Source organism: Panthera pardus, unplaced genomic scaffold (genome assembly GCF_024362965.1).
Source record: "Panthera pardus isolate Hobbes unplaced genomic scaffold, ASM2436296v1 HiC_scaffold_12, whole genome shotgun sequence".
Classification (NCBI taxonomy): domain Eukaryota; kingdom Metazoa; phylum Chordata; class Mammalia; order Carnivora; family Felidae; genus Panthera; species Panthera pardus.
In genome coordinates this window covers 9583725-9654338 of record NW_026526677.1, presented here as the reverse complement: position 1 = coordinate 9654338, position 70614 = coordinate 9583725, and the positions used below count along the sequence as shown (strand labels likewise).

The following is a 70614-nucleotide window of genomic DNA, read 5'->3' as shown; positions in this document are numbered from 1 at the left end:
CGTGACGTTCATCGCACTCTGATTCATAATTACGTAAACTTGGAAGCAATCCAGATGTAGGTGAATGGATAAATAAACTATGGTGCATCCAGACAAGGGAATAGTGTTCCCTTAATAGTGCTATTAAGCCAAGAAAAGATATGGAGGAAACCTCAGTCCACGTTACTTAGCGAAAGAAGCCAATCTGAAAAGGTTACGTACTGTGTGATTTCAGTTATGTGACGTTCCGGAAAAGGCGAAACTGTGGAGGCAGTAAAAAGATCAGTGGTTGCCTGGGGTTGAGGAGGGGGCGTTAATTGCCAGGGCACAGAGGATCATTAGGGCAATGAAGGTACTCTGCATGGTTTCGTAATGACGGGTATATTTGTACAAACCCGCTCCCCTAGAGTGAACCCTAAGGTAAACTGTGGACGTTGGGTGATCGCCATGTGTCAATCAATTTAGGTTCCTTGGTTTAAAAACAAAACAAAAAAAAAGTGCCATTCTGGTGAGTGATGTTGATAATGGGGAAGACTATGCATGGGGAGGGAGCAGGGTATGTGTGGGAAGTCTCTGTACCTTCTTCTCAATCTTGTGGGAAACCTAAAACTGCTTTTTAAAAAATGAGCCCACGTCGGGCTCTGTGCTGACAGCTCAGAGCCTGGAGCCTGCTTCTGATTCTCTGTCTCCCTCTCCTTCTGCCCCTTCCTCTCTCTCTCTCTCTCTCTCTCTCTCTCAAAAATAAACATTAAAAAAAAAATTTAGTGAAAAAAATAAGACCTAAAAAGTGCTAACCACAAAGGAAGACTGATAACTCCAACTACATTAAAACTGAGAACTTCTTTTCATCAACTGACACCATAAAGTAAATAAAAAGATGAGCCACGGGGCACCCGGGAGGCTCAGTCGGTTGAGCATCCGACTTCAGCTCAGGTCAGGATCTCGAAGTTCGTGAGTTCGAGCCCCGTGTCGGGCTCTGTGCTGACAGCTCCGAGCCTGGAGCCTGCTTCTGAGTCTCTGTCTCCCTCTCTTTCTGCCCCTCCCCCACTCATACTCTGTCTCTCTGTCTCTCTCTCAAAAATAAATAAACATTAAACAAATCAATAAAATAAAATAAATGAAGTCTTTAAAAGAAAGAAAAAAGAGGCTGGATCTGCCTCAGTCATTTTTCAGGAGTCTAGAACAGTGTCTGGCAATGGGTATGCCTTGAATGAACTGGTTAGCGTCAGAGTTGCTCAGCAGAACGGTCAAGTCTTCTACACAACCCAGAGGAACATTCTGGTCCTCTCCTCAAAGGTCTGAGTTCGAGTCAGCCACGTGTTGTATTTACACATCTCTTCTATCCCGATCTCAGCGCCCAGGAATGTCCGATAGCTGTCCACACAAAACCCACCTCCCCTGAGTTAGAACTCAAGGTCCCTGCGGTTAACTCCGGTGGCTTCCACACCTTTCCGTGAACTCCGGTGGGGGAGCCGCCCCCAGGGTTTGTTGATCCGTAACCCTGCCGCCGAAGCTGAGGGAAGTGAGTCAGCCTCTTGCCACACACACAGGGATCCACACAGAAGGGACAGCAGACTTCAGGGCATGAGGAAACACATCTGACAAGTTGGTTGTTACATCAAGAGAGCTGATGTCAGCGGGAGCACTCCGCGGTCAGCAGATACCCGCGGGACGGGACGGGCTCTGTTTTGACCACACCCCTCTCAGCACTTCCAGGGCGAGCCAAAGGGGAAAAGCCCAGACACCATGACTGGCAGAAAAGTGGCCATTTGGGCAACCAGTGTATATGTTATGAAATCACGTTTCCAACAGATAAGGCAGGGCCTTCGCGTGGCTGTGTGCGCCTAGGCCAAAATGCCTCAGGATAATGGCTCCTGACCGCAAGAACGGCAGGGTATCAGCTAGTCTGCGATCCTCCCATGTGAAACCATCGCCTTGAGGCGCCTGGCTTCCTTAGCAACTCTTTTTTTTAAATGTTTATTTATTTTTGAGAGAGAGTAAGTGGGGAAGGGGCAGAGAGAGAGGGAGACACAGAATCGGAAGGAGGCTCCGGGCTCTGAGCCATCAGCACAGAGCCCGATGCAGCTTGAACCTACGAACCGTGAGATCGTGACCTGAGCTGAAGTCGGATGCTTAACTTAGCCACTCAGGCGCCCCCTTCCTTAACAACTTGTGACATACATCTGCCGCTGCCCCCCACTTTGCTCACGGAGGCCGTCGGCTTCCTCCGTGAACCCCAGAGCAGCGGTGTGCAATGCTGGCTTGCACATTGGATTTCTGCAGAGAGCTTTTTAAAATCCCAGCACTCAGGCCGCACCCGGACCAATGAAGCCGGAATCTGTGGGCGCTGGGTGTGGGCATTGGTGTTACCTAAACTCCTCAAGGTGGTCCCGGCTCACTGCCAGGGCTGAGCGGCATCGCTTTTGAGCCTTGCTTATAGGGCACTTTCAGTACAGATCTATTAAATAAAGTGTGAAGACCGATTCTGTCTGCGAGGCCCAGTGCCAGGGCTTTAGTCCCGGGCATTCACTGGGCCAGGTTGTGAGTGAGAATCATCCACCCCAGGCACAGCCTGCTGGCCTTCCCTCTGTGGCTCCCAGGGGACATGGCTTTGCTGAGACCCTTCGCAGTCACCGGGCCCTTAGCATGGCTCCTCTCAGATCTGCCGTTTGCCTGGTGCTAATCGGAGGGGACACCACGAGAACCCACTTCCAGCTTCTGGAGAAACTTCCAGCATGGTCGCAGACAGGGTGAGGGTGACAAGGGTGGGGCTCTCTGGGGGCCCCCGATCCTTATCCTCAGCTTTCCTCCACTAACCTCGGGGCTCTCTGTTCCCTACTTGTCCCGGCCTGAAACAAAGATGGGATTGCATGTAAGGGGGTAAGATAACAGACCGTACCTGAGAAGGTACGAGAAGATTTGACTCTGTCCTGATCCTGTCGGCCAGAGGGAGGGGCAGGCAGTGACTGTGATAACCGCTTGGGCTCTCCTCTGTAGAGAAACACTCTGGACAGCTGAGACTAGAGATGACCATAGCTAATACTCTCTTTTTATTTTAAGTTTATTCATTTACTTTGAAAGAGAGAGAGAGAGGGAGGGAGAAAGAGAGAGAATTCCAAGCAGGCTCCTCGCCGTCAGCACAGAGCCCGACAGGGGGCTCGAACCCATGAAACCATGAGATCGTGACCTGAGCCGAAACCGGGAGGCGGACGCCTAACGGGTTGAGCCGCCCGGGGCACCCCAGAATTTCCTTCCTTTTGAAGGCTGAATAACGCTCCATTGTTTGGATAGACCACATTTTGTTCATCCATTCATCAGTGATAGGCATGTGGTCTGTTTACCTTTTGGTTACACAATGATTAATATTCTGAGCACCTCCTACATGCCAGATACTCTTCTAAGCTCTTCGCCTGTGCACCCTGTTCCTGCCTAGAACGGACCTAGGGCAGTACAGAGCCACAAATAACCTGAAAGAACAGCCTTGTTTTGTCTCCTATTGTCTCAGCCCATTACAGGTGGGATGGGGTCCCTACAGATCCCCCAAGAGCAAAGGTCCAACACGCTCTACTTTAGGCCGCCAGTAGCATTTGCCTTGTTCAGTGTCAAGCTCCTTCCTTAGTCCTCTCCTCTCGTCCTGCTGGTCCCTGTCTCAATCCTCCAGATCGGATTGTCCTCTTGGGAACCACTCCCATTAGCGAGGCTCTTGCTTCGCGTGGGTTTACTGCCCCCAGACTATGCGGTCACTTGCAGGGCATTGGCTGTTACTTAACTGCAGAAGAGTCAAACCTTGCTCTACGTTCAAGAGCTTTCTTTTTTTTTTTCCTTTTTAATTTTTTTAATGTTGATTTGTTTTTGAGAGAGAGTGACAGAGCGTGAGCGGGGGAGGGGCAGAGAGAGGGGAAGACAGAGAATCTGAAGCAGGCTCCGGGCTCCGAGCTGTCAGCACAGAGCCCGACACGGGGCTCAAACCCACGAACCGGGAGATCATGACCTGAGCTGAAGTCGGACGCTTAACCGACTGGGCCACCCAGGCGCCCCTCGAGATCTTTCGGAGCTCCAGATCAAAATTTCCGACTCCTAACTGGATGCCCCAAAGCAACCTCAATTTCCCTCCTAACCAGCTAATGCTTTCACTGGGAGGGATAAACTTGCATTATTGACCTTATTTCCTCATGGTGGGCAGAATATATTCCCCTACCCCTTGATTTTGGCCTTGGCCATATGACTTCCTTTGGCTAATAGAGGTCACACTGTGCCCTAGATGAGCGTCTGGCATTGCCACGAGAGGAGCTTTCTCTGGGTGGCTGCTGTCTCCTGAGTCTGGGCCAGAATGAACACACGTGGGACAAAGCTGCCCCAGTCCATGTGCAAACCCATTGTAAGGAGTACATCTGCCCCCACCCCTGTGGTCGGATCAGAGCCATGGGCCCTGCCAACCCCCAGAGCTGTGAGAATAAAGGACAGTGGTTTTAAGCCCCTGAATGTTGGCTGTTTTGTTACACAGCATTGCTGTAGCAATAGCTAACCAATACAATCTTACAGAGAGATGAATGTGTAAAATATAGATACACAAGTGAAGATTCATTTTGTAGGGAAAATCTACGTAACCGCCACCAAGGCCAGGAAGCGAAACATCCCTCAATACATCAGAAATCTCCATGTGCCTCTTCCTGATCCCCACCCCCTCCCTCAGCCCTTGAGGTAATCGCAGTTTTGACTTTTTAAAAAAATACAATTTCGGAACACCAGGGTGACCCAGTCGGTTAAGAGTCTGACTTCGGCTCAGGTCATGATCTCACGGTCCGTGAGTTCGAGCCCCGCGTCGGGCTCTGTGCTGACTGCTTGGAGCCTGGAGCCTGCTTCGGATTCTGCGTCTCCCTCTTTCTCTGCCCCACCCCCGTTCGTGCTCTGTCTCTCTCTGTCTCAAAAAATACATAAACATCGAAAAAAAATTTTTTTAATAAAACATGTAAAAATAGCCCACGGGGATGCAAAGCTAAGAGATTAGGAACAGGCTCTGGCCCACGGGCTAGAGTTTGCTGACCTCTGCTATTTGAGCTCTGTGGTACACATGCACAAATGTTTCTCCAGGAGTGTGATAGCTGGCCAGCCAGAGGACTCACACTTGTTCGGCCTGTCTAGGTTAATGCCCACTCTTAAATTCGGCACGTGGAAGATGGAACTTTCATCTTCTCGAGCAAATGAGCCCGTGGATACACCTGCTTCATGATAAACGTGAGAGTCCTGTGGTCCCGATGGGACCCGAGCCCTCTGCTACTCCCATGTCTTCTCCCTTCCGTTCCAGATGGCGGTGAATAGCCCACTGTCAAGCTGGACGCTCTTCACAATGGGCCAGGGAGGCTGGCACCAGGCAGGCCAGAACAAGGGAGTCACGCCCGGCATGGAGGCTAGGCTTGGAGGTAATTCTACCTGTAACAAAACCAGAGGAGGAGGTGAAGTGGGGTGGTGACACGGCTGAGCTATGTTTGAAAAGGATCTGGGGCACCTGGGGGTGGCTCAGGCGGTTAAACGTCCGCCTTTGGCTCAGGTCACGATCTGGTGGTTGGTGAGTTCGAGCCGCGTGTTGGGCTCTGTGCGGACCGCTCGCAGCCTGGAGGGAGCCTGCTTTGGATTCTGTGTCTCCCTCTCTCTCTCTCTCTCTCTCTCTCTCTGTCTCTCAAAAATAAATAAATGTTAAAAAAATTTTTTAGGGGCACCTTGGTGGCTCAGTCGGTGTAGCGTCCGACTTCAGCTCTCAGGTCATGATCTCGCGGTCTATGAGTTTGAGGCCCACGTCGGGCTTGCGCTAACAGCTCAGAGCCTGGAGCCTGCTTCGGATTCTGTGTCTCCCTCTCTCTGCCCCTCCCCCGCTCATGCCTCTGTCTCTCTCTCTCTTTCGCTCAAAAGTAAATAAGCATTAAAAAAGTTTTGTTTTGTTTTTTTAATTTGTTTTAGAGGATCGCTTTGGCTGTGGCAGTGGATTTTGGGAGAACAAGAAAGGAGGTAGGGAGACCTAACAGAAGGTTACTGTAGGGGGTTCTCCTGAGAGTGTTAGGAGCTCAGGCCACGCTGCCTAAGCCAGGCCTCGGCCTCCTTCTCCAGCAGCACCTGCACCTCCCCCTTAGGCACCCACAGGCGAGCCACCCTGACCAGAGAGGGTCTCTGGGTCACCCTGTTGTGCCACATACCCCATTTCTGCAATCCCTCTCCCCTAACCCAGCGAGCACTGTTCAGATACCCTGCCCACTGTGGATCCTTCCCTGGCTGACCCCTCCCCCCCAACTAGACTTCTCCAGCAGGCAGTTAGGTGGCCCCAGGCCACGAGATGCAATGATAGATGTGATACATGCCCTAAGTCTATTTCTCACTGGACTTTAGACAACTCTTATCTTGGGGTTTTATCTCTATATTTGCCATTGAGTGGGCATTAAAGGCAATAATGGAACCGATCCATTATCTGGACGACCAGGCAGATAGGAGCCTGACTACGGTGATTAGGAAACAGGGCCACACAATGAGCCCGCAGGCTGGGTCACAAGGGAAGAGACAGTTTGGTAAAAGCGGTGGACCCAGAACTGGAATTCACAGGGTATGTGGACTTCTTGAAAGAATCGAGGAAGGTGGAAATGCCATAGCTTGGCTTCCGGAACAACGCGGCACCCACGCTGTGCTGTAGGGAGCAAAGCTAGAGGCGCCCAGGGCCAGAACCTCCTTAAAATAGAAGCTGAGAACACATCTTACCGTTGCTTAACAACGGATAAGTCTCTTGTCTCTCCTCCTACTAGTTAGCAAGCGGTTACAGCCAGCCCTGTTTCAAGATGCAACCCCGGGCACTGTTTCTGTTCATTGTGAGTTCTTGGCTCTGTTCCCATCTGTTCTCTGGAGAAGTTGCAACACAGGGGTAAATTAAGTTGTAAAAACAGGTCAAACCCTCCAGTTAGTTGGCTATTGGGATTCTGGATAAAGAAAATGGGAGGACAGAGGGAGATAGGAAGGAGGTAGAACTGAGGGTGGGGGGGGGGCAGGGGGGAAAGAAAACTGGGGAAGGGATGAATACTGGTTTTTATTATAAACTAATTATAATACTTACAACGGTGTAGTAAAGAATGTGGCTTTCAAAATGTTTGTTTATTTTGGAGAGAGAAGGACAGAGGATCTGAAGCATAGAGCCTGACATGGGGCTTGAACCCACGAGCCATGAGATCATGACCTGAGCCTAAGGTAGACGTTCAACCAACTGAGCCACCCAGGCACCCCGAGAGTGTGTTTTATTAAAACATGGCAAATTATTGCAAGGTGGGCTAGACCATTGCTTCACAAACTGTCCAGGAACAGGGCTGATCTGTGTGTTAAGAAGTAAATACAGGGGAGTTGAGCGAAATTTTTTAGAATGTTTCACAGTGGTTTGACAGAATAATTTTCTGATTATTGAATCTAATAATGACAATAGGATTTATATTTTGTCTTTTTTAAAATTTTATTTCCCTAGTGCAGAGGAGACGAATATGCCCCCTTCCCTTGTAGGGAAGCACTTTTTTAAATGTTTATTTATTTTTGAGAGAGACAGAGATAGAACGTGAGCAGGGGAGGGGCAGAGAGAGAGGGAGACACAGAATCCAAAGCAGGCTCCAGGCTCTGAGCTGTCAGCCCTGATGCGGGGCTCAAACTCACAAGCCGTGAGATCATGACACAAGCCAAAGTTGGACGCTTAACCGACTGAGCCACCCAGGCGCCCAAAACCTACATGTTTTTAAACTGGGTTGACTAGAGATGCAATCATAGAAAAGTAACTAAAACATAGGGGAGGCTAAACGAAGAGAATTATTTTAACAAAGTCTGTTCTCCCAGAACTTCCTCAATTTCAACTCCCTGCCCTTGATGATAAGAGATATTATCAAAAGTCTTAGTAACCAAAATGCACCTGTCAGAACCCAGTTCACCCCGGAGCCACAACTACCCCAGGCAGCACATGCCCTCCGGACCACTCTCCAGATCTCCACAGGTGTCAGAGCTGTCGAAGACAATTCAGAATGTTCTAGATCGTGCTGAGGAAATGCTGCTGCCTTTGGCTTCTATCGCAATATTTTGGGCAGGAGCCTGCCTGAACTGAAACTCTGGCTAAGTATATCTCTGCATGAATCAAATCTGGTGACCCCTAGGCATCCGTCTCCGGAGGGGAGGAAAAGGAGAAGGTCTTGAAGGAACGCTGTGTCCTTGGGAGGTGACACAGCACTGAACGTGCCAAATGGCAAGGTGGCTATGGGTACAAATACGGCGTGACAGATCTCTCACAGCAGCACACACTCTGAGTTCAAATTAATGAGAGAAATTACTGTGTGAAGAGAGGCGTCTTTGCGGATGGTGACCTGGGTCTAAAAGGCTGGCAGAAGTTTAATAGAGAGGGAGCGATTCGTTTGCTTTTTGGCTAACAGACAAAGGAAAGAATGCGGCAACGTAGGAGTGGCCAGGGGCCACCTTAACTGACTCAGGGCTGTATCTCAGGGTTGTTTGCACCCCAGAGGGCTATAAAACCAGAGGCATGGGGGGGGGGCGCCTGGGTGGTTCAGTCGATTGAGCGTCCGACCTCGGCTCGGGTGATGATCTCGCGGTTTGTGGGTTCGAGCCCCGCTTCGTTGGGCTCTGTGCGGACCGCTCGGAGCCTGGGGCCTGCTTCGGATTCTGTGTCTCCCTCTCTCTCTGCCCCTCCCCTGCCCACGCTCTTTCTCTCCCTGTCTCTGAAAAATGAAGAAATGTTAAAAAGAAAAAAAAATTAAAGTAAGTAAATAAATAAAGAGCGGAGGAGAAGCAGGAAACTCCAAATAGGCGAGGAGCACGGTTGGTGTCACCCTGACGTGAGATGAATGTGAGCATGAACGTCTGGGGTGTGAGCAGGGGTCTACTGCTCCCATCCCAGCCCCTCCGTACGTCAGTGCGGTCTGCCGCGGGTACCATTCCTCTCCTCTCCCTGGGTGTGCTCCCAGACCCATGGCAGAGAAGGGGATGGGCTGCGAGGTCGAGCCTGATCCTTGTGCCCAGCAGAGGCGTCCCTGGAGCACCGCCTGGGCAGCTTCTGGCAAGGTGGGACCATCACACGTTACACCACCTGGTCTCTTTCCAGAACATTCTCTCGCGTCCTTCTGCTCCTAAGTGAAACCTCTCTTTTTCTGGGGAAAAGGCAAGCTGGTTGTTTTGCATTTTCAGAAATCCTCAAGAGGCAAAACCAACGTATAAGGACCAGCGGGGAAACTAACCAGATGACCCACCGGCTCCCGCTTGCGAAGCACTCAGACCGGGCCAATCCTGCAGGAGGCTTGGGAGCCCCTGCCGGGCCCCACTATCCACTATCCTTTGCCTATTCGTTTGTGCAAGGATCTGGGAGGTGGGGGTGCAAATAGCCCAGCCCCCACGCTCCAGAGAGCCTCTGCTCGCCCGGCCTGCCGGGTTCCCCCACTCCAGCCCGGCTCCTCGGTTCTCTGCGCAACCGAGGCCAGAGGCCTGGGGTCCTCTTGGATTCTTCTTCCTCTTTTGCTCTCCCTCTCCTCGTCCCCGTCCCCCATCCCTCACCATCTAGCCAATCACCGTGCCCTCCCCATCTCACCGGCTCCACCTGTCGAATGCAAAACATGACAACTGATGGGTACTGTTCTCCGCGCGTGCGTGTGTGAGTCTGGAGGTCTCCGAACAGAAAGCCACGTTTCGCATTGAAAGTCACGCTGACATTTCTCCAATTGGTCCCTTCCGCTCTGTTATTTCAGAGCCCAGATGCTCATCACCCCTTGACTATCTCCACGCCTCCTGCCTTTGCCCAGCTCAGCCCCCACCCCCCCTCCCCCTCCCAGTCAACCTCCGATTGAGTGACTGTCCTTCCCTCTTCCCTCAACACCGAAGGAAGAGGGAGGCAGGGGCTCCTCCTTCTAGACAATGGTTTAAACTGCTCTCAGTTGAAGGAGTTTCAAGACATGGGGGGGCGCCTGGGTGGCTCAGTCGGTTAAGCAGCCGACTTCGGCTCAGGTCATGATCTCGCGGTCCGTGAGTTCGAGCCCCGCGTCAGGCTCTGTGCTGACAGCTCAGAGCCTGGAGCCTGTTTCAGATTCTGTGTCTCCCTCTCTCTGACCCTCCCCCGTTCATGCTTTTTCTCTCTCTGTCTCAAAAAATAAATAAACGTTAAAAAAAATTAAAAAAAAAAAAAAAAGACATGGGATGTGCAGTCAAGCCCTCTGCCCGGCACGCTTTCCCCCAGGGCTGGAGGTCAGGACCCGGGTTCTGGTCCCAGCACAGCCGCCAGTGAGCTGTAAGGATGAACCATTGCCTGTCTCCAGGTCTGTAAGAGGGAAATTCATAAAAACTCCACTAGCCCTTGCCAGCGCTCTCGCTTTCAAAGGGATTTGAAGACCGTTATCGTCTTGTTTGACCATCCACACAGACCCATGGGGAAGTCGGGGCACGTTTCATGGTTATTTCACTCAGCGTGTTCTTGGCAGAATGTGAAATGAGCACCTCCCTGCCAGAGGAAGGCTGACACACGTCTGGTTCCAGCAAATGAACAACCTCCTCTCAACTGGCCGACTTGTCTGAAACACGTTCAAATGCCAAAGCAAATAGAGATGAAGTCTTGCAGGAAGAAGGAAAGCAGACACGTATTTCGACTTACTAGGATGTCTTTTTAAAGGCATGTAATTTTCACCATGCAACAAAAAAGCACTGATTCTTGGGGTGTCTGGGTGGCTCCGTCGGTCAAGCGTCCGACTCTTGATTTGGGCTCCGGTCATGATGCCACAGTTTGCTAGATGGAGCCCCGCAACCATCCAATCCCTGCTTGGGATTCTCTCTCTCCCTCTCTCTCTGCCCCTCCCCTGCTCAATCGAGCGCACTCTCTGTCTCTCTCTCACTCTCAAAATTTTTGAGAGAGAAGGAGTGAGCAAGCTAGCATGAGTGGGGGAGATGGGCTGCAGAAGGGGAACAGTCTACGGAAGAGGGAAGTTATGAGTTAGGACGTTCCTACTATGGTAGTCAAAGCTGGGCAAAGGTAACTTGGACCAGGGCGTGGTTGTGGAGATGGAGAGGAAGGTTCCAGAAGTCTCCTGGAGGTACAGGTGACCAGACTTCCCACAGATTGGTCATGTGGGGTGAGGAAAGGAGAGAATCAAGAATGTGCCTTGGGTTGTAGAAGGAAACAGTTCACTGTTTTGTGTGTCAGTAAAATATGCACAACATAAAAGTTCCCACTATCCATTTTCTCAATGTTTTATTTATTTATTTTTTTTGAGAGAGAGGGAGAGTGAGCTGGAGAGGTGCAGAGAGAGACGGACACAAAGGATCTGAAGCGGGGTCTGTGCTGACAGCAGAGAGCCCGATATGGGGCTCGAACTCACGAACCGTGAGATCACGACCTGAGCTGAAGTTAGACACTCAACCGACTGAGCCACCCAGGCGCCCCACCACTTAATCCAGTTTTAAATGTATGATCAGAGGCATTAGGACCATCCACGATGTTGTATAACCATCACCATTATCTGCTTCTAGAATTTTCTTGGGTTTATTTTTGTGGCCCGAACAATCTGAGTACTCATCAGATTCTATGGCAAGTGGAGAGCCGGGGAGTTTCTTGGCAGTCAGTCCTACTGCATACAAAGACCCGTCTCTGATATTTCCTCTGATTGTGTCTAGTGGGCCCCTGGGCACCAGGAACATGATGTCATGTTTTATTTTTCTCCTGATTTTGCCTCAGCAAATCCTAGAAACAACCCTGGGCATGGTGCTGAGTAAGAATTTCCTCTTAACCTTGATGAGGACGGACTCCCCGGTATTCTATCCTTCCTGCCTCCCAGACACACACAGGAGGGTGCTGAGTGGAGTGTGGGTGAAAGTCCTTTTGACCTTAACCCAAAGCGTTGCTCCCTCTGGTCCACAGCAGGGGCGGGGCAGGGGGGGATCGGTTACAGAAAGGTAGGCCGAAGGACAAAGAGGGCAGATGTCTCCAACTGAAACCCTAGAGGAGGGAAAACAGGACTGCTGCGGAGAGGGAGGGAGAGGTGGGGAGCTGAGGTCCTGGTTTGCAAAGACACCTTGGCCTCTAACCCCTGACTTTAGAGAGGTCTCTAACAATTAAAAAAGCTAAGACCACCTATGGAGAACCCTCGCTTGGGAATGTGCAATGAGACTGCCCCCCTCCCCTGCCACCCCCCGCCACCCCGCCACCCCCACCCCCCCCATCCCCAGGACCGAGCTCCACAGCGTTATGTCTGCGAAGCAGTAACGATTTCCTCTAGAGTTTAACTCAGGATTAAGACAGTGCAGATCTCTTATTTCCTAAATGGCAGCATTCTTATGACGCTCTGGAAAGGAGCCTAATGGGGTATCTTAGAGCTACGCCTGGAGAGAAGCATCATGTAGGTAAGTTGGCAAACTAGTTAAGAGACTGTCACAGGGGAAAGTCAACTAACCTTACCATCCTTCTGCCCTAAGGAGCTTAAATGATTTAATTTCTATATCAGGTTTCTTTGCTGTAACAAATTATCACATACTTGGTGGCTTAAAACAGTACAAAAAAATGTGTGTGTGTATATATATATATATATATATATATATATATATATACCTATATATATATATTTTTTGTATATGTATATATATATAGTACAGAGAGGTACATATATATATATATATATAGTTCTGGAGGTCAGAAGTGTCATTGGGGTGTCACCAAGGCTGTGTTCCTTTCTGGAGGCTCCAGAGGAGAATCTATTCCCTTGCCTTTTCCAGCTTCCAGAGGCCGCCCACGTTCCTCGGTTCGTGCTGTTCCATGCCAGCAATAGCGGGTTGAGTCCTGGAACTCCTACTTCCTCTTCTGCCTCCCTCTTCCAAATTTAATAACCCCCGTGATTACCGTGGGCCCACTGGAGACTCCAGGATAATCTTCCTGTTTTAAGGTCAGCTGAGGAACAACCTCAATTTCATCTGTAGCCTTAATCCTCCCTTGCCATGTAAGGCGACGTATTGACAGGTTCCAGGGATTGGGACAGAAACATCTTTAGGGGTGGGGAAACAATTCTGCCATAATTCCTATCAGAAGAGCAGATATTGGAAGAGTGTTTTCAATGCAGTAAATGAATTTGGTAAAGCCACAGGATATAAAATGAATAGACAGAGACATTTTTCTAGGTATGTCTCCTCAGGCAAGGGAAACAAAGGCAAAAATAAACTATTGGGACTACACCAAGAGAAAAAGCTTCTGTGCAGCCCAGGAAACCATCAACAAAATAAAAAGACAACTTATGGAATGGGAGAAGATATTCGCCAATGACATATCTGATAAGGGGTTAATATCCAAAATATATAAAGAACTTACACAACTCGACACCAAAAAACCAAATAACCCAAAGAGAAAATGGGCAGAGGAGCTGAATAGGCATTTTTCTTTTTTCGTTTTTTTAGATATGGGATTTGGGAAGACATCCAGATGGCCAACAGACACATGAAGATGTGCTCAACATCACTCATCATCAGGGAAATGTAAATTAAAATCACAATGAGAGATCACTTTATACCAGTCAGAATGCAAAAAAAAAAAAAAAAAAAAAAAAAAAAAAAAAAAAACACAACAAAAAAAATACAAACCCACAAGAAACAACAAGTGTTGGCGAGGATATGAAGAAAAAGGAACTCTTGTGCACTGTTGGTGGGAATGCAAACTGGTGCAGCCACTGGGGAAAACAGTATGGACGTTCCTCAAAACATTTTATTTTTTTAATATGAAATTTATTGTCAAATTGGTTTCCATACAACACCCAGTGCTCAGCCCAACAGGTGCCCTCCTCCATGCCCATCACCCACCCTCCCCTCCAAAAAATTTTAAATAGAATTACCACACGAGGGGCGCCTGGGTGGCTCAGTCGGTTAAGCGTCCGACTTCGGCTCAGGTCACGATCTCACGGTCCGTGAGTTCGAGCCCCGCGTCGGGCTCTGGGCTGATGGCTCAGAGCCTGGAGCCTGCTTCTGATTCTGTGTCTCCCTCTCTCTCTCTGCCCCTCCCCTGTTCATGCTCTGTCTCTCTCTGTCTCAAAAATAAATAAACGTTAAAAAAAAATTAAAAAAAAAAAAAGAATTACCACACGATCTGATAATCACACTCCTGGGTATTTACCCAAAGAAAGCAAAAACACTATTGAAAAGATATATGCACCCCTACGTTTTATTGCAGCACTATTTACAACAGCAAAAAGTGAAATAAAATAAAAAGCAGAAATCAGAAGAGCGTTTTTCATTGCACCGAGCTGGCAACTTCTGAGAGTTTTGCCATAAACCCAGCCCTGAGCATGTGTGCAGAATCATTTGTTGACATTCAGGTTTTATCTACTGTACTGCTCCTTTGTCCCCTAAGCAGAAGAAAAAAGTAATAGACTCAAAAGAACAACCTGTTGGAAGAACCACTGAAAACCTCCCCAAACCAAAAATATCTAACACTTATTGAATGCTTACTGGATTATAGGCAGTGTTCTATCCCCCCCAACCCTCTTCATCATCTCTCTACCCAGACAGGTAGGTACTATGATCTCTGTTCTACAGATGAGAAAACTCACTCAGCCCTTCAAGTAGAAGCAGAATTTATACCCTGTTCATAACAGCCACTAAGTACAGAAATTCAGATTTAGTCTGTGTTTCAAATCAATTTTTAAAATTTTTTTAAATGTTTATTTTTGAGACAGAGAGAGAGAGAGAGAGAGAGAGCAAGCAGGGGAAGGGCAGAGAGAGAAGGAGACACAGAATCCGAAGCAGGCTCCAGGCTCTGAGCTGTCAGAACAGAACCCCACATGGGGCTCGAACCGACTAACTGCGAGATCATGACCTGAGCCGAAGTCAGATATTTAACCAACTGAGCCACCCAGAAACCCTTCAAATCAATTATTAAAGTGAGTGCGGCCAGACCAAAACCTTACAACTCAGGCTACCACTGCATGCGAGATCAGGCCTGGGAGCTGTCCCCAAGAGAATGACATCAAGTCTGTCCTGGGCATCCTCCTTGTGCATATTCCTGGGTAAAGACTTTTGCAAAACAGATGAGAGTTTCTGCTTTGAAAAGTGAACAAAGATGCAGATTGACCTTGTGTATGGTGCATCATCTTGTCTCCCATGATAATCAAAAAGGTGAAACCACAAGGACAACGGCAGGGAGAAGGGAGGACATCTGCCCGCAACAGACCCGGAGTGGGTTTTTAACAAAACCTCACAGGAGACCCTTCTCTTAGAGAAGTCTTTTCCACGTTGGCAAACCACTGACTCATGTGTTCGTCAGGCATCAACCCACCTACGTGTAATTTGCTTTATAATATTTGGGTGACAACTTTGATCGTCCCTTTTTTTCTTTCAAATTATTTTTTAAATTAATAGTTTTTATTTTTAAATATAATTTATTGTCAAATTGGCTTAGATATAACACCCAGTGCTCATCCCAACAAATGCCCTCCTCGATGCCCATCACCCATTTCCCCCTCTCCCCCACCCCCCCATCAACCCTCAGATTGTTTTCTGTATTTAAGGTTTTCTTGTGGTTTGCCTCCCTCCCACTCTGTAACTATTTTTTCCCCCTTCCCTTCCCCCATGGTCTTCTGTTAAGTTTCTCAGGATCCACATATGAGTGAAAACATATGATATCTGTCCTTCTCTGATGGACTTATTTCACTCAGCATAATACCCTCCAGTTCTATCCACATGGCTGCAAATGGCCAGATTTCTTTCCTTCTCATTGCCAAGTAGTATTCCATTGTATATATAAACCACATCTTCTTTATCCATTTGTCAGTTGATGGACATTGAGGCTCTTTCCATAATTTGGCTATTGTTGAGAGTGCTGCTATAAACATTGGGGTACAAGTGCCCCTATGCATCAGCACTCCTGTATCCCTTGGGTCAATTCCTAGCAGTGCTATTGTTGGGTCATGGGATAGTTCTATTTTTAATTTTTTGAGGAACCTCCACATTTGTTTTCCAGAGAGGCTGAACCAGTTTGCATTCCCACCAACAGGGCAAGAGGGTTCCCGTTTCTCCACATCCTCGCCAGCATCTATAGTCTCCTGATCTGTTCATTTTAGCCGCTCTGACTGGCGTGAGGTGGTATCTCAGGGTGGTCTTGATTTGTATTTCCCCGATGAGGAGTGATGTTGAGTATCTTTTCATGTGCCTGTTGGCCATCTGGATGTCTTCTTTAGAAAAGTGTCTATTCATGCTTTCTGCCTATTTCTTCACTAGATTGTTTGTTTTTTGGGTGTGGAATTTGGTGAGCTCTTTATAGATTTTGGATACTAGCCCTTTGTCCGATATGTCATTCGCAAATATCTTTTCCCATTCTGTCGGTTGCCTTTTAGTTTTGTTCAAATTATTTTTTAATAGATGACAGATGAAAAAAAAAAAACCTATTTAATCAAGCAGCCTCATTTCATGCTAATGAGGATCTGGGGTTGTCAGAAAGAACAACAGCTCAGCCAGATTAATTTTCCATAACCCTCCACTACCGCGAGAACTATCGCACCCAAGACAGTTCTCAAAGCTCTGTGTAATCAGATCCAAAATAGGCTGCATTTCAGGGGCTCTGCAAACCCTTACTATATCGAGCCAAGGGCAATAAAGACAACACATGTCACCCCAGGAGGCAAGAACCCACTGGGGGTTTGATTACTTATTAACCAGTGTGGAGCGGGCGAACGCAGCCTGCTCTGTTTCCAGGGAGAACCAGGGCTCCCCCTTGCCTGTGCTGTTCTCTGGCGCCCCCTACTGGGTGCTTAGGGTTAATCGCAGACAGGAAGTTACAACCACACTTACCGCTTAGAATAAACTAAACAAAAGACTTTCTGCCTTGGTTTCTCTACAGGTTCATTTGCCCTCTCTTTAAAGCGACAGTTCACAAAACCAGGATACTCTCAGCAAAGTTTCATACAGAGGAGCCGACTGTGGTTCTAGAAGATTAGCCCCCAAAAGATGCTAGAGCTAATTTTTAGATATTTGGGTAATTTTTACACTAATTCAAAGCATACAAAAAAAGTATAGATAATGATACAACACTTATGTACTGATGACTCTGCTAAACACCTAAAATATTACAGATTTATCTGTAGCCCCAATTCAGTTTCCCTTTCTTCTTGGTGGTAAAATAAAACTCAGGACAGACATTTGGGATCCACGTGTATATTCATACTTGTACAACCCGTATGGGTACAAATCGTATTGACTTGTGTGTTTTGAATTTTTCAAAAAATTGGTGTCATATTATATCATCCTGAAGATCTTGCTGTTATAGATCGACATCGTGTTTAAGAATTATTCATGTCGGGTATGGTGCCTTTTCAAGTAGGAGATTTTTACACTTCAAAGCCAAACGTATCAATCCGATCGTTTATGGCTTATGCATCTTGAACCTTTGGAAATCTGTCTCTCTCTTGAGGTTAGGAGGTAGTTTTCTGTATTTTCAAAGAATCTTAAAGATTCGCTTTTTACCTGCAGATGCTTAATTCCCCTTGATTTTATTTATGTAATTTCTTTATTTTTTATGTGATTATTATTTATTTATTTATGTAATTTATTTAATTTATGTAATGTATTGTAATCCACAAGGTGGATGTCTCTTTGCCTGTATGTGTAAATTTCTGGCAGGGTGCACGTTAGAGTAGCCTTGGGAACTTTTTAAAAAACCAATTTCTGGGCCTCGTCCCAGAACTGATGAAGTCTTCGTCTCTGAGGGTGGTGTTGAGGCATTAGGATTTAAACAAACACCAAGTCCCCCAGGTGGCTCTAACATGCGACTGGGACTGAGAACCCCCGCTCGAAGGTCACATCAAGAATAGAATTGCTCCTGTGTATATTATGGGGAGCATATCATATCACCAGTTATACTGGATATTGCCAGCACTCTGTAAAGTGACTTTACCTATTTATGGTCCTTCCAGGAGGAGGGTTCTGGTTCTTTCACACCTATTTTCATTTCTGAGAGACAGAGCACAAGTGGGGGAGGGGCAGGGAGAGAGGGAGACGCAGACTCCGAAGCAGGCCCCAGGCTCCGAGCTGTCAGCATAGAGCCTGACACGGGGCTCGAACCCGCCAACCATGAGATCGTGACCTGAGCCGAAGTCAGACGTTTAACCGACCGAGCCACCCAGGCGCCCCAGTTCTTGCACATCTTTGAAAACACGTGGACGTTATTATCCCTGTGAAGTGATCGGGAAACAGGTGCTCAGAGAGTTTAGGTGACTGGGGACTTGCCTAAACTCACATACATCGCTCCCGTGTTCTCCACATCTCTGCCATCCTGCCTCTCCGTTTTTGCTTCACTCGCTAGCGTCACTGGACTAGGACCCCGGTGATATTTTGGGTTCCATGTACCCCGGAACCCGTTTGGCTCCTATTCAGATTCTAAACTCAGCCTCAGCTTGAAGAGAGAGAGTCACCATACAACTGACCTCTCCCCAAATTCTGGAGTCAAGCCACTCCCCAAAGCCCAGGCTTTCAAAACACACAGAAACGCCAACTTAGGGGGGGCTGGATATCACCAATGAGTTAATCTTCAAATGCCAAATGACAACCAGGGATTCGTCAAGTTTACAAAAATGTATGCATTCCTAACCATGGGCCAAGAAGAAGCAGGCAGCCTGTCCTAAGGGTTTCTAGAAACATGAGGCACATTCTGCTCTTTGGAGATATTGAGATTTTAATGTAAGTGAGACAAAGTTTACACAACTCAGTTTTATTTATTTTTTATTTTTTAAATGCTTATTTATTTTTGGGAGAGAGGGCGTGCGTGTGAGTGGAGAGGGACGGGGGTGGGAGGGGGTGGGGGACAGATGATCCAAAGAGGGCTCTGCTCTGGCAGCCGAAAGCCGGACGTGGGGCTTGAAACTCACGAACCTGTGAGATCATGACCTGAGCCAAAGTCAGACGCTTAACCGACTGACCCACCCGGGTGCCCCTACACGACTCAGTTTTAAATTCTCAGTAGAGGGGCGCTCGGGTGGCTCAGTTGGTTAAGCATCCGATTTCACTGCGGTCGTGATGTCGAGGTTTGTGGGTTCCAGCCTCGCATGGGGCTCTGTGCTGACAGCTCAGAGCCTGAAGCCTGCTTCGGATTCTGGGTCTCCCTCTCTCTCTGCCCCTCCCCTGCTCACACTCTGTCTGTCTGTCTCTCTCTCTCTCAAAAACAAAAGATAATAATAAGACAAACAGGTCTTCCTGAGCTAAAAACCAAGGTGTCATCAGGCCTGCATCCATTCTGAAGGCCCGAGGGGAGACTGTCACCTTGCGGCAGCTAGAGGCTGCCTGCCCCCCTTGGCTCAGGCCTGGCCTCTCACTCTGACTTCAAAGCCAGCAGGGTATCATCTTCAGATTTCCGGCTCGGACTCTCTCGTCTCCCTTACAACGCCCCCCTGTGGTCACATCGGCCCACCCAGAGAATCCAAGACAATCTCCTCACCCCCCAGTCCTGAACCCATCCCCTCTGCAAGCTGCCTTCTGCTCTGGAAGGTAACTAGGGGTCCTTATTCTTCCTACACCAGGCGGCCTCAGAACCACCATGAGAAGCAGAAGGGAAACGCGCTGTGGTAAGTGGGCCGCGGAGATCCAGCCCCAGAGGGTCCGCGGAAGCCCCCATTTTCATTCCCGGGTGGCCATGGGAATGGAAGGTCCCACAGTAGACGAGGGACGGAGCTGGATCCCTGCTTGAAGTTGTGCACTGGGCCGGGTCGGGCGCGGAATGAACTTCATTGCCACCGGACACTGTCGGGGCTAAGGCGTATCACAAGCTACGAGTCCAGGGCGGCGTGAGGGCCAGCGTTCACCTTGCTGGCTCAGTGCCCGGATCTGCCGTCATCCTGGGTCACTCAGTGGGGGGAGGGGACGGGGGCAGCAGTGCCCAACTGTCGTAATGAGAGCCTGTTCTGGTCGGAAAGGAGGCAAATGCAAAACCATAAGCCGGAGAGAGGTGAGCACAGAGCGAGAGAGACCAGAAGAATCCAACATACAGAAAACTCTGAATCTAACCTCTAAACCTTAAGGTTTAGAAGCCATGTTACCCACAGAGAGGACCCCGAGGTGTCAGGTCCAGATACGGCAACAGTTCTGAGCCCAGAAGACGCACATCATTTCCCATTACATAGTTAATCCACCGCCTGCCGGCTTTTCAGTAATAAAGAGTCTTTCAGATCAACAATACTAATGTCATTCAGGTCATTCCAAAGATGAAACAATTTTTTTAATGTTTCTTTTTGAGAGAGAGACAGAGAGAGAGAGGGAGAGACAGAGCATGAGTGGGGGAGGGGCAGAGAGAGGGAGACACAGAATCCGAAGCAGGCTCCGGGCTCCGAGCTGTCAGCACAGAGCCCGACACGGGACACGAACCCACAAGCTGCTAGATCACGACCTGAGCCCAAGTCGTCCTCTAACTGACTGAGCCACCCAGGTGTCTCTAGGTCATTCCAAAGATTTTTTTAAGTGCTCGAATCCATCGCAGCCCCAAGAAATGTTCCTAGAAATTCTCAGCTAAGGGTGCTTGTCGTTTGTAGAGAGGCAGAGAAACAGCCTCATTTGGAGACATAAGATCTTACATAAGTAACCCCCTTTTTGGTCAGTCAGTGGGGTTTCTAATGAGCCTCTACTATGTACAAATGTGAAGCCATCTTGCTTAACAGAGTAGAGTGCTTTTTTTCGTAGCCTCTGGGGCTAAACTACAAGTTTGAGGTGACCTATTATAATGGTTCTGGAATCAGAAGGGCATGAGTTCACGTCCCTGCTACTACTCTTCGGGCTCCTCTGCTGGGTCCAGAGCAAGCCGGCTTTTGTCTTTGGGACTCAATGCCCATGTGTGTAAAATGGGGACCATTAACAATAATACCAGATAGGGTGTTGTAAGGATTCAATATGAGGAATGCCACAATATATCGCATAGGTGTTGGTGCTATAAAACAAAGGTAAATGATCTGAAAAAGAATTTACGGTGCTAATGACTGGAAAGGTGCAAAGACAGGGGACAGTGTGGCAAAACAGTGAAAGTGTCAGACAGCCTTCTAACTGGAGGCAGGACATCTCAACAGTGGTAGGAACAGACCTAAGCTTCCACATTTGCAGTCTTTGACTATGTGAATCTTTTATTCCAAGGGTCCCTTGACCAATAACGTTGTATAAAACGACTTTCCGGTCTTCACTGACCATAGGAGGAATTAGATTAAAAAAAAAACTGAGCTGTTCTATTCACACGTAGATGTGCTGACTGTCAAGCACGTGGGCTGAACCCTGAGAACCAAGAGGAAGAAGTTCTAGGCTTTCATTTTAAGAGGACATTGCATCTACTTGTAATTATACGTATGATAGAGTATTTGATAATCACAATGGAGTATGTTAGCTCTATCGCCCCCATTCTCTGTGGTACGCTCTCCCTTTGAACATTTACTGCTAATTTCTAAATGGTCATGGGTGGGAAACATCATTCTAACTGGTGCTGCTCCAAGGACTTAACCAGGATGTCACCAAAGTAGAACGTACAATGAAAGAATAAGTGAGAGTGTTTGACTTCACTGTAATCAAAAGAAATAGATATAAAGATGAGTTATTTGTATCCATTCAATTGATTAGAGATTTTGAAACATAACAATGACTCACATAGGCAAGGGCTTGGCAAAATGGAACACTTTCGTAGATTACCAATTGGTAACAACGAAACAAGAACTCGTTGTCCCCAAACTCATCAAAGAGAATATTTAACTAAAATGTGACACCCTCAAGAAGAAATTTCATAGCCCATAAAAGTGAGACTCATGGGACACCAGAGTGGCTCAATTGGTTAAGCGTCTGACTCTTGATTTCAGCTCAGGCCATGATCTCACAGTTCGTGAGTTCAAGCCCCGCATCAGGCTTTGCGCTGACAGTGCAGAGCCTGCTTGGGATTCTCTCTCTCTCTCCTTCCGTCTCTGTTTCTCTCCCACTCGTGCTTTCTCTCTCTCTCAAAATAAATAAACTTAAAAAAAAAATAGTGAGACTCATGAAGTGGTTGCATGATAAAACACACATGCATAAGAGTAACAAAAAGATGGGGTGCCTGGGTGGCTCAGTCAGTTAAGTGTCCGACTGTGGCTCAGGTTATGATCTCATGTTCATGGGTTCGAGCCCCGCGTAGGACTCTGTGCTGACGGCTCAGAGTCTGGAGTCTGCTTCGGATTCTGTGTCTCCCTCTCTCTCTGCCTCTCCCCTGTGCATTCTCTCTCTCTCTCTCTCTCTCAAATAAGTAAACATTAAATTTTTTTAAAAAAAGAAAGTAACAAAAATAACACAAGGTTGTTAGGACACCATGATTACACAAGAAAAGTAACAGGAAGAAATATAGCCATGGTGCCATCAGGTGGTAACAGTCTGCTGATCACTCTCTATTTTCTATATTTCTCAAAGTTTCTATAATGGAGATATATTGTTTTGACATTTTCTTTAACATTGTACTTTATTTATTTAAAAAATTTTTTTGAGAGGCAGAGGGAAAGAGAGGGAGAGAGAGAAAGAGAGAGAGAGAATCTTAAGCAGTTTCCACACCTGACTCAGGGTTCGATCTTAGAACCCCAGGATCATGATCTGAACTGAAATCGGGAGTCAGATGCTCAACCCACTGAGCCACCCAGGCACCCCTCTATTTTATTTTGAAGTTTACTTATTATTATTATTATTATTATTATTATTATTTTAGTAATCTCTATACCTAATGTGAGGCTCGAACTCACCACCCTGAGATCAGGAGTTGCACACTGCTCTGACTGAGCCAGCCAGGCGCCCCCGTTTTATTTGGAAAACTCTTTTAATTATGGAAACATCTGGTGATGAAACATCACAGCTCTTATGGCGATGAAAGCCTGAATTGTAGGGGTGGTGGAACTATCCATAACATTCTGGAGGATTCTAGAACATCGCTAAGAGCCTCAGAGCTTACCCTGGTGAAAAAGGCTTTGCCAGTAATCTATACTCACCTTTGGGGAAAAAACCTGTACTAACCCACCAGAGCTTAATATAACAGCAGAGACTTCACACTTCTAAACCATGTTTCTTCGTATTTCGCCTTCTTCCCCTTGTTCGGCCTGCCTGTAGCAAAACCAAACAAGTGTTCATCCACCTGATGCAAACATAGCAAGTCAATGGAAACTGACACCAAGCTTTTGCAGTGAGGAAAGACAGGTTATTTACTGGTGAGGCACAACCCAGGAGAATAGGGAGCTGATGCCCCCAAGTCCCAAACTCCTCAATGGCTTACAAGCAGGGATTTTGAAAGGGGGGAAATTCAGGGTAAGACTCGAAGAGTCTTGGGTCAGCCAATTGATTAGGGATTGAGTCATCTTGTCCCCTCTGACAGCTCCCTGCTGGTTTTGGTGTGATGATGGAGAGAGGTGGTCGTTCTGCTTCGGGGGCCTGGAAACCTGCAAAACATTCTGGGCGGGTTGCATTCGTGATGTCTTCTGTAAGAGTTCCAAGACACAAATTCTCCATCCTGTGGCTATTACTAAGCTGTAAATTACTTTTTCTTTTTCTTTTTTTTTCACGCAAACACCGCACATTATGTTTGCTAGCTCAGGCAGAACAGCATCCCACGGACTTTCGGACTTTCGGGGGAGGCAACTTCATGTGATTTCCTGAGGCAAGTTTGCAGGTTTGTTTGACAGTGACTAAGGGCTAACCCCCTGGCCAGAGGCAGCCAGGAGCCCTATGTATAATTGTATAGATAGTTCTATCGTTCCTTTTGGTCACAAGACTGTGCCCATATTCTGTTTTATCAGTAATGCTGCATTTTGCTATCTCCTACTACACTCTGCCCCTCCTCTTCTAATAGGAGAAAATCAATCTAGAACTCTTCCTGAATGGTCAGGGCATTCAGGGCGCCCGCCGGGCACAGTGTGTTTCTGAGAAAACTAGGAACTCTGGAGGCTCTCTGCCTATGGCAAAACAGGAAACTCTAACTGCTTTGGAAGGTAGAGGGGTTCTTGCCATGACATTTCTCCTGGCCTTAAATTATGCCCAAAGATCTCCTTTCCCTCAGAAAAGCTGAAAGAAGAGTGCTGGGTGGCTCAGTTGGTTAAGCGCCTGACTTCAGCTCAGGTCATGATCTCGCAGTTCCTGGGTTCGAGCCCCGCATCAGGCTCTGTGCTGACAGCTCGGAGCCTGGAGCCTGCTTCGGATTCTGTGTCGCCCTCTCTCTCTGCCCCTCCCCTGCTCACGCTCTGTCTCTTTCTTTCTCTCAAAGATGAATACACGTTAAAAACATTAAAAAAATAAAAGAAAGAAAAGCTGAAAGAAAACATTCTGTGTGTGAAACCGGGGATACAAGCCCCGCAGACCCCAGAGTTTAGACGTAGGGATCCTCAGTTTAGACGCACGGATCCTCGCTGCCTCTGGCTAGCCAGGTGTGTACCTAGTTAATCCCAAAGGGGATAAAGTTGTTGTTGTTGTTGTTAAGTATATCTTTTCTCAGACAATATGATGTAAGAGACAGAGAAGGTGGAGTGCACGCATTGCTGTGAGGAAAGTGTGTTTTGCAAAACTGGACCATTGTTTAAACAGTTCTAGCATTATCCAAGTGGGGCTTGCTAACAATCCTATGGTACCGTGGACTGGGATTAGACAGTGTGCCAAAGCCACTGAGGCAATAAAAGCAGGAATTCTGTTTTCCCAATTTATTGCTGAAGTGAGCATGAAGGGCCCACACCGCGGCCGTCTATACCGTCGTTCAGCCCACATCTTATCGGTCCAATGTGTTCACATCGACAATTGTTTTCTCCACCCCCTCCCCATTCTACGTTTAGGCTTCAAGAGCGTTTGATCATATAGAAATAGAATTCACAACTCTTCTCCCAGAAAGTTCTCTGTAAGTTCAGCTTTAAAAGACATACTTTCCAGGTGGCTCTGTCGGTTGAGCGTCCAACTCTTGAGAAAGAAAAGAAAGCAAGAAGGAAAGAAGAAAGAAAAAAGAAAAAAAGAAAGAAAAAAGACAGAAAAGAAAGAAAAAAAAGAAAAAGAAAGAAAGAAGAAAGAAAGTTGGGCCTTTTAAAAAATCTTTAAAAATAAAAGACATACTTTCCCACCCTCACTGTTTTCTCTTCCCCGCTAGGAAATGTAGTCAGCCTCCTTCCTCTCCTGAAGGGAGCCATTCATAGGCAGAAGAGCTCTTTTGTAGAGGGACTTGTGTAACACTGGCCAGTTCCTTAAGGCAGTGGTTCCCTAGGCCGGCTGTAGGCTGGGTTCAGTGGGAGACAAGGATTTTACTGATTTCTGCAAAATGAGAAAGATAAGAACAATGCTAGAGCTTTTCACACAGGAATTTATTTATCTCACGGTGATGTATTCGGACATTGTGCACCCTCTACTTTTTTGGTTAAAATGTCTTTTCTTTTATAATAGTAGGATCCCAGTGATAGTTTAAAATGAAAACTTGCGTCTTAAGAAAATTCACCTGATGTAAGGGCTGCCTGGGTGGCTCAGTAGATTAAGTGACTCTTTTTTTTTTTTTTAACTTTTTTACATTTATTCATTTTTGAGAGACAGGGAGAGACAGAGCATAAGCAGGGGAGGGGCAGAGAGAGAGGGAGACAGAATCCAAAGCAGACTCCAGGCTCCCAGCTAGCAGCACAGAGCCTGACGCGGGGCTGGAACTTACAAACCGCAAGATCATGACCTGAGCCAAAGTCGGATCTGAGCCACCCAGGCGCCCCAAGTGTCTGACTCTTAATTTCATGATTTCAGGGTCGTGAGACGGAGCGCCCGGGAGTGGGGCCTGCTTAAGATTCCTTCTCTCCCTCTCCTCTCCCCCCTCCACCTCATGCTCTCTCTCAAAAATAAACTCTAAAAAACTATGAAATAATAAGATAAATAAATAAAAATCTTTTAAAACTTAACCCGATGTAGATGACCAAACGTTTATGTTAATGTTACTGCTCTGCAAGTCCAGTGAACCGCTGTTTTTTTTTTGTTTGTTTGTTTGTTTGTTTTTTTTTTAATTTTTTTCAATGTTTTTTATTTATTTTTGGGACAGAGAGAGACAGAGCATGAACGGGGGAGGGGCAGAGAGAGAGGGAGACACAGAATCGGAAACAGGCTCCAGGCTCCGAGCCATCAGCCCAGAGCCTGACGCGGGGCTCGAACTCACGGACCGCGAGATCGTGACCTGGCTGAAGTCGGACGCTTAACCGACTGCGCCACCCAGGCGCCCCAGTGAACCGCTGTTTTAATGGACTTCACCAGAGCTTTAATTTGGGATCACGGATTTAATGAGCCCGAACCGAATCTCATTCTGATGAGGAAGGTTTTGAATAACACATCTCTGCACGTTCACAAAGCCAACCGACTAGAAGCAACTGAGATGTCCTTCAGCAGGGGAATACATAAATAAACTGTAATACATCCAGACGATAGAATACCATTCAGCACTAAAAAGAATGGAGCTATCAAGGCAGGAATATTACCAGGCCATCCGAAAGGGCTACATACATTCTGTGTGACAATCTGGAAGAGGAATGTGTCTAAATCCATAGACTGTAAAACACCAAGAGTGAACCCTGATATAAGCTACAGACTCTGGGTGCTAATGATGTGCCAGCAGTTATAACAAATGATCGCACTGTTGGGGGATGCTGACAATTGGAGGTGACGTATGTTTGGGGCCAGGGGGTATACCGGAAACCTCTCTACCTTCGACGCAAATTTTGCTGCATATCTAAAAATACTCTAAAGTCTATTAAAAAAAAAAAAAGTCAACCTACCAAGCCAAATTTCATGCTTATTTAGAACCGCCATGGGGAGTGGAGATCACCGGTCAGATAACCAACTGTTAGGCTTAAGGGAACTTCAGAGATCATGTCTCAACGTACAGCAGCCCTGCCACTCCCTTGCCATGTGACCTTGAACTCGCCACTCACTGCTCGGGTCTGTTTCCTCAGCTGCAAAGAGTCCTTCTTTTTCAGGTCCGAAATTCTGTGACTTAACGAACCAGCCATCTCCAGGTTCAACACATGAGGGAGAAGAGATGGCCCCTTATGGGCGAGGGGTCAATTCGGGGGAAATTCAGAGGATGCAGAAAGCAACAAAACACTCCGTTTTTCTTATTGCTTGACACGGCCGTGACTTAGGAGTTGTTATTCTAGAGTAGCTTGTTGAGGGGAAAACTAAAAAGAGACTCCTCATCCCACTCCTTCTTTTTTCTTTTTGCTTTTTCATTAACTGACACCAAGTAAGGTGAGGCATCCGTTCAACGGCCGGGATCAAAACACAGAGGGTTACTGCCTCCTAGTGGGCATGCAGCAGGGACTTTGTCTCTAAATTCAGAGATCCTAACTTGATTCCCCAGGTGCTCCCAGAATTGGTCTTACAAGCTGGGGGAACCTTGAGAAGCTGCCTGTTTTTCACTTCCTTCACTTTGCAGACGGCGGCCGGTGGGGGGGGGGGGGGGGGAGTCACACAGCGGGGTCCAGGGCTTGTGGTCCCATTAAATCACATGGCAGCTTCATGCCCGTAGACCTCTTGGGTGCTGGGAACCGCCGTTGCAGGTGGCAGGGAAAGGTATCACCCCATGTCAGTTTGCCTCTCCCTGGGACCTTGGCTCAGCCACAGCCGTGTGACCTCATAAGGCAGGCACACAGAGAGAACGTCGTGGAACGTGAAGGCAGAGATTAGGGTATGCCAAAGCTTGCCAGCAGGCCTCCAGCAGCTGGGAGAGCGGGACGAAACAGATTCTCCTTCACAGCCCTCTCGGGAGGGACCAGCTCTGGATCTCGGACGCTGGCCTCCAGAAAGGTGAGACAACACATTGCTGTCACTTCAGCCACTCAGTGTGTGGGACTTTGTCCCGGCAGCCCCAGCAAACTAATTCACACGGGCTTCACAGAGCTTTCTCTGCGAAACACCTTCCAGCGGTCAAATACACTTTGAATTGGCAGAACCAAAATGACGGGCCTTTTCTCCTGAGTAGCCATTTACTGCGACATTCCAAAATGTGAAAAGGATCCACGAACTCTGCGTTTCAGAATCGGTAGACGGTTGGGGCGCCTGGGTGGCGCAGTCGGTTAAGCGTCCGACTTCAGCCAGGTCACGATCTCGCGGTCCGTGAGTTCGAGCCCCGCGTCAGGCTCTGGGCTGATGGCTCGGAGCCTGGAGCCTGTTTCCGATTCTGTGTCTCCCTCTCTCTCTGCCCCTCCCCCGTTCATGCTCTGTCTCTCTCTGTCCCAAAAATAAATAAAAAACGTTAAAAAAAAAAAAAAAAAAAAAGAATCGGTAGACGGAAGGAATGTGGTCCAACGACTCACTGTGAGCAGGAATTCCTTATAGAATATCTCCTTCAGCCAGGGGCGGAAGCCAGGGCCGTACCCTCAGGGCACAGTGAAGGTAGGGCAGCTTGGAGCCAGACAAGATACTCTGTGAAAGAGAAGAAGATTGGGGTGCAGCAAAGAATTAATGCACCAGAGACCTTCACTAGTTAGAGTTACGGAGAGGTGCCCCTGATGGATCTTGAAGTGAGGGAAACATACTTGTCAGAGCAGGTACGCAAAGTCACACACGCACAGCAGATGGAAAGTCAGAGCAGCGAAGGCTGGCAACTCCTATCCCAGGGCTGTGCAGGGGACGATGAGCGATAGTCACCAAATTTCAAAGACTGTATTTCCTGTTCCACAGGAAAGGTTTTCTCTTAAGTGGAGTTGGATGCAGGGAGTATGACAGACCTCATGCATTTCCCCCCACCCCCCTTTTTTTTTTAAGGCTTTATTTTTAAGTAATCCCTACACCCAACATGGGGCTCGAACTCACAAGCCCCAGATCAAGAGTCAGACGCCCTACCGACTGAGCCGGCCAGGCGCCCCGGGACCTCACGCATTCCCAGGCCCATCAACCAGTCTCTCCCTGTAATAAACCGGGAGCTGAATGCCATTAGTCACTCATCCACCTCCCGTGCTGATTCCTTTAGCAGGACAGCCGTCAGATTACGCGTGGCTTCCACGGTGCTTCAGAGAAAGAACACATCTGACTGCCTCCAGGCTAATTCCGGCTGCTCAAGACCGTGGTTCCTCATCCTAAATCCTTCCGGAAAGAGCGTCCGGGTATTTCACTCTGCGCCTCGCTTATTCGGGCGACTGCACAGATAACACACGAGGATTTTAGTCTGATGGGGTTTATTCTTCACTGCAAGGGAATCAGCAGGCACTCTTCTATGAATCTTCCTTCTGCACATTGTTTTTAGAACGAGTGAGTCCGCCAGCCATCATCATCTTAGGGCAGCAACAAAAAAGAGCGAGCGTCTGAGACCTCAACGCAGAGGCTCCCCAGATAAAACACACAGCCCAGAGGACTTCCTCTACCAGCCATGAGGGAGGAACAGGGCAGCATTTGCCTTTCCATCTTAAACAAGAGTAGAACGGGACCGCCAAATATAAGGCACCTCTTTTTTTTTGAGAAACAGAGGGGGAGACAAGGTGTGAGCGAGGGAGGGGCAGAGAGAGAGGGAGACACAGAATCCGAAGCAGGCTCCTGGCTCTGAGCTGTCAGCACAGGGGCTCGAGCTCACGGACGGTGAGATCATGACCTGAGCTGAAGTCGGACGCTCAACCGACTGAGCCACCCAGGCGCCCCAAGAGTGACTGTGTTTTTTAAAAAAATATTTGGTTTATTCAAGTTCGATGTTAAAACCCTCGTTCTTCTCAAAGTTTTGAAGTTCATTTTACATGTATAAAGCTAGCAAATTTTAGGTATTTTACAAATATTTTTAAGTTTGCTTCTTTGTTTTATTTTATTATATTTGAGAGAGAGAGAGAGAGAGAGAGAGAGAGAGAGAGAGAATCTCAAGCAGGATCCATGCTCAGCACGGAGCCCAACATGGGCTTGATCGTATAACCCTGGGATCATGACCTGAGCCGAGATCAAGAGAGCTGACGCTTAACTGACTGAGCCACCCAGGCACCCCAATTTGTTTATTTTTAAGTAATCTCTACACCCAATGTGGGGCTCAAACTCACAACCCCGAGTGAAGAGTTTCATGCTCTACTGACTGAGCCTGCCAGGTGCCCCTTTTTTTTAAATATTTTTTTTTTAGGGGTGCCTGGGTGGCTCAGTCCTTTAAGCGTCCGACTTCAGCTCGGGTCATGATCTCACAGTTCAGTTCGCAGGTTCAAGACCCGCATCAGGCTCTGTGCTGACAGCTCAGAGCCTGCAGCCCCTTTGGGTTCTCTCTACCCTTCCCCCACTCACCTCTGTCTCTGTCTCTCTCCTTCAAAAATAAATAAACATTAATAAGTTTTGAAAAAATATATTTTTTTTAGCTAGCAAATTTTAATAATTCCTTTTAAGGTCTCATTTACAACCTCGGCTATACTCGTTCTAATGTTTTCAGTTGCATTCACATTTCTATTCATTTTAGTTTTTTAAAGAACTTCGATAGTCTACTTGAAGAAACCATCCCAGGCATTCAGTTGAACCATATGAAACTGCCTTTTTCGCAGGGCAAAACACAGATGAATAGTAGTGATTTTATGTGATTCAAACCAATGTGTGTTCTTCCACATACAATGCATGTAATTTATAAATAGGGAGTCGAAGTGAAATTTGCACGAAGCTAAACAGGCAAGGAAGACTTTATTTAAGGCTACTGAAAAAAGAGAGAGGCTATCATACAATTAAACACAAGTCGGGAGGGTGTGTAAGTGCTGGGGTGAGCTGGTGGAAAAGTACCGAAGGGCATTAGCAGGGTGGTTGATCCATGGGTCATGTGTGGCACATTGAGTTACTCCTGAGTTTGCGAAGGTTTTTCTCCGCGGTTAGGCCATCTGTGTTTGCTGAGACCCGCTGAAGTTAGACACCTGTCCCCTTCCAGAGACTGGGAAAGGGGAGCGCTTTCTTTCATGATGGTTATATTTCAAAGGAATGCCTCCTAGGTCCTTGAGAAAGACATTCCTAGGTTGTAAACCTGGCAAAAGCCTTTTTAAAGAGATTTCCATCCACTTCAAAGGGGCAGAGAAACAATTTACCCTTCCAAGTTGTCTAAAGAAAGTGTTCTGTGAAAAGGGAGATGGGGATCTAAAGTCAGGAAGAAGCCTCAAGTTGACTCAAGCTGAAGGGGAATATTTAAGGCCATCTTGGTTGATGGTGAATCTTATATTCTCTTAGATAATCTAGTTCTGGCATATGCATTTTGTAGGATTCCAGCTTAGAAATACAAATCTACATTAATTCACCAATTGTACCTTTTAAATCAGGATCGGCTACCGGAATCGGCTGGTTTCTCTTAAACGTTTCAAGTTCTTGCACTAATCGATGCACAGATTATTCTTTTAAAATGGCAAGAATAATACGATAGGGACCCCGGCTGGATTCTTGCCTGTGACGTTGATGGGACTCTCCAAGTCTGTAGCAAGGACTCCCTAACTTAAAGAAGGGGCTGGCTGTGTAGCCCCCATTCCTGAGACTGTGGTTACATGTTACCCAATTATTATGTCTGGCCCTGAAAGTCTGAGATCCTGTAGCCAGACGGCACAGTTAAACCAAGCCCAGGCCGAGGTGGACACAGTTCCAATGTTGCCATCTTGCATGGGCTTGCATCTTGCTCAGGCTGCTCCTTGCAGCAGACCAAGTTGTGATTTTGGCAGGCATTCAGAGCTCAATTTGTGTCTTTGCCTACAGCTTCTACCCCCAGAGCCTTTCAGTGTAGGTTAGAGGCTGCATATAGCCCAGCTGTCTTCACATAAAGAAACACCACCCACATGAAGGGTGTAAAAAGAAAAACAAGACTTTCTGAGACTTTTAAGAAAGTCCATTTTATATTCTCCTAGATTTGTCCTGTATGTACTTTTCTTTCCCTTTCTTTCTTTCTTTCTTTCTTTCTTTCTTTCTTTCTTTCTTTCTTTCTTTCTTTTTCTCTTCCTTTCTTTCTTTCTTTCTTTTTCTTTCTTTCTCTTTCTTCCTCCCTCCCTTCCTTCCTTCCTTCCTTCCTTCCTTCCTTCCTCTCTCTCTCTCTCTTTCTTTCTTTCTTTCCTTTCTTCTTTCCTTTTTAAAGCTTGTTTATTTATTGTGAGAGAGACATGGGGCACCTGGGTGGCTCAGTCGGTTAAGCGTCCAACTCCGGCTCAGGTCATGATCTCACAGCTCGTGGGTTCGAGCGCCTCATTGGGCTCTGTGCTGACAGCTCGGAGCCTGGAGCCTGCTTGGGATTCTGTGTCTCCCTCTTCCACTCCGTCTGCCTCTCTCAAAAATAAACATCAAAAAAAAAAAAAAAAACCTTTGAAAAATGGGCAAAGGACTTGAATGGACATTTCTCCCAAGATCTACAAACAGCCACCAAACATATGGAAAGATACTCTACATCACGATCGGGGAAACATATATCCAATTCATGGCATACCACTGCACACCTGTTAGAATGACTATTACAAGAAACACAAAAGGTAACAGGTGTTGGCAAGGATATGGAAAAAAGGGAACCCTGGTGTGCTGTGGGTGGGAATGTAAACTGGTGCGGTCACTGTGGAAAACAGTATGGTTCCTCAAAAAACTAAAAAATAGGTCTACCTTGGGGTGCCTGGGTGGCTCAGTCGGTTAAGCATCCGACTCTCAGTTTCAGCTCAGATCATGATCTCATGGTTCGAGGGACCAAGCCCCCAGTCAGGCTCTGCACCAAGAGCAGATTCTCTCTCTCTCCCCCTCTCTCTGTCCCTCCTCTGCTCATGCTCTTTCTCTCTCTCTCAAGTAAATTTAAAAACTTAAAAAAAAAAATAGGTCTACCTTGCGATCCAGCAATCCTGCTTGTGGGTCTATATCCAAAGGAAATGAAGTTATGATTCCAGAGGTATCCGCACTCCCATGTCCACTGTAGCCTTATTCGTAATAACAAAGATATGGAAACAACCCAATGTCTGTTAATGGTTGAATGGATGAGAAAATGTGGCATATGGGGCGCCTGGGTGCCTCAGTCGGTTGAGCGTCCGACTTCAGCTCAGGTCATGATCTCACAGTTTGTGGGCTCAAGCCCCACGTCGGGCTCTGTGCTAACAACTCAGAGCCTGGAGCCCGCTTCGGATTCTGTGTCTCCTCCTCTCTCTGCCCCTCCCCTGTTCACGCTCTGCCTCTCGATAATAAATAAACGTTAAAAAAAAAAAAGGAAAAGAAAATGTAGCATATATAGGGGCACCTGGATGGCTCAGTCCATATGCATGTGACTCTTGATCCTGGGGTTGTGAGTTCAAGCCCCACATTGGGCATAGAGCATAAATTAAAAAAATAATAATAATAAACAAAAACAATATTAAAAAAAAAAGAAAATGGGGTATAGAGAGAGAATGGAATATTATTTAGCTTTATAAAAGAAAGCTATCCAGGCATTTCTAACAACCTGGATGAACCCGAAGGACGCGGCACTAAATGAAATAAGAAAGACACAGAAAGACACACACCGCATGACCTCACTTATATGTGGAATCTAAAGTAGGCAAACTCACAGAAGTAGAGAGTGCATTGGTGGTTCCTCAGGGCTGTGGAGGGGGAAAGGGTGAGATGTTGTTCAAGGAGCGCAAAGTTTCAGTTACGCAAAGTGATTAAGCTCTGGAGAGCTAATGTATGGTTATGGGAACATAGTTAGCAATTCTACTATATTGTGCACTTGGAATTTGCTAAGAAGGTAGATCTTTTTTTTTTTAAATATTTATTTATTTTTGGGAGAGCGCAAGTGGGGGAGGGGCAGAGAGCACGGGACAGAGGATCTGAAGCAGGCTCTGTGCTGACAGCAGGGAGCCTGATGTGAGGCTCAGACTCACAAACTGGGAGATTGTGACCTGAGCCAACTGACTAAGCCACCCAGGTGCCTCCTAAGAGAGTAGATCTTAAGTGTCCTCACCACGAAAGAAAAAGAAAGAAAGAAAGAAAGAAAGAAAGAAAGAGAGAGAGAGAGAGAGAAAGAAAGAAAGAAAGAAAGAAAGAAAGAAAGAAAGAGAGAGAAAGAAAGGGAGAAAGAAAGAAAGAAAGAAAGAAAGAAAGAAAGAAAGAAAGAAAGGAAGAAAAAGAAAATAACCATGTGGGGTGAGGCATATGTTAATTAGCTCGGCTGTGATTACTTCACAACGTGTAAATATATCAAATATCATGCTGTACACCTAGAATATATGTTTTATTTCTCAACTATACCTCAATACAGAAACAAAGATATACCAAAAAAATGGATCATAGTGGATATTAAATTGCTATAGCATTTTGATGTCATTAGATACATTTGAAAGGGTGATGCGTGAGTTTTAGAAAATTATATCCTTTACAACCATTTTAATGGTGAAAATAATTTTAAGGTCAATTTAAAGAATGTGTACCTAGGTTTTAAAATGGTCTTAGCGGATGTTAGAATAAAACTATTCAAAGACTTTGTCTCTCTGGTCTAGAGACCTGGAACTATCAGTTTCCCCCGCGGGGCAGATGTTAAGAGGGCTTCCTAATCTCACAGAGAATCCACATTTCAGGCCCCACCTTTGTCTCCCAAGAATCTGGCAGTGGAGGGCTGCAGTGCTCATCAGGGTGGAGGCTTCCTCATTGCTTTCCAGAACATTCCATCACAGGCATCTTCATGCTAATCTCTACCTATGACTTCTACTTTATTTCACTGTCAGAAATCCATCTCTAATATACCAACATTCTAATGATATAAATATTGTCCATCATACTGTAAACTCCACGAGAGCAGGGTTATAGCTGCTAGGCTCACTGCTGGGTCCTCCGCACAGTGCCTGGAACACAGCAGGCAGGCAAAAAAATTATTAAATTGAAATAAGAGGGGCAGCTGATTTTGTAGGGGAAGGTTTTTTTTTGTTTGTTTGTTTTTTTTTTTTAAGTTCATTTATTTAAGTAATCTGTACTACATTCAACGTGAGGCTTGAACTCCGGACCTTGAGATCAAGAGTCACGTGCTCCTCTAACTGAGCCAGCCAGCCGCCCCTAAAGTTATTATTTTAGATGTGCAGTATTGGAGATATGGGATACCAATTCAGGTAAAGCCCACGAGTAAGTCTAACTAATTCATTTTTTGCAGGGTAGCCTTTCTGTGATTTGAAGTTTTTTAAATAAAGCTCTTTTCTCACATCTGTCCTTAAATAAGTCTTCCTACAGAGGAGGCAAATTCTTCCAGAGAGACACAAGGTTTGATTCCAGTTTTGTTTTTTTTTAATTTTTAATGTTTTATTTATTTTTGAGAGAGAGAGAGAGAGAGAAGGGAGACAGAGAGAGAGGGAGACACAGAATTTGAAGACAGGCTCCAGCATCTGAGCTAGCTGTCAGCATAGAGGCGGATGTGGGGCTCGAACGCACCAACCGTGAGATCATGACCTGAGCCCAATTCGGACACTTAACCAACTGAGCCACCCAGGTGCCCCGTGATTCCAGTTCTTTTGCTATGGTATCTCCACAGGTTACTTATCCTCTTGTTTCATCAGTTAAAATAGAAAATTCTACAGCTTGTTGGGAGGAGCTAATGCCTAGAAAAGTGCCAGGAACAAATACTGTCACAGAGTGGGCGTTCAGGAAACGGTAGCTTGGAGGTAAGGTTTAGCTGTTACTATCCTGGGTGTTCTTCCCTCGGTTTAACTCCACCGGGCACGGTTCCAGGGTAGACACAGGCCTCTAGGGCTGGGCAGAGCAGAACAAGGCTTCACTCCCCCGTTCACACACTTTCCTTCCACGTTCACACCTCTCAGTTTGCTTTAACAGGATTTGGGGCTTGACACGGGCAGTGCAGGACATCTCTGAAGGAGGCTAAAGTAAGAGAAACGTGGGAGCCAACAAAGCATCCGGGAGTGGGGGGGGGGGGGTAATTATCATTCCCCTGTGAAAGGAGACAACAGAGCTAGACTGGAGCGGAATACATTCCATCAAGAAGGGTCGAAGAAGGTTCAGAAGAAAGTAATGCCACAGAAACGTAGGAACTGGAAAAAGATGACCCAGCTTAACCCTTCTCTCTTTTTTTTTCAATCTTGGTCAAAACATATAAAATGTACCATCTCAACCATTGTTTTTTAAGTTTATTTATTTTGAGAGACGGAGCACAAGTGGAGGAGGGGCAGAGAGAGAATCCCAAGCAGGCTCTGCACTATCAGCCCGATGCAGGTCATGACCTGAGCTGAAATCAAGAGTCAGACGCTTATCTGAGTGAGCCATCCAGACGTTCTCATCTCAACCATTTTTAAAAGTTCATTACAACATCACTATAAACCCATTGTGCAGCAGACTCCTCTAATTATTTTTAATCTTGCAAAACGGAAACTATCTCTATTGAATACTTCCCCTTTTCCCTCCCCTCCCCAGCCCCTGGCACCCACCACTCTACTTTCTGTGTCTAAGAGTTTGACTGCATGAGACCCCTCTTACAATCAGAATCATGCAGTATTTGTCTTTTTGTGACTGGCTCGTTTCACTTGGCAAAATGTCCTGAGGGTTCATCCATGTGGTAGCCAAAGACAGCATTTTTCTTCCTAAGGGATGAATAATAATCCATTGTATGCATATGCCACATTTTCTTCATCCATTCATTCATCAGTTGATAAACATTTAGGTTGCTTCCACCTCGGCTAATACTACAATGAGCACTGGCATATAAATACCTCTTCCAGATTTAACTGCATTCTTTTACAGGTAATGGCAACCCTGACTCAGACTGACTGATTAAAGCAGAGCTTCACAACAGTGGCAATATTGCCACTGGACAATTTTTTTTTTTTTTTTTTTTTTTTTTGCGGGGAGTGGGTGGGTGACCTGTCCTATGCAATATAGGGTGTTTAGCAGCATGGCCAGCCTGTACCCAGCAGACGCCAGTAGCCCCACCACCCGCCCCCCCAAAAAGAAAGCGTATTCATACATTGCCAAATGAGGGTGGGACAAAAGTGCCGGGGTTGAGAACATTGCTCCAAAGAAACACTGAGGCCATTATAGATGGGACCCAGTCTGCTCCCATCCAAGAGATGGCAGACGGCTCTACAGAAATACAAAGTCCGGTGCGATTTACAAAGCATTTGCTTTTTAATTCTCAAAAAGGGCAGAGGGCAAAAGGATGTCGTGCAGCACGGAGGAGAAAGCTAAAGTAAGAAACTTGCAAAGCCGAAAGCTCCGGCGACGCGCACGGATCTAAGGTATCGGCCCGGCGGGGCCTCGCAGGGCATGCTGGGGCTTGTAGTTCCGGCGTGAGAGGCGCTGGACGCGCATTCCCCACCCAGGGTGACTTCCTCTGTCGGCCGCCCGCCGCCGCTCCCGGAAGCTGAGCAGGTTAAAGTTTCAACGCTTCCTTTCCCCGCCTCTTAGTCCCGCAGACTGCCAACCCGAGTAGCTAATAGGCGGCCGGGCTGGAGCTTTCTCTTATCTGATTGGCCTAGAGTTTTGTAGCGTCGAGACAAACTTACTGGGGATTGGTCGAGTCTTCAGTTTTGAAATTCGTAGGTTTCGCCGCGCTGTAGCGCCCCATCCCTTCTCCGAAGCGGTGAGCCCTGGAGATCCGGAGCCGAGGGTCTGGGCCCGCGGGAGGCTCTGCTGGGGTGGCCGCCGGACTTGGATCAGAGAAGCACTTAGGAGACGCGGTACAGTCGAGTGAGTGCGCGCGGGGCGGCCGGCGGGGCTGGGGGTGGTTGGCGAGTTTTTACCCTCCCGCCAACTCTGGACTGGGGGCGTGACACCCCCGGCCCTTTGCCCCGCGGCCTGGGAATGGACGGGTCACCTCTTCCAAGTGGTGACCTGCCTTGGTCCTGGGGCCTGAGATGACCCCTTATCCTCCACCTAGGTCACGAGGTTCCGAAAAAGTAATCCCCCGCGCCCACCTCCCGGGTGCCTAGCATCCTGTTTTGTGCTAGGAAGCCTTTTGTTGACCTGGACGCGCAGGGAGCGCACACCAACCGGGAATTATGCCCGATGACATTTCTGTACAGTTAACCCACGCTCCACACTTCCCCCCCCCCAGCTGAGCAACGTTTTAAATTGACCATTTCCGGAGGCCAGTGTTGCCCCTCATTTTGTCCCTCCCCAGGGACGTTCACCGTCAGCGGTTCAGTACCATCCGGCGGCCGTGGCCTTTCCTGCAGGCCTTACCTTTCAGAGACTGAAATCGAGGAGGTGCTATCGCTTGTGGTTAAGAGCACAGTTTAAATCCAGGCCCCGCCCCTGACATACTAGGTGACTTCGACTTAACTTCTCTTTGTCTCAGTTTCCTCATTTGCACATAGGTATCCTCGAGGTTGTAGTGAGAGTTAAATGGGATGATGCCCCACCTGAGTATGGAGACAGGACTCCGTGGAACAGCTGTTTATGATCATGACCATTTCTCACTAAGGTGTGGTAGACGGTTAAGTCTCCGACTTCCTGCACCTCAAAAAACAGGCATTGCAAAGGAGGCCGGTGGAGCCTCTGGTCTGGTGTGGGGTATGAGGGAAGTATTTGGGGAGGAAAGTGAGCTCCCTTCTCCCTTGGTGGGATGTTGGGTGTTCCTGGTTTGTGCACACAGGTTCTTAGATTGGCCGGAGATTTTTTGCTGTTCGTTCTTTACAGGAGCCTCCTTGATATGCTGATCCCTCCTTTCTCAGTCACCTCTTTTCTAACTTACGGTGACCGTTTTTATTGTATTTGTTCATGTTTTATTTATTTTTGAGAGAGAGAGAGCTGCCCGTGCACATGAGCGGGGGAGGGGCGGGGGTGGGGGAGACAGGATCTGAACCAGGCTCGGCACTGACAGCACAGAGCCTGATGTGGGGCTCGAACTCACAAACCATGAGACCATGATCTGAGCCGAAGTGGGTCGCTCAACAGACTGACCCAGGTGGCCCAGTGACCCTTTTTAAATAGCCAAGCTGAGGTCTCTAAGGACAAACTTCCCCATGGAAGAAGCCCAAACACTTTTTTGCACTTTGCAAAAGAAGCTCTCATCAACTTTGCTGTTTTGAACAAATACTTAAAAGGAAAGAAAGATAGCAGTTGTTGCTTGTTGTAGCTCTTTAGTGAACCTTGGTCTGGGTTTTGGCTTCCTTAAAACAATTTTCTCTTTCCTGGCCTCCAGCTGGGGTCCCGCACTTTGCCAGGGACAGAGCGGCTGGGGGGGAGCGATGGCAGCAGAGAGGCCATGCCCGTGATTGGCTGGCTTCAGAGCTGTCTCTGTCCAAAGCCTCTGCCGCCCTGCCCAACTGGCCCTGCCCCAATTAGCGCTGTCCCTGGCATCTAACCTGTGTATGGCATGCCCTAACGTGTATAGAATGAACTCTTTTGGTGTCCTTGTGTGTATGCCTGGGAGAAGTACCTGTAGGATGTTTATTTCTAGGTGTAGAGTTGACAGATGGAATTGATTTCATTTAACAAGTATTCCTCTCATGCCAGGCACTGTGCCAGGCTCTGGGCTTTCAGTTGCAAGCAAAACAGACCAGGGTTTGCCCTCAGGGAGCAAATGTTTAGTGGGCAGAGACAGGCTGTAAGCAAAGAGATACACAGTCCCCCAAGTGCTATGCACAGAATTGAAATTGACGGATGGGATGGTGAGTTGCTGAGATCCAGGTGACGAGTAAGCTGTGCAATTAGGAGACAGAAGCTTCCAGATACAGGGCAGACGTTGGCTTGAGGAACAAAGGCTAGTGTGCCCTGGAAATCAGGCCTCCAGAAGTCTTGTGAAGCTGCCACAGGACCTGGCATTAAGCTCTATAAGGTGGCAAGGGATCAGTGACTTAGCTCCTCCTTCCAGGAGCTTCCATCTTAGGTGAGAGGCTGAGCTCTATCAGCCTGGTTCTTGATTTTCAGGGTGTAGGCCAGGGTGGTGGGTCACTGCCAGGGCATAAGATATGCAGTCTGTTATTATGGCTGATGACACATATTCATTCCCCTGTGGGGATATTTAACTGAGCCCCTGCTGTGACTGTAATGAATACTTCTTCCTCTGGGGGTGGGGTGGGGGCTTCAATGATGATTTTATAACAACAGCCTTAAGGAGGATGCATGAGTTGCTGGTTTGGGGTTTTTTTGTTTTTTATTTTATTTTTTTAATGTTTATTATTTTTGAGAGAGACAGAGACAGAGAGCAAGCAGGGAAGGGGCAGAGAGAGAGGGAGACACAGAATCCGAAGCAGGCTCCAGGCTCTGAGCTGTCGGCACAGAGCCCGATGTGGGGCTCGAACTCACAGACCACGAGATCATGACCTGAGCTGTAGTCGGCCTCCCGACCAACTGAGCCACCCAGGCGCCCCTGTGTTTTTGTTTTTTAAGAGGACATTGGTTTTGGGGCACCTGGGTGGCTCCGTTGGTTAAGCGTCCGACTTTGGCTTGGGTCATGATCTCACTGTCTATGAGTATTGAGCCCGAGCGTCGTCAGGCTCTGTGCTGACAGCTCAGAGCCTTGGAGCCTGCTTCGGATTCTGTGTCTCCCTCTCTCTCTCTGCCTCTCCCTGGCTCACACTCTTGTCTCTCTCTCAAGAATACATAAACGTTAAAAAAAAAAAAAGAAAAAAAGGAGGATGTTGGGTTTGTAGATTTTGTATTAAAAATAAGACGTTGCTTATCTACTCCCCTCATGCTCTCTCATCCATTTCTAAGACCTTTCAGCTCAAGGGAGAGGGTTGTGGGGACTCTTAGGAGACGAGCGTGTCTCTAGACCCCTGCTTTCTTACCAACTCCTTTGGAATGCAGAACCCTGTGTTCACTGGCCTCTTGAAGGAGCAGTTGGAACCCATGTTCTTTGGCCTGATGCCAGGGGTCAGCTTGTGTGTAGCTCAGGGTGGCTGTGTCTGGCCTTTGCCCACCCCCACAGGTAGTAAGAGGAGAACCCACAGGCCTGTGTTTGGGCAGGTAGAGAGGGGTCCTGTGCCGGCTGCAGTTTCTCCTTGATCCAGGAGAGCAGGTGGCCATGTCTTGTCATTTTAAGCCCCCGAAAAGGCCACTTGTAAGGACTGTTGCTACCAGAATTGGCTGGGAAGTGTGGACTTCTGGGGGCAGCGTGCTGTGGGTGGGCGACGAGCATTTTCTTTTTTGCAAAACTGACGCCGGTGGGTTGGCATTTGGAATTCTGCATCTCTGGGTGGAGGGGAGGGGCTGTGGGCAGGAAGGGGCTCTGATTCAGGTACTGGGTGGTTGTGGTCGTCGGCGATGGGCGCTGCGGCCCGGCAGGCCCTTCCCCTGCACTGGGTTCCAGCCCCCAGCCCTGAGCCCTTGTGCCTCTTGTCTGCTCTCACCAGACAGAGCCACCATGGGGTCCACAGCCCCGGGGCCCATTCACCTGCTGGAGCTGTGTGACCAGAAGCTCATGGAGTTTATCTGCAACGTGGACAATAAGGACTTGGTGTGGCTCGAAGAGATTGAGGAGGAGGCCCAACGCATGTTCACCAGGTAAAGGCAGGGCCGAGCTGGCAGGGGGCGCGGTGGGGACACAGCAGCCTGCTTCCCCACCTGACTTGCAAGACAGACAGGCTGCCGGGCTTTCCCCCAGAGTGCCTGGTGCTGGGGGCCGCCCTCACGTGATGGGAAGGGGAAGGAGAGGTGCTGAGCTGGCCCTCAGGGTGGCGCTGCGGACCCTTGCCTGGTTAGCCTTGCTCCCCTCTGCGTCTCCGGGAGGAAGCCCTGCAGGCCTGGCACGGGGCTTGCAGGTGGCCTAGGAGACCTTGGTGCTGGTCATCCGAGCTTGACCTGTCACTGCCAGGAAAGGGCTGGGGCCAGGCTGGGTTGGGGAAGTGGGCTGGCGGTTCCCGGGCAGCCATGAACATCACTCGCCTCGTACCAAACAGTGAATTCAGCAAGGAGCCCGAGCTGATGCCCAAAACACCTTCTCAGAAGAACCGACGGAAGAAGAGACGGGTTTCTTACATTCAGGATGAAAACAGAGACCCCATCCGGAAAAGGTGGGAGGAGGGTCAACTAGGCATGTTGGGTCTGGAGGCTTGGAGCCCGCCAGGAGACTTAGATCCGCAGGTGTTAACTGGGAGCAGAGGCCGGCGGGAGTAGTAGTGGGTACCCTGTGGGCCACGCTGAGGGGTGAAATGCCCCAAGGAAACAAAGTGTGACCCAGGACCGTGGAGTCCAGAGTGTGTGTGTGTGTGCGTGTGTGTGTGCACGTGCGTGTTCATGTATGTGTGTTTGGGCCTTGGAGTTGGGAAGGATTTTTCAGAGGTGGGAGAAGAAAGAGAATCCATCCTTCCGCGTGGGTCAAAGCAGCCAGAGGTATGGACCAGGGGCTCTGCCTGTTGCTGCACTTGATAACGTCCGTGGAAATGGCCGTGGGCTGCGGTGTACTGGGGGAAAGAGGCTGGGTCTTGGGGTCAGGTGGTCCAGGGTACGCATTCTAGCTCTGCCCCTGCACAGCTGGATGTCCTCGGGTTCATTTTCTACCTCTAAGCCTTAGTTTCCTCATCTCTAAGGTGAGGAGGATGGTCCCTGCCTCTCAGGGCCACCTTGTGGAGGAGAGCCTCCAGTGAGATGCTTGGCACAGTGTGACCTCAATCAGTGGGAAGTTTGTAATGACTTTAGTCTTCCCAGCAGTTCTGTGAGGTCTGGTAATATCCCAGTGTATAGGCGAGGAGGCTCAGGCTAAGAGAGGAGCGGCCACGGGTCTCGGCTGGTCTTCTGCCTCCAAGCCCTCCGGTTCCTACTCCATGTAAGCTAGTGGCTCCTGGGGAGACTGGTGCCCCCTGCTCGATTTTCGGGGGGGGGGGGGTACCCCTTGCCCCGTCGGGTTGTCTCAGCCTCTGCTCTGCTGCCTCCAGCAGGTTGTCCCGCAGAAGGACCCGGAGCAGCCAGCTGAGCTCCCGGCACCTCCGCAGCAAGGACAAGGTGGAGAAGCTGGCCACGGTGGTCGGCGAGAACGGCTCCGTCCTGCGGCGGGTGACCCGTGCTGCGGGCCGCGGCGGCGGCAGCCACCGCAGCATTGGCTGCTCCTTCGCCCACCCCCGAGTCTCCCACGGTGCTGGCCAAAGAGCCTGAAAATAGCCTGGCCCAGGGCCCGCTGGTGCCTGTGGTGGAGATCGGCGTCAGTGAGCGCCAGAGTGCCGAGCTGCACCTGGGCCGGCTCAAGTCTGCCCGGGCTCCTTCCCCGACTCCGTCCCTTGTAGCCACGGCTCCCGCCTCCCACAGCATCTTGATATCCGATGAGGAATCAACACCCCAGAAGCCGGAGGCTGGGAGACTGGCGTCTGTCACCGTGAGCTCCCTGATGGCTACACCCCAGGACCCCAAGCGCCGAGGGGGCGGAGCCAGCCGGTCCGCCTCCAAGCTCAGGATTGCGCAGGCCTCCCCGGGCCCGCAGGATTTGGCGGGCTCTCCGGCCTCGCCGTGGCAGGAGCGGGTGCTGGCTCCCATCCTGCCCGATAACTGCTCCACGCCCACGGGCGCCCACATAGACCCGCAATCCGTGCGGCGCAGCCTGATCGCCCCGTCCTCCCCGGGCCGCCAGGTCTCGCTGGCCCAGAAGTACTCCCTGGTGGCCAAACAGGAGAAGCCAGTCCGCAGGTCAAGCAGAAGGATTGGCAAGAAAGCCACTGAAGAGCCAGCTGCCTCCGCCCGCATCATCTGTGAGTCTGGGGGCCCAACAGGAGGTAGGGCTGTGGTGAATGGTCCTTGGTGCCTGGCTCAGCTGGAGTGGCTCTGGGGAACCATCTGGCAAGGAGCTGTCCCTAGAACTTTTTGCGACGGGGTAAACGTGCCGTACCTATGCTGCCCCATCTCAAAACCACCGCTAGCCGCGTGTGGCTGTTGAGCCCCCAAATGTGGCTCGCGTGATGGAGGAACTGAATTTTTTTAGTTTTATTACATTTTACTGAGTTTAGATTTAAACTAGTGGCTATCGTATTGGACAGCGCAAATCTGGTCCAACCCTCTTATTTTACAAATTAGGAAACCGGGGTCCAGGGAGATTGGCCACAGTGTGGTTAATGGCCGTGCTGAGGCTCAAACCGAGGCCTTTTACCCAGGGCCAGCGTGTCTGGCTGTCTTCCTGCAGAGGCTCACGGACATTGGCCGCGTTTGTGGCCTCCTGATAGCAAACTGCTGCGCTGGGGATATTGTGGGGAAGAGATGTAGATTGTCATGGCAGCAGGCTCCTTTAGGGACAGAGAACTGGATTTAGTGCCAGCTCAGCAATTCACCTGCCCTGTGACCTTGAGCAGGTTACGGAAAATTCTTGGCGTGGGCCTCAGCTGTTACGTGAGCCATTTTTGTCATCCTCTGGTCCCAGCTCAGGGGACCGTGGTTGCGGTGGGAGCAGGTGCGATGAGCCACGGAGGAGGATAGGCAGCTCTAAGAGTCAGGGCTGGCTGTGTGGAGGAGGTGGGGTCTGAGCCGGGAGGCTTTCGAAGAAGGATGGCTGGGCTTTCGGCAGGTGGAAAAATTGTGGGGAAAGGTATCCCTGGCCAAGGGAACAGCTTGTGCGAAGACCCAGAGGAATGAAATGGCAAAAGATAGGGTCTCTTGGGCTCATGTGCCGTACAAGGGGCTTGGGCTTGACCCCATCGATGCAGAGGATGTGGCCCCTTGATGGTCGTTGGAAGGTCCCTGGCACTGTGGGGAAAATGGCCAAAAGGAAGGGAGAGAAGGAGGCAGGGAGACCAGGGAGGAGGCTGTCTCCAGGGTCCAGCCAGAGGACAGTGAGGCAGTGGGGCTGTTGGAGAAGAAGGTCCAGGTTTTAAGTTAGTGGGTATTAGAACAGTAGGCAACATCTGCCTGGCACTTCCAAGATTTATAAAACACTAGGTTCTCATTTGGCCCTTGCGAAACACTGTTAGCCTGTTAGCATTTCCCCACTTGACAGAGGAGGAAGCTGAAGCTTACAGTGGCCACTGAATTTGTAACATTGGGAAACCGGGGCTTGAGCCCCACGATTCATCCTTTCCGGGGTGGCCGGCTGCTTGCCGAGGAGGCCTTGTGGGGAACCCTGGAGTGGGGCTTGGTCCTGGAGTGGGGCTTGGTCCAGCGGGTAAGGACACCTCCCCTCGCCAGATTTCATCCCCACCTGGGGAAGGGCTTGCTCTGGGTCATGGGGCTTGAGGACATGCAGTCCAGGCATCTAGCACACGGGCCATTTTTGTTTTTTGTTGTTTTTTTTTTTTTTAATTTTTTTTTTTCAACGTTTTTAATTTATTTTTGGGACAGAGAGAGACAGAGCATGAACGGGGGAGGGGCAGAGAGAGAGGGAGACACAGAATCGGAAACAGGCTCCAGGCTCCGAGCCATCAGCCCAGAGCCTGACGCGGGGCTCGAACTCACGGACCGCGAGATCGTGACCTGGCTGAAGTCGGACGCTCAACCGACTGCGCCACCCAGGCGCCCCCACGGGCCATTTTTGGATGCTCAACATGGCTGAGATATTTCTGACTTGCTTTGTGGTTACCTCAGGCCTGAATCTGATCCTTGGAGAGTGTGACGGAGCAGGTCAGCCTGGAGCTCCAGAAGGAGGGCGGGGGAGAGACTCTAGACAAGTCTGTCTCACTCCCAGGCCAGGGCTCATCCACCTTGAGGTGGAAGGAAGAGGGAAACTGCGGGGGCGGGGGGGAAACAGTAAAACATGGCGATTAAGCCCTGGAGTCACACGCAGCCTCCGTGACCTTGGGCACACCTCTCTCTGGACCTTGTTTTTCCCATCTGTTAAATGGTGATAACACCTGCCTTGAATATGGGTCGAGAGCCCATCTTAATGCTTGGATGTGGCACAGGCTCAGTCAGTCTTAAAAGGTACAACCCAAGAAGCCTGTGTTCCCAAGCTCAGTCTGGTTGTGGCCAGGCTGCCCCTGAACTGAGTTGAGCCGCAGGGTGTTTAACTGTGGGGGAGAGAGGCTTCCCGGAGGCCTTCCTGACGCCCAGGTTCCGAGGGCTTGGCTGGCCGGGCAAACTCAGAAGCGGGGTCTTAGTTTGGGTTCCCCCAGAAGCAGCCTCGATGTCAGGATTTGAGTGCAACTTGTTCATTTTGGAGGAGCAGGAAATGCCCGCAGCGGGGTTGTGGGGAAGCGAGACCGGGGAGGCCTGGCGCTGCGGGGGAACCTCCGGAAGTCGGTGTGGAGCACTGCGGCGAGGGGCTGCTGGGAAGGGGCGCTGATGCCCCCGCACTCCTGGCCTGGCGCGTGTTGGCCGGTGGGAGCCACCGGGCAGAGAAATGGTGCCGCGGTGGGAGGACAGGTGGGCCCGGAAGCGGCTAGGCGGAAGCCGCTTCAGGATTTTTGGAGGGTCCTGCTGTTCAGGAGGGGCTCCTCTTTGGGGTTCCCCGGCCACCTCTGCATTGGGGAGCAGCCCATCCGGCCCTCTGCCAGGCCTCACGCCATCTCCCTTGCCCCCACCCTGGGCCCGAGGCCCGAATGGCATCCAGATGGCCCTTGACATTCCAGTGGAATAGTTGTGTGGTCACACGGGCCTCTCTTCATCCCTCTGCTCCCTCAGGGGCCAGCACGGAGCTGGGGTGGGCCGTGAGGGGAGCCTTTCTGGCTCCCCTCCCACCAGTGGGAGCAGGCACCTCCTTTGATTGTAGGCCTGGACCCAAACCGCCCCCTCCCGCCGGCTCAGGCCTGGCTTCCCCCCACCCCCGGAAGCAGGGTCCTACTGCTGTTCCCTCTGGGCCTCGTGGTTTGCTGCTGCAGCCCCTTGTTCATCTTCCCTCCCTCCCTTAGACCCTTGGGCCCCAGCCGGCCTCACCCCAGCTGCCTCTCAGCCTCACCTCGCAAACCCCCCCCCTTCCTGCCTCATGGCCTTCTGCCTAGACCAGCAGCTCTCAACCTTCTGTCTCAGCACCTGCTCCCAGTCTTAAAAATTATTGAAGACCCCAAAGAGCTTTTGATTGTGAGGGTTCTAGACACTGATAGTTCACTGTATTAGAAATTAAAACTGAGGGGCGCCCGGGCGGCTCAGTTTGTTAAGCATCCGTCACTCGATCTCGGCTCAGGTCTCGGTCTCAAGGTTCAAGCCTTGTGTTGGGCTCTGCCCTGAGCGTGGAGCCTACTTTAAAAAAATATTTAAAAAAATTTTTTTAATGTGTTTTTAATTTATTTTTGAGAGACAGAGAGTGAGCGGGGGAGGCTCAGAGAGAGAGGGAGACACAGAATCCTAAGCAGGCTCCAGGCTCTGAGCCGTCAGCACAGAGCCTGACAGGGGTTCAAACTCACAAACCATGAGATCATGACCTGAGCCGATGTTGGACGCTTAACCAACTGAGCCACCCAGATGCCCCTAAAAAAATACTAATAAAAAATTTCAGTATTATCTAATTTTATTTTCTCTAGTAATATTATTTTGATATTAAAGATTAAGAGTATTGGGGCGCCTGGGTGGCTCAGTCGGTTAAGCGTCCGACTTCAGCTCAGGTCATGATCTCACAGTTCGTGGGTTCGAGCCCCACATCGGGCTCTGTGCTGACAGCTCGGAGCCTGGAGCCTGCTTCGGATTCTGTGTCTCCCTCTCTCTCTGCCCTTCCCTGCTCGCACTGTCTGTCTGTCTGTCTCTCTGTCTCAAAAATAAATAAACAAACATTCAAAAAAAAAGATTAAAAGTATTATTTAATACTCTGATATAAAAAAACAACACACCTATTATCTATTAACGTTAGATTTAAAAAAAACTTTTAACATTTATTATTTATTTTTGAGAGATAGAGACAGAGCACAAGCAGGGGAGGGTCAGGGAGAGAGGGAGACGCAGAATCCGAAGCTGGCTCCAGGCTCCGAGCTGTCAGCACAGAGCCCGACGCGGGGCTCGAACCCACGGACCATGAGATCATGACCTGAGCCAAAGTTGGACGCTTATCCGACTGAGCCACCCAGGCGTCCCTAGTTTTTGTTTTGTTTTGTTTTGTTTTTATTATGACAAAAATACTTCTTTTCCAAAACAAAACCGTAGTGAGGAGGCTGCCACTCTTCTACGTCTTGCAGATGTTTTTAACGTGTGGCTTGAAAGAAGACAGCGGATTCTGCACTCCCTGTGTTGCGTTGTGTTGTTTCGGTTAAAGCATATGAAGAAAACTTGGCCTCACACAGATACGTAGTTGGAAAAGAAAGGAGTCCTGGGGCGCCTGGATGGCGCAGTCGGTTGAGCGTCCGACTTCAGCCAGGTCACGATCTCGCGGTCCGTGAGTTCGAGCCCCGCGTCAGGCTCTGGGCTGATGGCTCGGAGCCTGGAGCCTGTTTCCGATTCTGTGTCTCCCTCTCTCTCTGCCCCTCCCCCGTTCATGCTCTGTCTCTCTCTGTCCCAAAAATAAATAAAAAACGTTGAAAAAAAAAAAATTAAAAAAAAAAAAAAAAAAAAAAGAAAAGAAAGGAGTCCTTTAAACGTCTTTTTGGATAATTGTGCATATTCGTTTTTTTTTTTTTTTTTCCAGATAATTCGTGCATACTCAACACCACCAGTGGTAGCTTCTTTTTTTTTTTTAACGTTTATTTATTTTTGAGACAGAGAGAGACAGAGCATGAACGCGGGAGGGTCAGAGAGAGGAGATACAGAATCCGAAACAGGCTCCAGGCTCTGAGCTGTCAGCACAGAGCCCGACGCGGGGCTCGAACTCACGGACCGCAAGATCATGACCTGAGCCGAAGTCGGCTGCTTAACCGACTGAGCCACCCAGGCGCCCCAACCAGTGGTAGCTTCTTAAAGGCTCATTGCAGGGTAGAATCAGAAACTGTCATTGGTCCCACCTTGGACCGTCTTGCACTTTTCTTTTTTTAGTTTTTCCATGTTTACTTATTTACTTTTGGAAGAGAGAGAGAGAGAAAGCAGGGGGAGGGGCAGAAAGAGGGGGAGAGAGAGAATCCCAAGCAGGCTCCGTGCTGTTAGTGCAGAGCCCGATGTGAGGCTTAAACTCACGAACTGTGAGATCATGACCTGAGTGGAAATCAAGAGGCGGAGGCTTAACCTACCGAGCCACCCAGGCACCCCTCTTGCACTTTGAATGGAACTTTTCTCCACGTGCAGTTTTGTAGCATCATGCCTTGATCGTTTGGAAAATGCTGTCTCACTGAGTTATGCACATCTGCCTAATGTCGACACCCTTCATCATCTATTTTTTATTTTTTTTATTTTTTATTTTTTAAAAAATTTTTTTTTTCAACGTTTTTTATTTATTTTTGGGACAGAGAGAGACAGAGCATGAACGGGGGAGGGGCAGAGAGAGAGGGAGACACAGAATCGGAAACAGGCTCCAGGCTCCGAGCCATCAGCCCAGAGCCTGACGCGGGGCTCGAACTCACGGACCGCGAGATCGTGACCTGGCTGAAGTCGGACGCTTAACCGACTGCGCCACCCAGGCGCCCCTCATCATCTATTTTTTAAAAGGAGCACATTTGTTTTCCCATCTCATCAGAAAAGTCTGTAGGTATTGGGAAGCTACGAAGCTTCTGGCCGTGTATACATAGTTTTCGAAATTCTATTTTGGGGCGAGAAATCATTTTTTAATTATTGATAGCAGATAGTCATGGTTCTTTTTTAAAAATGTTTATTTTTGAGAGAGAAAGTGAGTGCGAGAGGGACAGAGAGAGAGGAAGACAGAGGGTCTGAAGTGGGCTCCACGCTGCCAGCAGAGAGCCCAGTGTGGGACTCAAACCCCCAAACCGTGAGATCATGACCTGAGCTGAAGCCGGATGCTTAACTGACTGAGCTCCCCAGGTCCCCCTTATTCGTTGTTTTTAGGTGACAACTAACTTTGTTCATTTTTTAAAGAAAATGTCTACCAGATATCCAAGATTGAATAACCATGGTTTGTCAGTTGCCTTTTCAATTAAAAATCGTTCCATGAAAAAAACGGCTAGTTGAGCTGGGAATTCAAACATGAGCGCTTTCCAGAGACAGGAGTATATAGCAGAGGGCGCTGCACATACTTTCCACTCTACCACACAGAGGGTACTTAAGTTTAGATTTAATAAAATTCATAGTTTTTACTCTTTCATCAAGGACATTCTTAAGTGAATTTGGACTTTTCTGTGCCGAGCGTGGGGTACAGTCTGGTTTCACAACCTGTTTGGTGCTCAGACTCTCACCTAGCACTGCTTCATTGCTTTTGCGCCCTCAGGGCAAAGCACAGCACAAAGGGGGAAATTACATTTTCGTGTTGGGGTGGAAATAGTTAAGACCTCATCGATCCCCTGATTGGGCACTGGGCTCTCAGGAGTCTGAAAATAGCCTATGGGAACAATTGGCCTGGATGTCCTTCTGTCTCTCTCAACTCTTCCCCCTTTGTCTGTGACCGTCTTTTCCTTCACGTCCCAGCCTCTAGACCAGTTCGGCTCCCCGTAGCCTTTCAAAATCTGCTCTTTTCTGTCACCACACATACCACGTGTTGGTACCACAGAATAATTGTTGAATGAATCAGCTGCTTTGTGTTGGACCCCGTGCTGGATGTTGGGGACCTGGAGGCAGACATGGTTTCTCTTCCCAAGGTATTCCCGGCCCGGTGAAGGAGCCAAGATGTGCTCCCAGATGGGCCCAGGTTGCCAGCTAGGGAATAGGAGACATAAAGCCAGCGGCTCTATCGAGGATCCTAGGAGCAGAGGGAATTTGCTCAGGCAGGCAGGGTCTCCGTACCCGGTGAAGGGAAGGGTGGTCTCTGGGGAGGAGAGGTCTGGCTGTAGATGAAGAGTGGCCAGTGACACCTGGCCAGTTTGTGAGGCATCATTCATTCCTTTGTTTTCCCCTCAGGTCACAGTTACCTGGAGAGGCTCCTGAATATTGAGGTGCCCCAGAAAGTTGGGTGAGTTCAGTTCCAGGGTCTGGGGACCTTTCCAGGGCTGGGCAGGGCACATGGATTCCTGTCTAGGTGAGTCCCAGGAGTGGAAGCATTTCCCGTGCCCCAGCGTTCCCTCCTTGTGGGGACTGCCTGGTCCTGCGGCCACCCCTCCCCCCATTCTAACCAGGCAGCAAACGACACAGGTGTCAGCTCTGGCCTGGCCTTGACTCTTCCAGCCTTACCCTAGGGCGTGGGCTCCATGGGAGTCCAATCCAGAGGCCTGCTGCGAACTTGAGGAGCCACGTGCCTATTGTGGTGGAAAGGGGGCGGCAGGGCGGCCGCGCGTGCTCCCTGCACCCCAATCACACCCCAGCACCGCTTTTCCTTGAGGCCACATCTTGCCATCACTAAAACTAGGGTCCTCCTGCCCCTGCTTTGGGGCAGAGGGTCAGAGCTTGAGGTGGAGAGACAGGGAAACCGGGGAGGCACGCTGGCTTTGCTGGCCCTCCCGCGAATGGAGAGCAAGCCTCACAAGGGTCAGGAGACAGTGACCCATGGGGGCGCGAGGGGTCGGGGTGCAGCCGGCAAACGGCCGACATGCCGAACCAAGCCCTGATGGGGTGAGTGCCACCGAATTCAGAAGCTGACCCCTTGTCTGCCCAGGCCACAGACGCTCCAGGGAGCCCCTGGCTCTGGCTGCTGTCCTCTTGTCCCGGGTGGCGCTGTGGGTTTGTGACCCAGACCAGGGCGTCTGACGGGTGGGGAGGTGCTCCTGTGAGGACTCAGACTGGCTGGGCGGGTCCCACATACCTGTTGCTCTGCTTCCAGCCCTGAGCAGAAGCGGCCCAGCGAGGAGGCCGAGCCTGCACAGGCAGCTGAGCCAGAGGTAAGGCGAGCAGGCCAGGGAGGGGAGGGCTCAAGGGCCCCTGAGGCCCAGGTGCAGACCCCAAAGCCTCGGTTCCTCCCCTCCCCCCCTTCCCCCAGGGCCCCAAGCAAGACAAGAGTACTCTGTGGCCCCGCAGTGCCACCAAGATCGCCATTAGCACACCTGGCTCGCAGCCTGTGGCTGGTGGCCAGGAGACGCCCTCCAAAGGGCGGCAAGGTGAGTCTTCCTGCCGTGTGCAGATACCCAGGGTCGTGCTGGCCTTGGTGGCCTTGACCCGACTTTCTTTTGGGGGAGAGGGAGGCCCCTTTCCTGGGCTCTCCAGCCAGAGGTAAGCGAGACCCGGGAGGGCGTGGATCTTTGGGTCTGCAGGTTTCATTGCCCACCTTTTGGTTGGAGCTGTCGCCGAGTGCCACGTGAGTGGCCGAGGCCGGTTGGTGTGTGAAGTCGGGTGAGGTGAGGGGGAGGGCTTGAACTGGGGTAGTGACTGAATGCGCCAGGTCGCAGACTTGGACCCCTCCCCGGGGGGGGGGGGGCAGTGGGAGGAGGTCTGTGCTGGGGTGTGAACACCTGGCCTCGTGTGATGTCTGCCGCTGGCTCACTTCTCACCTTCGTGGGTCCCCGGTGTGAAGAGAGCAGGAGAGCTACGGGCTCTGGCGCTCCCAGGCCGCCAGGGGTGGCCCAGCGTCTGGCTCACGTCTCCTCAGTGGGAAGAGCACTGTGGCCGTGAGGTCTTGGTCCACAGCTTCCCCAGCTTTAGGATGGAGTCAGCGACGAGGGCCACTCCAGCGCCGTAGCCCACGGGCGAGCTGCAAGGTCCCTGCGAGGTTAAACGGCTAGGGGCGAACTGGTGCTTCCCCCGAGCAGTGAAGCAAAACAGACTGACCCCATGCCCCATGTGTGGACCCTGTACAGGAAGCCCTCCCCTCCTCCTGTCATGGCAGCCTCAGCTGATAGGCCTGGAGGGGTGGGATTTTGAAGCCTGTTGAGTGGTCTGTTAGAGTCTACAGTTTTCCGGGCTTCTGCTCCTGAAGGGTACCCCCTAGCTGTCAGTGTTAGAGGTGGGGCGGGACACGGTGGGGCCACCTCAGTGGGACTGTCCTCCTGTTCTCATCCCCGAGGCCAGGCATGGGGGTGAGGGGTCCACGGGCTGGGGATCGTATGCTGGGCTCCGGACTTCCACAGATTTCTCGAGGCCGGTTGGTGCTAAGGCTGATGGCTTCTGCCGCTGGCCACCCTGGGATCTGCCAGGAAGAGAGCCTTGCTGCCGCCGGAGGACACTTTCCCCCGAACCCTCCGAGCTGTTCCTGCGGCCTCACCAAAATTGCTCTCTTCACAGAGCCCAAGACTGACCAAGCAGATGGCCCCAAGGAGCCACCCCAGAGTGTCAGGTTTGCATCTGGGTAGGGGCGTATAGGCGACTCTTCGGAAGGGCCCAGAAGGGGATGAACCTCAGGTCCTTGTTCGGTGGTGGGGTGGGGAGGTGGGAATGTGGTCAGGGGCGGGGCCTGGTGCTGGAGGTGGCTCGCCGCTATGAGACAAAGCGGGCCTGGGAGTGGGTGACCAGATCCTAGGCCCCACCGTCTGCATCCTCCTGGCCGAGTGACCTAGGACCGGTCGCTTGGTCAGGAAGGCCCCACCTCTGCAGCACCTCTCAGTCTGGTGCCCTATGAGCTGGGCCCAGTTCTGTTCACAGGGTGACCTTTTATGGGGTGTGGCCAGGGCCCTGGGGAGGGTACCGGGGTCGGCCCCGTGACGCTGCTTCCACCCTGCTGCGGCAGGAGGAAGCGCAGCTACAAGCAGGCCGTGAGTGAGCTGGACGAGGAGCCGCAGCTGGAGGACGAGGAGGAGCTGCAGCCCTCCAGGAGCAAGACCCCTTCCCCACCCTGCCCGGCCAGCAAGGTGAGTGGGCCTCTGCCCCCCCTTGGGGCCCCCGCCATGCCCAGGAGTCCTCACCCTGCACTCTTACCTCCCCCGCAGGTGGTGCGGCCCCTCCGGACCTTCCTGCACACCGTGCAGAGGAACCAGATGCTCATGACTCCGACCTCGGCCCCCCGCAGCAGTGTCATGAAATCCTTCATTAAGCGCAACACCCCCCTGCGCGTGGACCCTAAGGTGAGGGAGCCCGGACCCCTGGCCGTGCTTTGCGAGAGCCGGGCAGCATGGCTGAGGGCTCCGGTCTGTCCCCTAGGCCGCTGGGAGGGGTGTGGATCTGGGCCAAGGCAGCTGGGACCTGGCACCGGTCAAGGGCCAGCTCCAGCCTCTACGGCCTTGGGCCGCCTCAACGTTTGAGGACTGTTCTGGCTTCTTGGGCTCTGCAGTGCAGCTCAGAGGCTCGGCCGGCTCAGCGTGACTCCTGGGTCTTGAGCCCTGAGCTGGTAGTAGAAATGGTGTGGCCGGCCGTGGCCGTGACCATCCATCCCCACACCCCCCGCACTCCCCACCCCGCCTCTGGAGGCTTGAGTAGTTAAGGCGAGGGACACCCGTGGACGCTGTGCTCGCTGAGGATGAGGTCTGGTGAGATGGGAGGGGGTGGGGGGCTGCCGATGAGAGGGCACAGGCCCCACGCAGACTCTGGCGTAGCCCAGAGGGTGGCCTGCTTTCCGGACGTCCCCAAGCCTGACATTAACTCCTGGCTTTTTCCTTGTCTCCTCTCCACAGTGCAGCTTCGTTGTAAGTAAAGCCTTCTGTCCTTGTAACCTAGCTCCCCCTAGCACTTACCTGCCGTAGCCCTGTTCCTGCAAACCCACCCGCACCTGTAGAACCACTAACACCAAAGGTGGAACGGGAGCGGTAAAGGGGGTGGCTGCCTGGAGGCGCGCAGCCATTCTGGCTGCCCTCCCTCTGCGGGGCCGGTCCTCTCTGCCCTCGTCTCTGCCCCCAGGAGGCCGAGTCTCGATCTCAGAGCCTCCCTGAAGCAAGAGGAGGCAGAGGGGGTGCGGCCTGCTGCTGTTTACCGGGGCCACAGCTTGGATTTCCCCACAGCACCTCCCTCCCCGCCCCGGGTTTCCCCTCAGGGTCTGGGGCTGCGAAGAGAACAGACAGGTGGTCTCTGGTCCCCAGAGCCACTGAGGTTTATTGGATCACAGACCTGAGCTACTGCCTTGAGGCGCAGAGCCGCGGGGGGGGGGGGGGGGGGGGGGGGGGGAGACCATCGTTGTAGGCTGGGTCCTATGGGGTAGCGGTAGAACTACCACCAGCAGCCTCTGGAGAGAAGGCCACAGAAGCTGTTCTCTTCTCAGATACCTCAGAGCTGAGCCAGGCCACGGGCCCTGAGGAGGGAGCCCCACACGGCTGGGATCTGCTCAGCCTGCAGTCTTGGCTCCCTGGGGTCTCCCAGGTTACAAGGCTGCAGCCCCTGCGTTCCTCTGTCCCCACTGGCGCTTTGAAGGGCCTCCTATTAGGAGGGCTTCTGCCTCTAGCCGAGGGCCTGGGGCTTGGCGGGTCAAGGGGCTTCTCAGCCGCTAGACAGGTAGGCCTTGAACTTGCCTGTGCGGCAAGGAGGCTGGTCCCCTCTGTGTGAACGAGGCACTGGCATGCCTTCCAGTATGCGAGCAAGCAGGCTGTGTGGCCTTACACACCTACTTGTGTGCTAGGCCCCTGCTAGGCACCTGGGCCCACAGCAGTGAACTGGACTCCGACTTGCTCTTCCTACAGAGAACTCCCATGTCGCACACAGACTGATGGGAGCCTGGCAGGCTTTATGGGGATGACCAAGAGGTCCAGGGTGCTGCCTTTTCCTGCTTTGGGGAACCCAGATCCCTGCACAGGGCATCTGGTGGCAGTGGGACAGTTCTTAGTTAGGAGACAGGGGCCTAAGTAGATCGCAGGGACCTTGAGACCTTGGACTAGTTTCCTAACTTTTGGCTGAGTTTCCTTGGCTACAAAATGAGATCAGAGGTCCGTTCATAGAAACGAGTGAACCAGAGTCATGTCCATCAAGCACCTAGCACAGGACTCAGTAGGAGGTGGTTTTTAGTGATTGGTAGAGAGACTGCTCGATTGAGGCCCCTGGAGGCCGAAGGGACTGAATAAGCTTTTGGTTTTCTCATCCACCGCCTTGGCCTTGATGGTGGCCTCTGGGGAGCAGCGTCAACCCAGCCCACCTTGGAGGGTTGGGGCAGAGGGTGAACTTGGATTCTATGACATGAACAAATCTTGCTTCTACAAAATTTCCAATGCGCAGGATCATTTCTCTGACCTGTGCTGGGAAATTTTAGCACCCAAACTTCGGGGGTAAAACACGTTTTGCTGAGTCCAATTGGAAGCAGGAGTCTGGTGGCCACTTGGGGCAGAAAGAGAAGGCATAGTGCTTTCTCCACCGCAGAGCAGTGGGTAGAAGTCGGCCCCCTGCTGGTTGGGTGACCAGTCAAGTTATACCTTCTGCCAAACTTGGAGCGTTTTCAGCCATTATTTCTAAGAAATTCTGTTTCATTGTCGCATTCTTTCCCCTCTATCATGGGTGACGATGACACCCACGCCAGTGGTGGATCGTTCTGTGTCGTCACAGTCCTTTGGGCTCTGTTCATTTCTCTTCCATAGCTTTTTCTCTCTGTTGGGATCAGATTCATTTTATTGATCGATCTATACGTTTACTGACATCTGTCTGTCTTTTCCATTCTGCCCTTGGACCCATGCACTGAATTTCTTATTTCCGTTATTGTCTTTTGAGTTCTGAAATTTCCATTTTGCTTTTTTCTAGATCTTCTTGCTGAGATTTTCTGTTTTTTTGTTTTTCTCTCCAGCTCCTGCCACCCAGTAACCTTTATTGCCAGAACAGCTCCCAGGACCCCACGGTGCTGGGAGGGGGCGCTAAGTCTTTATTGGGAAGGACGCCCTCCCGCCTTCCCTCACTGCCGACGGTAGACGCACTCAGTGTCAGGGTAGGGTGGCAAGTTCAGCTGGTACTTCTTTTCCAGAGCAGGAGGCACAAAACGACCTCCCAGGTAGTGATAGCAACCGCTGAAGTGGCTTGCAGTGAGATTTTCTGTTTCGCCAATTGTCTGAAGAATGTATTACTGTTGAAGTATTTCTATAATAGTGGCTTTGATGTCTTTGTCAGATAAAAGTCTAACAATCTGTCACCTTGATGTTGGTGGCTGCTGATCGTCTTCACATGGGAGTTGAGATTTTCCTAGTTCTTTGTGTGCTGAGTGGTTTTGGATTATATCCTGGCCATTTTGCATATTGCGTTATGAGGCCGCATGTTGTCAGAGAGAGAATGTTGGTATCTTGCTCTAACAGCGACCCACCTGGTTTGGTTCAGGCTGCAGGTCCCACCCCTCCTTCTGTGGGACATGGTTCCAGTGTCCCGATTTCAAAGCCTTTGTGGTACTCTTGGATCTGCCCTGGGTGTGCTGGTCAGTGGTCAGGATGGGATCTGGCAGGTGGTCTGTGAGTTTAATTCTCAGAGTTTTTGATATAATAGTTAGATGGTCAGATCCATGCATCTGCAGCTTGGGGCTGAGCCTCGGAGTTCACAAACAACCATAGGGTGTCATTTTCTCCACGCATCTAGTACATTTCTCTTCTCCGGGGGCTCCCGCTCTCCGTCCTCCAGCCAGGAAGCTGGGGCTTCTGTCACCCTGCTCTACTGCGTGTTTCCACGACCGCATCTGGGGCCACCTGGTAGGGCGACAGAAAAAAGCAACAGCATTCATCACCTTTGGGGATCACAGCTCCGTAGTGTGGAGAGGAAGCTCCCCCTCCCCCAGAGTTTTGCCTCTGCAAGTTCTTGTAACTGTTGCTGTCCCATTGCCACAGGGTTGTTTGTGGCCTGGGGCACGAGAGGAAGAAGAAAAGAGCAAACAAAAATTGGGGTTTTTGCCTACTCTGAGCATTAGACTCCCCCTTCCCACGCCTTAAGTGAGATTTAGAGGGCCTTTCCCAGAGTTCTGTCTGTCTGTACCCCACAGATCCCTTTGGGGTTTCAGACTTCATTGAGTTTAGGCTAGAGGGGAAAACAATGGTAAATTTCTGCTGGCTCAGTGATGCTTCGCAGCCTGGTCTTCCCCTTCGCCTGCTCACATCGGCCTCACACAGCTGTTCCACATAGTCCAGTTTTGTGGGCACCTTCAGTGGCAGAAGCAGATGTGTCTTCCTCGCAACCGGAGGAGCCCTTCTCTCCATCCTTAGGGTTGTATTCCCTTGGGGCCAGACTTCTAGGTGGGAAATCCGCAGTCAAGGTCAGAGGCCAAGGAGAAATGGACAGCCACTAGTGCAGGGAGAGGGACCTATGGGTGGCAGAGCACAGAGATGAGAGTCTGATGGGAGCCAGGTGAGGGGGGGGGGGAGGGGGGGGCTCTGGCCCAGGTCCCAGCCCCCACCTCATGCCCTGGCCATCAGGGCGAAAGTACCAGTCTGGTCCTTAGCCAAGAAAAGCTTGGAGCCCCCGCCTATGCCCTCTGGCTGCCGTGCCCGTGGGGCTTTCTGGGCATGCAGAGGGGCAGGGTTCCAGCACTGATCTGCTAAACAACCAACTAGTACTTTTAAGAAGTTGTTGTTAGAATTGTTAGGTGCCTGTATCGCAGGAAGTTTGGAAAATGAAGGAAAATAGACCATCCTTAACATATCTCGCCAGCCTATAGTAATCTATGTTAGCATTTGGCCATATTTTTTTCCCGTATATTGAGAAACATAAAAGTGTGTGTACACGAAGTATGAAAGTTACAACGCTTAGAAATAATAAATTGACGCTTATGTACCCAGCACCCCTTTATAGATGTTAACCACAACTTTTACAGCTGTCTGTCCCTCTATGATGTCAATCTTCCTTCTCTTCTCAAGTACACTTTAATATAGTTATAATCAGAGCATCTGTCCAATTTCGAACCCTGATTTTTGTGCCGCTGCGACTTGGCAGGGCTCAGTCAAGGGTGCTTGGGAGGCTGCCCACCAGAATGACCGAAGCCCCAGGCCACAGTCTGGTTGGGAAGGAAGGCATGTTTTGGGGGTGACTCTGCCTCTGTAACAGTCTGGCTGGGGCCTGTGGGCCTCGCTCACCACCACCCCACCCCACCCCACCCTGCCCCGCCCGCCTCAGGAGAAGGAGCGGCAGCGCCTGGAGAACCTGCGGAGGAAGGAGGAGGCGGAGCAGCTCCGCAGGCAGAAGGTGGAGGAGGACAAGCGGCGGCGGCTGGAGGAGGTGAAGCTGTAAGTGGTCCAGCTCCTGGCCCCGCCCCCGGGCCCTGGCCCCGCCCCCCGGGCCCTGGCCCCGCCCCCCAGATTCGACCGCCCTGTGTCCGCAGGAAGCGGGAGGAGCGCCTCCGCAAGGTGCTGCAGGCCCGGGAGCGGGTGGAGCAGATGAAGGAGGAGAAGAAGAAGCAGATCGAGCAGAAGTTTGCTCAGATCGACGAGAAGACCGAGAAGGTGCGCGCCTCAGGCTGGTGGGCGGCCAGGTTTCGGGGTGGGCTGCACCCTGGCGGGCCCCAAGCAGGTCCCACTCGGTGGCTGTGGTTTCTGGGTGTCCCCCCCCCCGGGCTGTGGGGAACAGGCCCGGCTCGCAGGGGCAGGGGGTGCAGTTCCGGGCCCGCGCTGCAGGGCTGAGTGAGGAGGGTGCTGTAATGGGCACATGTGGGTGGGCCCTGCAGGTTAAGGAGGAGCGGCTGGCGGAAGAGAAGGCCAAGAAGAAGGCAGCAGCCAAGAAGATGGAGGAGGTGGAGGCTCGCCGCAAGCAGGAGGAGGAGGCGCGGAGGCTCAGGCGGCTACAACAGGTTCGAGGGCAGAGGGGCTCGCATATCAAGGACGCAGAAGGCCCCCGAGGGTCCCCAGACACGCCCCACTTTGTTGGGTTGGTTGTGGTGGCTCTTGTTGCTTTAAGTCCTGAGGAGTTTCCACAAATACCCTGGGGACGTGGATGGCGACAGTAACCTGCCTCCTGCGGGTGGCAGTTCAAGGGTCAAGTGGATGGACTCCAGAGCCAGACCTTCAGTCTCAGCTCTGCCACTTCCCAGCCGGGTGACCCTGGGCAGGTTCCTTGACCTTTCTGGGCTTTGATTCCCTCGGGGAACCGTAGCGTCTACCTGACAGGGTCGGTGTGAGGGTTGAATGTTTTGCCCGTAAGAGTAGGGACCTACCTCTCCCTGGGAGTTGTCTATCTCAGGACGATAGGGAACACAGATGTGTCATTGGGGGATTATAACACTAATAACCAAAATTTACTTAATGTTTTCTGTGTGTCAGACACCGTTCTATGGTCTGTGTACGAACTCGGTAACTTCATGAGGTGTAGTCGTTACTGTTGTTCCTGTTTTATCAATGAGGAAACTGAGGCCAGAGAGCTGAAGCCACTTGCCCGGTGTCACACCGGCTGGTGAAGTCTGGCTCCAGTCTCTACCCTTGACTACTGGCTTTGCAGCTGCATATATAAAGCAGTTTTCATGGGGCGCCCAGGTGGTTCAGTGGGTTGGGCGTCCGACTCTTGATTCCGGCTCAGGTCATGATCTCACAGTTTCATGAGTTTGAGCCCCGCGTCGGGCTCTACGCTGACAGTGCAGAGCCTGCTTGGGATTCTTTCTGTCCCCATGTCTGTCCACCCCCCTCCCCTGCCCGTGCTGACTCCGTCTCTCTCAAAATAAATAAATGAGCTTAAAAAAAAAAAAAAGGTAATTTTCACAAGATGCCTTTTCGGGGCGATTCTTGGGGAGCCTGGCTCGGGGAGGGGGGTGGGGCGTCGCTTCTGGGAGGGAGCAGGCCCTGTGGCCTCTCTTCCCTCCTTCCCAGACCTCCTCCCTGGCTTCACCAGCCCAGGGCTGGCCTCAAAGGCCCTGACCTGCCGCTCTGTTCACAGGATGAGGAAGAGCGGCGGCACCAGGAGCTGCTACAGAAGAAGAGGGAGGAGGAGCAGGAGCGGCTGCGCAGGGCGGCCGAGGCCAAGAGGCTGGCGGAGCAGCGGGAGCACGAGCGGCAGCTGGCGGAGCAGCGGGAGCACGAGCGGCAGCTGGCGGAGCAGCAGGAGCGCGAACGCAGGAGGGAGCAGGAGCGGCTCCAGGCCGAGAGGTGAGGGGCCCGCTGCCCAGCTGGCCGAGGCGGCACCCTGTCGTCACACGCCCGCCTTCCTGTGAGCACGTGGAAGGGGCACACGTAGCCGTCGCCAGGAGGCAGCTCCCTCCTCCGCTTGGGGGTTTGCAAAAGGACAGGCCCTTTTCTTTTTGGGCTCTGGGCCAGGAGGCGGCTCCCTGGGCTGACGGGCTCTTGCTTGGTCCTCAGGGAGCTGCAGGAGAGGGAGAAGGCCCTGCGGCTGGAGAGGGAGCTGGAGGAGAAGAAGAAAAAGGTAAAGGGGAGCGGGCCTGGGGCTCCTGCGGGGTCTGCGCTGAGCTCCGGGCCAGCCTGGTGGCTCCCGGTCCGGGAGCAGCCTGCCTGCCCAGCCGTGTGGGGTTGGCGGGGGGGCGAGGGGCTCACACATGCACCATCTCTAATATCCGGCCGCCCCTGGGGCCCCAGGAAGAGCAGCAACGCCTGGCCGAGGAGCGGCTGCTGGAGGAGCGGCAGAGGAAAGCCAGGGAGGCCGCAGCGGCCAGCAAAGGCCTGAATGTGACCGTGGACGTGCAGGTGAGGCCGGGCAGCCAAGTGGAGAGGGCCCCTCCGGCTCTGGTTATTCACTCCCCGCTGGTTGGAGCCACAGATACAGATTAGGACCATGCGAAAGGAAGGATACGGTTGGCCCAAGTGGTTTTACCCTTTTCGATAGGTGTATTTCCTTGCTGTAAAAGTAGAATTTGTTGTAAATAAAAAAAAAGAAGAAGAAGAAGAAACTAAACTTTTTTAAAGAGTGTAAAGAAAAGGAAAGGTACCCTTAGAGGAAAACTCTAATCTGGTGTAGATCTTTCTGTATGTTTACCCATATAAACCTACACACACGCACGTACACACACAATGCCCAGTTTTAAATGGGCACTGTCTACACGTACTGTCTTAGTCTGTTCAGGCTGCTGTCACACATTGCTACAGACTGGCTGGCTTAAACAGCAGTTCTGGAGGCTAGAAGTCCAAGGTCAAGGCAGCAGCCGATTCGGTGTTTGGTGACAGTCTTCTCCCTGTGTCCCCTGTGGTAGAGGGGGAGAGGGGGCTCTCTGGGGTCTCTGTTCTAAGGGCACTAATCTCACTCATGGGGCCTCCACCCTTGTGACCTAATCGCCTCCCCAAGGCTCCACCTCCCAATACCATCACATTGCGGGGTCAGATTTAACAGAAGAATTTGGGGGGTGGGGGGTACCCACACAACACTTAGTCTATAACATATGCCATTTGGCATTTTCATTTTTTTTCTCCGTATTTTCCCTTTCATTTAGCGAGTTGTAGACATGTCTGTTTCAGCACTTGTAAATCTCATATTTGATGGCCGTGCAGTTGATGGCAATTACTTACAGCAAAATTTCTTTAACAAGCCCTTACTGGTGAACATTTAGGCTACTGCCAGCTTAACGCTTGTTAACAAAACGTATGCGGGAGAGTTTCCAGTGCAACGTAGTTTATGATGTTGAGAACTTGGAAGGGAGCCGAATGTTCATCTCGAACGGATGGTTAAAGTACGAATCATGGGGTGCCCAGGGGAGTACCCTGGAGCTGTTGGAAGGAGAAACACTGACCTGGAGGAATGTTTGCAACATACTTTAACTTGAAAAAGGAAGATACAGGGGCGCCTGGGTGGCTAGTCAGTTAAGCGTCCAACTTCGGATTGGGTCACAGTCTCACGGTTTGTGAGTTCGTGCTCTGAGTTGGGCTCTGTGCTGACAGCTCAGAGCCTGGAGCCTCCTTGGGATTGTGCATCTTCTTCTCTCTCTGCCCCTCCCCAGCTTGTGCTCTCTTTCTCTCTGTCTCTCTCTCTTAAAAGTAAATGAACACTTAAGAGAAAAGAGGGGCACCTCGGTGGCTCGGTCAGTTAAGCGACTTTGGCATGGGTTATGATCTCACGGTTTGTGAGTTCGAGCCCCACGTCAGGCTCCGTGCTGACAGCTCGGGAGTGTGGGGACAGGAGCTGACAGCCATGTTTATCTTCTCCAGTCTCCAGCTTGTACCTCCTATCAGATGACTCCACAGGGGCACAGGCCGCCCCCTAAGATCAACCCGGATAACTACGGGATGGATCTGAATAGCGATGATTCCACCGATGACGAGGCCCATCCCCGGAAGCCCATCCCCACCTGGGCCAGAGGTAAGCAGGGCCCGGAATTCCCCGGGAGACCTGGCTCCTCACTTGCAACATCTGGGACCCTGGAGGTGGTGGGTCGGCAGCTGTGGGTGTCAGGAGGCTGTTGTCATCATGGGCTGGCAGCTTGTATTGGGCTTGTATTGGGCCTTGGGGTGCACCCAGGGAAGGGTGGGCCCTCTGTGGCCAGTGGGTTGAACTGGGGACCAGAACTACGATATTGGGTGCCTCTGTTCTCAACAAAAGTGTTAAATTGTGGCTGGCTGCCGACAGGCATGGGGCTGGGTGGTCCAGCTCAGACTCTACGCCGCCCCTTGGAGCCTCACCCAGTGGGCCAGATGAGAGTTGGACCCAAGTAAGCAGCTTGGAGTAGGAATACCGCCAAGAGTAGTCACCGGTTTTGGGCAGTGCGCCGAGAGCTGGAGCTGGGGGTTCCAGCAGCTGGGGAGGGCAGGAAAGCCCTGAGGCAGGGCCACTTGAGCAGGATTTGACCCCAGTTTACAAGCCCCAGCATTTAAACGGGAGCATGGGTGTGTGTGAGCAGGCCACCACAGACCTGGTGACAAGGGAGCAGGGCCAGTACGTATACGGTGGGCACTTTCATAGAGTTTTACAGAGCTGGGGGTCAGGGCTTGGTGCCCACTCACTCCCCAGACAGAAGGGCCCAGAGTCCCATTGCGGGGGCAGCACTCTGCAGAAGACAGCTTACTTTGGCGTCACTTCATTTGAACTCCACACTAGGCAGAATCTTAGTCCCCTTAACTATTGACACCAGGGCATTTGGGAGGTAGCAGCAGGCAGGGGTCAGCATGGCTGGAGCCACCTAGTGGCGGTTGACCGTCACCAGCTTCCCTAAACTCCCTGCGTTCTCATCTGTGAAATGGGGGTGTTACTAGGACCCAGCTGAGAAGGGTTATTTAGGATGAAGAGAGTTTAGGATGAAGAGAGTTGGTGCTCGTTCGTAAGGCCTGGTGCAGAGCAATGCTGGGCACCTGTCCTACGTCCTGACCCCCAGGGTCCTCCTGAGGCCTTGTTGCCAGGGCTGTGTGCCTCGGCCCATGGGTCCCCTCAGCCTGCACCCTGTGCCGTGGGACCCGGGGGCCGGTGAGAGAAGTAGCCAACCCCAGCAGTCAAGGATGGCAGCGTATGAAGTTCCTGAGCTGGACGGGTCTCCAGACCCCAGCTCCCCCAGTCACGAGCTACGTGCCTTTGGGCAAGTCCCCCCCGCCCCGCCCCGCCCCGCCTTCTGAAATGGGGAGAATAAAGGAGCTGCCTCCCTCCTGGTTGTGGGGTTGTGGTTGCCTGGCCCAGGTGAGCACTTGAGGACCTGTGTTCAGCCTCAGCTGCTGGAACATGGCAGTAGGAACAGGCAATAAGAGCATTTTCACGAGGGCGCCTGGGCGGCTCGGTTAAGCGTCCGACTTGGGCTCAGGTCATAGTCTCACGGTTTGTGAGTTTCAGCCCCGCCTCAGGTTTGCTGCTGTCCGCGCCGAGCCTGCTTTGGATCCTCTATCCTGTCTCTCTCTGCCCTTCCCCTGCATGCGTGCTCTCTCTCTCTCTCTTTCTCTCTTAAAAATAAACATCAAAAAAAAAACAAAACAAAAAAAACGGCTTTTCAGGGAAAAGGGGAGAGGAAGAGGGCTCTGAGGGAGGAGCTGATGTGGCTGCGGTGGGGAAGGGGACAGGGGGTCAGGGGATGGGGAGGCTCCTGAGGAGCCTCCAAGGCGGTGACTTGACCCTCCGTGTCCCCTGCAGGCACTCAGCTAAGCCAGGCCATCATCCACCAGTACCACCACCCCCCAAACCTGCTCGAGCTCTTTGGAACCATCCTCCCGCTGGACTTGGAGGACATCTTCAAGAAGAGCAAGCCTCGCTACCACAAGCGCACCAGCTCTGCCGTCTGGAACTCGCCGCCCCTGCTGGGCCCCAGGGTCCCCAGCAGCCTGGCCTATGGCCTGAAGAAGTACTGAGGCCCCCAGGCGTTCCCAGCAGTCTCCGCCCCTGCGCGTGTCTGTCTGTCCGCCTCTCTGTTGGTCTGGTGCCATCCTGCCTGGTGTTCCGTCTCCAGGGGGTTGGCTGTGTGTATATAAATGTCCTCTGTGCGCCGGGGGTTGCAAGCCGCGCAGGCCTGTTTGGAAGCTGCACTCGGCGGGTGGTTGGGGGAGAACCTGCCCAGCCCCACCTGGCCTGCAGACAGCGCTCTGTAAATAGACTGTTAGAATTCAGCTGAATTTTAGCCTCTAGTGTTTGAGAGCTAGATTAATAAAGTCTGTTCCTTTAAGCCTGCCGTGGGTATTGTAGAGATGGGGGCCTTGGCAGGATGCCCCTGGCCCCCGGCCCCGCAGCCGTGTGTCTCAGGCCACCGATGGGCCGGGGACCAAGGCGCTGTTCCTCTTCCTGGAGTACGCTTCCGGCTGACGCAGTGGGTGATTGTGATGCCGTCTTTGGGCCACGCTGAGAAACACTTGAGTTACTCGCGCGATGGGGCAAGCGAAGATCCTTCTGACGCTCGGGGGAGCTCCCTGTTTGTAAAAGGGAGCTTGCCCAATGGGAAAGACGTGGGGTCGAGGTCAGGAGGACTGGGCTCTTGACACAGCTCTGCCACCTAAGACAGTCCCTCGGCCCTGCAGGCTCCACGCTTGCCGCATGGACGGTCAAAGGACCTGAGAACGCGTGCACGCTGCTGAAGCAGGAGCTCTGATTACAAAGATGTCTCCTGAAACCACCTTGGGACCAGCGCTTGCAAGCAGTTGGAATGTTTCTCCGACAAAACCATGTAGCTGCTAATTAAATGCTTAGTGGCCGTGGAAGCTGGCCCAGGGCCCGTCCCATGGCTGCATGCTGTGCTCTCAGTGTGCAGTGGCTAGTTGCTTGTCCTCCGCTCCAGCCCCCAGAACGAAAGTTGGCGAACCGTGGCCTCAGGGGCCAAATCAAACCTCAGTGTGTTTTTATAAAGTTTGATTGGAACCTTCCCAATTGCAGCAAATGCCTCGTCTCTGGCTGCTCTGCCGAGGGCGGAGTAAGTAGTTGCAAGCAAAGCCTGACGGCGCACAGAGCTGAAAAGATTTACTAGGACCCCCTACAGAAAGTTTGCTGACCCCAGCTTTAGGACAAAATAAAGGCTAAGTTCAAGAGTGTCTGAAGATGAGGAACTGGTGAACACAGACAATAGACTGAAGTTCAGAGGAATCTACCCATAAAAAAAAAACAAAAAAACAAAAAAAAACCATCTGGAGTTCCTGGGTGCCTCTGTCGGTTAAGTCTGACATTCGCTCAGGTCATGATCTCACGGTTTGGGAGTTCGAGCCCCGCATGGGGCTTTTCGCTGATTAGGATTCTCTGTCATTCCCTCTCTCTGCCCCTCCCCCACAATCTCAAAATAAAAACGAAACCTTTGACAGTTCATTCAAATATGGTGCACGATCCCAATTTGTTCTGTGTGCCCTGGAAGCTGTTGTGGTGAGTTCATTGGTGAGTGTGTCTCCACCTGAAACCACATGGTCAAAATATTACTTTTTCTGAGCATTTCTGGGTTTGAGAGAAAGCCGTTCAGCCAAAAGGTAGTTAGAGTTGCCGCGCACCTTCACCAGCACTTGGTATTGGCAGTATTTTCTTATTTTAGCCCTTCTGATATGTAGTGAAATCTCAGCATGGTTTTAAAGGGTTTCGGTTTTTTTTGTTTTTTGTTTTTTGAGAGAGAGACAGTGGGGGATGGGCAGAGGGAGAGGGAGAGAGAGAATCCCAAGCATGCCCCACACTCCATGCTGAGCCTGACAGGGGAGGGGGGGGCAGGAGGCTTGAGCCCACCTGAGCCAAACATCAAGAGTCGCTCGCTCAATGGACTGAGCCGCCCCAGGCGCCCCTCGTCGGTTGTTTTAATTCACATTCTGCTAACGGCTGATGATGGTGAACATTTTTCCACGTGCTTATTTGCCATCTGCGTATCTCGGTTGAAGTGTCTGCTCAAGGCTTTTGTTCACTTGTAAATTGGGCTGTTTTCTTACCGTTGAGTTTATCATCTTTATGTATTACGGGTACAAATCTGCTGTCAATATGTGCTTGGCAGTATTTTTTTTCTTGGTCCGCAGCTTTCCTTTTCATTCACTTAATGGTGTTTTTCATAGAGCAAAAAATTTAATTTTGGTGGAGTCCCAATTTATCGTTCTTTTTCTTTTTTTATGGATTGTACTCTTTGGTGTCACGTCTAAGAAACCTTTGTCTAGCCCTGGTTCTCAAAGCTTTTCTCTTATATTTTCTGCGAAGTGTTTTAGAGTCTTATAAATACTACATTTACGTTTATGATCTACTTGCGTTAATTTTTTTGAAGTGTGAGATTTCTGTTTTTCGTCTGTTTGGTTTGGGGGGGCATATGGATATATATCCAATTGTTCCAGGACCATTTGTTGAAAAAACTGTGTTGCAGTGGATTTCCTTGGCAATCAGTCAAGCCATATGACTTTGTCAGTCAGCCATATTTGTATGGGTCTACATCTGGACTTTGTTTTGTTGTTGTTGTTGTCTTTGAGAGAGAGTGAATGAGTGGGGGAGGGCAGAGGGAGTGGGAGAGAGAATCTTAAGCAGGGGCTCTATCTCACGACCATGAGATCATGACCTGAGCTAAAATCAAGAGTCAGAAGCTTAACAGACTGAGCCATTCCGGCGCCCCTATGTCTGGACTTTGTGTTCTCTTCCATTGATCTGTGAGTCTCTCCTTTTACCAACACCACATCATCAAGGTTACTGTAGTTTGTATCCATCTGAAAAATCTGTTAGTGTGATTCCTCCAACTTTAGTCTTCCTTTTCAAAATTATTCTGACTTTTCTATCAATTTGCCTCTCCATTTAAATTTCAGAACCAGCTTATTTATACAAAAACCTTGCTGGGATTTTGAATGGGATTGCGTTAAATGTATAGGTAAGTTTGGGGGATTGCTTTAAATCTATAGATAAGTTCTTCACATACATCTCAGCATACAGATCCTGTACAGGTTTTGTTGGATTTATAGCTAAGCATTTATTTTCTTGGCGCTATTGTAAATACTGTTGTTTTTCTAATTTTGGTTTCCGGTAGCTCATTGCTGGTATGTAGAAACACAGTTGATTTTTGTGCGTTGACCTTGTATCTTGTGCTGCAGCTAAACCAGTACGTAGAGGGAAATTTAGGGACGAAAATGCCTGTGTCCGATAAAAGGTGTTAAATCAATGACTTCAGCTTCCACTTTAAGAAACAAGAGTGGCGCCTGGGCGGCTCAGTCAGTTGAACGTCCAACTTTGGCTCAGGTCATGATCTCGCAGTTCATGGGTTCGAGCCCTACGTTGGCCTCAGTGCTGATGGCTCAACCCGGAGCCTGCTTCGGATTCTGCGGCTCCCTCTCTTGCTCTGCTCCTCCCCCGCTGCTGCTCTGTCTGCCTCTCACAAAATAAAGTAAACAAATAAATAAATAAACAAACATTAAAAACTAGAGAAAGAAGAGCAAATAAGAGTACAAGCAGAAGAAGGGAAATGACCAAAGTAGAGCAGAAATCGATGACTTTGGAGAGAGAAAAATAGCGGGGAAAACGTAAACCAAAAGCTGATTCTTTGGGAAGCTCAAAAAATTCATCTCTAGCTCGATAAGGAGAAAAAGAGAGACGAAACAAATGGCCAGTGTCAGGAATGAAAGAGGTAATGCCACTATAGATTCTATTGGTATTAAGAAAAGAGTAAGATTATTATGAGCCACTTCTGGTAATAAATTGGACAATTTACATGACCACAAATTCCTTGGAAGATCCAACTTCGTTCAGTTCACTCAACAAGAAATAGAAAACATAAGTAGCCCTATTTATTGTTGAAAGAAATTGAGTTTGTAGTTTAAAATCTCACGAATACTCTAGGCCTAGATCACGTTAGTGGTAAATGCAGCCACATATTCAAGAAAGACATGATACCGATTCTATGTAACCTCTCCCAGGAAATTAAAGAGGAAAGAATACTTTTCCACTGCATCCACGAGACAAACGTTGCCCTGACCCCAAACCAGACAAACCCACGGCAAGAAAGGAAAATTAGACAATTATCTGTCATGAACCTCAATACAAAAATTCTTAGCAAACTCATAACAAATCCAACAAGTTATGTAAAAAGGATAATACATCTTAGCCAAATAGGGTTTACCCCAAGAATATAATGTAGGTTTAACATTCGAAAGTCAACTAATGTAATTTTCGTATTAATACAGGAGGAAAACCATGTGATTAATAGATGCAGAAAGTACATTGACAATTCAGCACTAATTCACGATAAAAGTTCTAAGCAAATTAGAATTTTTTTTTGGCTCATATTCAACTCTACCCCTCTCTCTCTCTCTCATTAAGCCTAAGTATGACCAATAATATGACCTACGTAAGTAGTTCCAAAAATGGATGAGTGAATGAATTATAACACATGCAAATTAGAATTTAAAGTTGAATTTGGGGTAACGGGGTGGCTCAGTTGGTTAAGCATCCGACTTCGGTTCAGGTCATGATCTAGTGGTTCGTGAGTTCGAGCCCCTCATCAGGCTCTGTGCTGACAGCTCAGAGCCCGGAGCCTGCTTCAGATTCTGTGTCTCCCCCTCTCTTTCTCTGTCTGCCCCTCCCCTGCTTGCTCGATGTCTGTCTGTCTGTCTCTCTCTCAAAATAAACATTAGAACAAATTTAAAGGGAATTTCCTCAGTTTGAGAAGCCACCTCTGCAAAAGAATCTCCAGCAGACGTCATGGTGAATGTCTTCCTAACAGGTCCAATGCAAAGATGTCCACTGTCATTACTTCTGAACATTTTACTGGAGGTTTTAGCCTTAAGAAAAGAAGGAAGAGCAGGCATAAGAAGGGAAGTTGGCCATAACCTGTATTACAAAAGTTTGCAATCTCTACCCAGATCTCAAGTTCTTGTCCTGTCTGAGCCGCTCCCTTGGGGCTCAATTGTGAGGCTCCCTTGGATACCTACAGAGCTGGGAGCGGGGCCCAGAACTACAGAGGCTGAGTTCCTCAGGGGATTTATATTCCTCACCGAGAAATACAACCTCCCTTGGCCCTGAATAAGCAGCAAATAGCTTATGTGGCCAACCCCTGCCAGACCCCCACGCCTGCCCAATAATTTCGAATGTTCTCAACCAAAGCAATCTGCCTAGCATGCTGCAAAGGGGCAGTGAGCTCATTTTCTTGCAATGGGGAACTTGTACAATAGTCATACCTCCGTTTGGCACTTGCATGGGTTGCAATCTATTAAGCCTGAAAAAGTTAGGTGTCTAAATTCAAGGATCTTTACTATTTGCCCACACATACACATGCGCGCGCACACACACACACACACATGCACGCTTGCCTGCCTACATTACTTCTCTCTTTAAATAGTCCTCATTCCTCTGCTATTATGATATAGGAAAGTTGGCCATATCAGATTAACTTCAGGAGAACCGCTCTGGGGTTACATGTCAAGGAAGAGGAGACGATGACCCATGAGTGCTTTAACATTTCTTTGGGTCCCTGTGGTTCCTGCAGGTGTCTGTAGGGATGGGGATGCCATCCCCAGAATCACAGCAGGGGGCACCCGAGGAGCATGTTTACGTCTCTGAATTGCACTTGGAGAATTTTGAGAACAGCACAGGCAGGGGCCCTGTGAGGGTCTCTTGTCACACTTGTCCCCTGGGATTACGTAACGAAGCAAGTGTAGGATCACCTCGGAGGAGGGCTCCAGTAGCTTCTCAAACTCAGAAGCCTTGTGAGGGACTGGAAGGGTTCAGCCAGCCCTGCATGAATGGCGGGGAAACAGACACCAGCTTAGAAGGCTGTCTCTCACCCCGGATACCCCGTCCTGATGTTATTTGCATGGTCGTGGTCCCTATGGACTAAAGTGGTTGACAGCAAGCACCGTGGCCAAGGGGAAGAGGTTTGAGGCGATGCAGGGAATTACAAGCTCAGGACAGTGACAGTAGCTTCATCTGGTC

General features: G+C 50.4%; 1 protein-coding gene across 1 annotated transcript; it reads left to right on the top strand.

The window, feature by feature from the left end:
- Positions 1-37443: 37443 nt before the first annotated feature.
- Positions 37444-66057, top strand: INCENP (inner centromere protein). The gene is given in 20 exon segments (XM_053899610.1): positions 37444-37563; positions 41175-41325; positions 41721-41834; positions 42699-42828; positions 42830-43499; positions 50590-50641; positions 51446-51503; positions 51602-51719; positions 52840-52891; positions 53282-53402; positions 53481-53615; positions 54162-54173; positions 58543-58652; positions 58748-58868; positions 59090-59212; positions 60289-60497; positions 60708-60771; positions 60942-61049; positions 62502-62652; positions 64402-66057. Coding segments are annotated over 19 exon segments (2703 nt in total). The 5' UTR covers positions 37444-37563; positions 41175-41185; the 3' UTR covers positions 64617-66057.
- The last annotated feature ends 4557 nt before the right edge of the window (positions 66058-70614 follow it).